A 72,089-nucleotide genomic window follows, 5' to 3' on the forward strand; every position below is an offset into this window, starting at 1 on the left:
CCAGGCCCAGTTATCCCTTATTAGTGTATAGGGTGTCTAGCAGCTTAGGCTGATAGATAATGGTAGCTTAGCAAAGCAGCTCAGGCTGAACTAGGAGACGTGTGAAGCTACTACAGTACCACTTAGTGTCATATGCACAATATCATAAGAAAACACAATACACAGTTATACTAAAAATAAAGGTACTTTATTTTTATGACAATATGCCAAAGTATCTTAGAGTGTACCCTCAGTGAGAGGATAGGAAATATACACAAGATATATATACACAATAGCAAAAAATATGCAGTATAGTCTTAGAAAACAGTGCAAACAATGTATAGTTACAATAGGATGCAATGGGGAAACATAGGGATAGGGGCAACACAAACCATATACTCCAGAAGTGGAATGCGAACCACGAATGGACCCCAAACCTATGTGACCTTGTAGAGGGTCGCTGGGACTATTAGAAAATAGTGAGAGTTAGAAAAATAACCCTCCCCAAGACCCTGAAAAGTGAGTGCAAAGTGCACTAAAGTTCCCCTAAGGACAAAATAGTCGTGTTAGAGGGAAAATGCATGGAAAACACAAATCAGCAATGCAACAACGATGGATTCCTGACTGAGGGTACCTGTGGAACAAGGGGACCAAGTCCAAAAGTCACAAGCAGCTCGGAGATGGGCAGATGCCTAAGAAATGCCAGCGGTTGGTGCAAAGAAGCTCTTACTAGGCTGAAGAACTGTGAATACTGCAGGAACGACAAGGGCTAGAGACTTCCCCTTTGGAGGATGGATCCCCCACGCCTTGGAGAGTCGTGCAGAAGTGTTTTCCCGCCGGATGGACGCCAACAAGCCTTGCTACACGCAAATCGTGCGTTTGGCGTTTTTGGACGCTGCTGGGGCCCAGGAGGGACCAGGAGGTCGCAAATTGGACCTGCAGAGAGAGGGGACATAGATCAAGACAAAGAGCCCTCACTGAAGCAGGTAGCACCCGAAGAAGTGCCAGAAACAGGCACTACGAGGATGCGTGAAACGGTGCTCGCCGAAGTTGCACAAAGGAGTCCCACGTCGCCGGAGACCAACTTAGAAAGTCGTGCAATGCAGGTTAGAGTGCCGTGGACCCAGGCTTGGCTGTGCACGAAGGATTTCCGCCGGAAGTGCACAGGGGCCGGAGTAGCTTGCAAAGTCGCGGTTCCCAGCAATGCAGCCCAGCGAGGTGAGGCAAGGACTTACCTCCACCAAACTTGGGCTGAAGAGTCACTGGACTGTGGGGGTCACTTGGACGGTGTCGCTGGATTCGAGGGACCTCGCTCGTCGTGCTGAGAGGAGACCCAAGGGACCGGTAATGCAGCTTTTTGGTGCCTGCGGTTGCAGGGGGAAGATTCCGTCGACCCACGGGAGATTTCTTCGGAGCTTCTGGTGCAGAGAGGAGGCAGACTACCCCCACAGCATGCACAAGCAGGAAAACAGTCGAGAAGGCGGCAGGATCAGCGTTACAGAGTTGCAGTAGTCGTCTTTGCTACTATGTTGCAGGTTTGCAGGCTTCCAGCGCGGTCAGCGGTCGATTCCTTATCAGAAGGTGAAGAGGGAGATGCAGAGGAACTCGGCTGAGCTCATGCATTCGTTATCTAAAGTTTCCCCAGAGACAGAGACCCTAAATAGCCAGAAAAGAGGGTTTGGCTACCTAGGAGAGAGGAAAGGCTACTAACACCTGAAGGAGCCTATCACAAGGAGTCTCTGAGGTCACCTGGTGGCACTGGCCACTCAGAGCAGTCCAGTGTGCCAGCAGCACCTCTGTTTCCAAGATGGCAGAGGTCTGGAGCACACTGGAGGAGCTCTGGACACCTCCCAGGGGAGGTGCAGGTCAGGGGAGTGGTCACTCCCCTTTCCTTTGTCCAGTTTCGCGCCAGAGCAGGGGCTAAGGGGTCCCTGAACCGGTGTAGACTGGCTTATGCAGAATTGGGCACATCTGTGCCCAACAAAGCATTTCCAGAGGCTGGGGGAGGCTACTCCTCCCCTGCCTTCACACCATTTTCCAAAGGGAGAGGGTGTTACACCCTCTCTCAGAGGAAGTTCTTTGTTCTGCCATCCTGGGCCAGGCCTGGCTGGACCCCAGGAGGGCAGCTGCCTGTCTGAGGGGTTGGCAGCAGCAGCAGCTGCAGAGAAACCCCAGGAAGGGCAGTCTGGCAGTACCAGGGTCTGTGCTACAGACCACTGGGATCATGGAATTGTACCAACAATGCCAGGATGGCATTGAGGGGGCAATTCCATGATCATAGACATGTTACATGGCCATATTCGGGGTTACCATGGTGAAGCTACATATAGGTAGTGACCTATATGTAGTGCACGCGTGTAATGGTGTCCCCGCACTCACAAAGTTCAGTGAATTGGCTCTGAACAATGTGGGGGCACCTTGGCTAGTGCCAGGGTGCCCTCACACTAAGTAACTTTGCACCTAACCTTTACCAGGTAAAGGTTAGACATATAGGTGACTTATAAGTTACTTAAGTGCAGTGTAAAATGGCTGTGAAATAACGTGGACGTTATTTCACTCAGGCTGCAGTGGCAGGCCTGTGTAAGAATTGTCTGAGCTCCCTATGGGTGGCAAAAGAAATGCTGCAGCCCATAGGGATCTCCTGGAACCCCAATACCCTGGGTACCTCAGTACCATATACTAGGGAATTATAAGGGTGTTCCAGTAAGCCAATGTAAATTGGTAAAAATGGTCACTAGCCTGTTAGTGACAATTTAGAAAGAAATGAGAGAGCATACCCACTGAGGTTCTGATTAGCAGAGCCTCAGTGAGACAGTTAGTCACTACACAGGTAACACATTCAGGCACACTTATGAGCACTGGGGCCCTGGGTTACCAGGGTCCCAGTGACACATACAACTAAAACAACATATATACAGTGAAAAATGGGGGTAACATGCCAGGCAAGATGGTACTTTCCTACACTGGTGGCGGTAGTGGGGGGAAGCTCCAGCCCATCCCCTGCAGCCTTGGACGGCTGCTCAGTGGTGGCAGTGATGCTGCTGCTGGTAGTGGCGGTAGTGGGGGAAGCTCCAGCCCATCTCCTGCAGCATCGGACGGCTGCTCAGTGGTGGCAGTGGTGCTGCTAGTGATGTTGGAGGCAGTAGTGGGGGGAAGCTCCAGCCCATCTCCTGCAGCATCGGACGGCTGCTCAGTGGTGGCAGTGGTGCTGCTGCTGGTGGTGGCGGTGGTGGGGGGAAGCTCCAGCCCATCCCCTGCAGCCGCAGACGGCTGCCCACTGCTGGTGGTGGTGGTGCTGCTGGTGATGCTGGTGGTGGTTGGGGGGGGAGTTCCAGCCCATACCCTGCAACCTCAGACGGCTGCTCAGTGGTGGCAGCGGTGCTGCTGTTGCTGCTAGTGGTGGCAGTAGTGGGGGAAGCTCCAGCCCATCCCCTGTAGCCTCAGACGGCTGCTTAGTGGTGGCAGTGGTGCTGCTGGTGATGCTAGTGGCGGTAGTGGAGGGAAGCTCCAACCCATACCCTGCAGCCTCGGATGGCTGCCCACTGCTGGTGGTTGTGGGGGGAAGCTCCAGCCCATCCCCTGCAGCTGCAGACTGGAGCCCTCTGCTGGTGGAGGTGCTGCTGGTGATGCTGGTGGTGGTTGTGGGGGGAAGCTCCAGCCCATTCCCTGCAGCCTCGGACGGCTGCCCACTGCTGGTGGCAATAGTGCTGGTGATGCGGGTGGTAGTTGTGGGGGGAAGCTCCAGCCCATCCCCTGCAGCCTCGGACAGCTGCACAACCATGGTTGGTGGTGGAGGCTCTGACTGAGGCCCTGTACCTGGCCCCTACTCCTTTCTGCCTGCTGGTTCAGGCCCCTTACCCTTCCTGGCAGCAGCTGGGGATGCTCATTGCTCTTCAGGGCAGCAGCTAGTGCAGGCCCCTTGCCCTTTCTGGCAGCAGCAGGGGATGTCTCCTTGCCCTTCCTGGCAGCAGCTGGGGATGGCTCCTTGCCCTTCCTGGCAGCACTTGGGGCAGGCACCCTTTCCGTGAGGCTGGCAGGTGGCCTGGATCCTTTACCACCACGTGTTGCTGTGGACACTACTGGGCCCGTGGACTGGGTGGCTGAGGTGCTTGCCTGGGTTTTACACACCCTGGCCCTACCTGAAGGAGGGGGCTAGGGGTAGGGAAGAGATCAATGGTGGAGAGGAAAAGCTTCTTAGGGACATTGGGGCGGGAAGAGGGAGAAGGTTTGGGAGTGGATGAAGAGGGAGTGGTTGTGGGAGGTGTCTGTCTGCTGTGTTTGGGTGCAGGTGCATGGGCTGAATGCGGTTGTGAGGTGGATGACTGTTGGGTGTCTGAGTGCTTGCGCTTGTGTACCTTGGGAGGGTGGGCACAGACACAGTGGGAGAGGACACAGGGGATGTGTGCATGGATGTTGGGGTGGTGTCTGCCAGTGAGGTGTGTGTACTTATAGGTGTGCTGGTGATGGCGGTAATGGCTGAGGATGTAGTGCATGCAGGTGTGAGTGGAGATGCAACTGGGAGGGAGGTGGAGGAGGAGGGGGACACAGTGGAGGCAGTGGATGTTGGTATGTCTGCATCTGGATGGTGTTTGTGTGAGTGCCTGTTGGATGAAGTGTGGTGTTTGCCTGAACCACTTTTTTGTGTTGGCTTGTGTGCATGCTGGTCTGCCTGTGTGCTTGGGATAGGTTGGGGTTGAGGGGAATGGGATTGGGTAGAGGAAGTTGAAGGGGGAGGGTGGAAAAAGGGACAATGGCTGCCATCAGAGAGCAGGCCAGAGCCTGGATTGATCTCAGTTGGGCCGCCAAGCCAATGTGAATGCCCTCTAGAAATGCATTGGTTTGTTGCATTTGGGCTGCCAGCTGCTGGATGGCATTCACAATGGTTGACTGTCCAACAGAAATGGATCTCAGGAGGTCAATAGCCTCCTCACTCAGGGCAGCAGGGCTTACCGGGGCAGGGTCTGAAGTGCCTGGGGCGAGGGAAATGCCCGCCCTCCTGGGTGAACGGCACGGGCAACTTGCTGAGGGGCTGCTGGGAGGGCGGTGCTGGTATAGGGGTGGTGGCTGTACCTCTAGCTGGGGTGGTCACAGAGGTGGCTGCCACGACAGGGAGCTTCCATCGGAGGAGGTATCTGTGTCTGACCTGCCCCCTCCAGTCTCCGCCGTGGTGCTCCCCTCGCCCTCCATCCCACTGGTGCCCTCAGCGGACTCAGCTTCCTGGGTCCTGTGGAATGCAGCTCCTTTGGTCGCCGGTGCCTCTGCTCCACTGCCAGATGATGCTAATGCACATAGGGACAGCATGACAGAACAAAAGTGGGGGGAGAGACAAAGGAAACACTTGGTCAATAACTGCTCCACCACCACCATTGGCGTACATAGCAACCTCACACACAGGGAACAGCCCTACGCACTATGCAGTGCACTACCAGTAACAATGCTAGTTACCAGGACATGGGGAGGGACACATACTGCCAACTGCAGCATACATGGGACCCACACAGCCCTGCCCAGTACTGGATGCCTACTAGCTAGTTAGGAGGAATATAAATTCTGAACCCTGCCCAACATGGGACCTACTTTGCGATGTCAGGCCTGGCCTAGGGGTACCCACAGACACACATCCCCCACCCGGATACCACCCTACCATGCATAAGTTGTAATGATGGGAACTGCACTCACCTCCTTGTGGCTGCTGTGATGCCCTCAAGCACCCATCCAGGTCCGGATGGGTCACTGCCAGTATGCGGGCCATCAGGGGTGTCAGGGTTCGACAGGCACCTCTTCCTCATTGGGAGGCTATCCCCAGCTGGGCCTCCGCCTTCTTCCGTGCCCAGCATCTCAGGTCCTCCCACTGTTTGCAACAGTGGGTGCTCTGCCTGCCGTAGACCACCAGGATCCACACGTCCTTGGCGATGACACGCCATATACCCTTCTTTGGATGGGCGCTGACCTGCAGAGAAAATACAGACAGAAAAAGGTATTACTCAGACCGTCCTGCCGGTTACTCTCATGGTCCACCATACCCCTTCCCAACCCATTTGCACAGACATGGCCTAGTACACAAGCTGCACGTCGCCCAGGGGACATACACCAACCCCCCTACACGAGACATTCAAACACACCACTCCATGCATTCATACCCCATGCATCGTGCTCACAGTGTACTCACCTGTTGGTCTTTAGGCCCATACAGCAGTCGGTACTGGGGTAGGACCCTATCCACCAGTTGCTCCAACTCCGCCGATGTGAAGGCAGAGGCCCTTTCCCCAGTCACACAAGCCATGGTAGGTTCCAGACACAAGTCACAGCAGCACATGCAGTGTAGGTCCTCTCATGTTAAGGTTAGGTAGCATGTGAGAGAACAGATAGAAAATGGAGGTCACGTCCACGGCAGTGCATACTGTCACCGCCGGCGTACGTCACTATTGGCCACTGTTCCCCATGGGGCCAATAATATCCAATGAGGCATTGCACGGCGGTTCACGACCGCCTCCCGCAACTGCACACAACGTCAGCAGAATTACCTCACTTCCACCTGTCCATCCACACAGGACAGGCGGACGCCATTTCAGGGGAGGGGGGCAGGCCCTAGATTACAACTGCATCACAGTTCACAATTGTACAATCTGGACAAATGCAAAAAATACTTTTCACAGTTACATCATGATTTGTACTGTTGTGGCTCCAATGTACAGTTTATGACTGCCTCCTCACTCTTTTGCTCCCTAGAATGCATCCTCTGCAGATGAATAGGAGATGGAGACATACCCCATGTACAGACCCCGGGTAGACTTGGCAACAATGGAGGACAGGCACATTATCCTCACCTATAGGCTGGACAGGGCCACAATCACAGAGCTCTGTGCCCAACTGGAGCCTGACCTGATATCTGCTATCCCTCACCCCAATGGGATCCCCCCTCTTGTGCAAGTCCTATCAGTGCTCCATTTTCTAGCAACTGGTTCTTTCCAAGTGACAGTGGGCTTGGCAGCAGGAATGTCACAGCCAATGTTCTCAATAGTGCTGACCAGAGTGTTGCCTGCCCTGTGCAGCTACAGTGCTTTCCCCCAAGTGGATGATTTGGCCACAGTGAAGGCTGACTTCTATGCAATGGGACACATCCCCAACATAATTGGGGTGATTGATGGAAACATATTGCATTTGTCCCCCCCAGCAAAATGAACAGGTCTACAGAAATCAAAAACGTTTTCATTCAATGAATGCGCAGATGGTGTGCCTGTCGGACCAGTACATCTCCCACGTCAATGCGAAATATCCTGGGTCTGTGCATGATGCCTTTATCCTGAGGAACAGCAGCATCCCAAATGTGATGGCCCAACTACAGAGGCACCGTGTGTGGCAAATACGTGAGCCCTGGTTCCCACCCAGTGGATGTTGGTGTATGGATATGATGTGGGCCATAAGGGATAGTGTGTGGCTAAATGTTGTCCCTCGATATTTGCAGGTGACTCTGGTTACCCCAACCTATCATGGCTCCTGACCCCTATTAGGAATCCCAGGACAAGGGCAGAGGAATGTTACAATGAGGCACATGGGCGAACCAGAAGAATCATTGAAAGGACCTTTGGCCTCCTGAAGGCCAGGTTTCGCTGCCTCCATCTAACAGGTGGATCCCTGTGCTACTCAACCAAGAAGGTCTGCCAGATAATCGTGGCAGGCTGCATGTTGCATAACCTTGCCTTGAGACGCTGTGTGCCTTTTCTGCAGGAGGAGGAGGCTAGAGATGGTTGTGTGCCAGCAATGGACCCTGGGGACAGTGAAGATGAGGAGGCAGAGGATGAGGATGAGGACAACAGAACTGCAGTGATTCGCCAATATTTCCAATGACACACAGGTAAGACAATGTTACTTCACATTTCATTGTAATTTTATTGTTTGTGATTGTCACTGACAGGCTGTGATTTCCCACTTCTATGCCCACTCTCTATACCACTTGGTAACTCTTTTTGCAAATGTTGGTGCCCCACTATCGCTCCTGGTGTGTTCACTGCAGCCAACTACAGGTCTTTCCCATGTGCACATTATTGTACAGTTGAATTGCAATGTTTGAACCTTGTTAAATGAATACATACTTAAATCACTTGACATACTCCATAGTTGTATTTTTTCAAGGTGTGTTTATTGCAGTGCTAAGAAGAAAAGAGGGAAGCGCAATGGGGTGTGGTGATGATGGAGGAAAGTCCAGGGTATAGTTCCAGTCTATTTGTAGCACAGGTGCATTGTCCAAGGAGGCATAGGAAGGGGAGCAATGGCAGTTCAAGGTGAACAGGGTGACAGAGTGGGACACAAGGGTGACAATCAGGAGAGTCTTATTTCCTGGTGGGCGTCTTGGCAATAGTCTCTGGCTTCTGCCTGGATCGCAGGGAACTTTTGCGGGGTGGTTCTCCTTCTGCAGGTGGAGGGGTGCTGGTGGTCTATTGGTCCTGTGGTGGGGCCTCCTATCCACTAGCAGCAGCGGTGGTGGAAGGTTGTTCAATTGTCTGGTTAGTGGCAGGGGCCTGCAGTTGTGAGGCTGCCTCCCTCATAATGTTGGCCATGTCTGCCAGCACCACTGCAATGGAGACCAGGGTGGTGTTAAGGGCCTGCAAGTCCTCCATGATCTCCTGGTACTGTCCCTCCTGCAGCGCCTGCTCTCCTGTACGTTGGCCAGGATCTGGCCCAGAGTATCCTGGGAATGTTGGTATGCTCCCAGGATCTCAGTGAATGCCTCCTGGAGAGTCAGTTCTGTGGGCCTGTCCTCCCCCTGGCGCACAGCAGTCCTCCAAGCTTCCCTGTTGTCCTGTGCCTCAGCCCCTGAACCGTGTGCCCACTGCCACTGACCCCAGGTCCCTGGTTGTCTTGGGTATCGGGGTTGTGGGGTCCCTGTAGTGGTGGACACACTGCTGATTGACGTGTCCTGGGGACAGAGGTGTGGGTACGCTGGGTGAGTACTGTGGTGGTGTTTCCAGATGGTGGAGGCTCTGTGGTGGTGTGTGACTACAGGGAGTGCTGAGCCGGGATAGGTGTAGTCGACTGGTCCGTCTTCAATGAAATGTCCGTTAGTGACTGGACTACTGAAGTTCTCTGACATCCCTATGGGGCCTATCCTTTAATGTGAGGAGGATTCCTGTATTATATAGTTATTTATAAGTCCATTAGTGGAGTGAGGATTAAGTAGGTTGTTTAAGGTCCTGACGAATTATACCAGATCCTTATTGGCAACTTGAGCGAGAAACATGTTGACCTACTTGATGGCAGTGTAGGGACGACCGATCCTGCCTTCACTACATCCCCAGAATATAGGGTTTGTGGTCACCAGACACCGTATGTTGATAGGGTAGAATAGACATTATTCGAATTTCCCCTTATTCATTGTTTTTAATCATGACAGAGGGTTACTCTTTTTTCAATAAATTGTTCTATTGGGATTTTTCCCTATAATCATTTTAACAGCATCTCCTTTTACCAATCCCCACATAATGGCATTCACACACCGGCAAATATTCTCAATATAAGATCTCCGGCAAAGAGCCCCCTTGAGGGGCCCGTCAGGCATTGCAGCGCCGGCCTGACGAGGAGCAAAGCCCGATGATGAAGCATGTCACCAAGTGGTGAGTGATGGCTCTTGTTCCAGATTTTGGATAATGACAGGGACCTGTTTTTCTCTTTGTTCCCTTATTGGGTTTAGCTTTCATTCTCCTTTTTGTGGAACTGTGCATTAATTTGTTTTGTGGTGTGTGACTGTGCCTGGGTAACCCACTGTCCGGAGGTCCCTGATGGGTCAGGTTGGTCATCCAGATCCAGGTGAGCCGAGTCGCTGTCATCACTGTGGGCCTCTTCTGTGGGGGGACTGGCTAGTGCTGGCACCTCTTCTCTGGTGACATTGGCTGGGATACCTGTGGGGATGTAAATGCAGTGTTTCTGTGTGTGACATTTTGTGCATGGGTGGGTTGCCCTCTTAGGTTATATTTGCCCTGGCAGCTTTAACTTGTGTGAGTTGGTATGTGGTGGGCTAGCTGATTCTCTCCAGTGTGCATGCTTTAGTGATAGGTGTCCATGCAGGTCTGTGAGTGGTGTCCGTGCATTGGTGGTACATGCGGGGCTTGGCATTGGGATGAGTGAGATGTGTTTGTGGGGTGTGTGGGTAGTGGTGGAGTGATGGGAGTGAGGGTGGGGTATGTGATGGCATGCAGGTAGGGGGTGACAATAATAAAGAGTTGACTTACCAGAGTCCAGTCCTCCTGCCACTCTGGCCAGGCCCTCAGGATGTATGATTGCCAAGACTTGCTCCTCCCATGTTGTTAGTTGTGGGGGAGAAGGTGGAGGTCCTCTGTACAGCTAGTTGGTGTCTTGCTGCAATGGAACGCACCTTCCCCTGTAGGTCGTTCCACCTCTTTCTGATGTCATCCCTAGTTCTGGGGTGCTGTCCCACGGCGTTGACCCTGTCCACGATCCTCCGCCATAGCTCCACCTTCCTAGCAATGGATATCTGCTGCACCTGTGCTCCAAATAGCTGTGGCTCTACCTGGATGATTTCCTCCACCATCACCCTTAGCTCCTCCTCAAAGAATCTGAGGTGTCGTTGTGGTGCCATGGGTGTTGTGTGAGTAGTGTGGGTGAGGGTGTGCAGGGTGATGTGTTGGGGTGTGTGTGTTGTGAGGTGTGTGGGTGGTGTATAGGTGATGGTGGTATCTGGCTCTGGTTGTGTGAGTGGTCTTGCTGTCTCTCTCTGGTGGCAATTATTTGTATTTGTAAAGGGAGTGTGTAATGTTGGTGTGTGTTTTATAGTGGTGTGGGTGTGTGAGTGTGGTGTGTGTATGGGTGTCAGGTGTGTGTGTAGTTTGAATTGTCCAATGTGGTGCTGTTTTGTTTGAGTCTTTGTATTTTGAGTGCAGCAGTATGTACCGCCAATGGCTTACTGCCATTGAATGTCCGCCGTGGTGATTCGTGGGTCATAATGTGGTAGGCTTAGTTCTGTTGGCGTAACGGGGTGGGTTTTGATACCGCCAGTTTTTCACTGACCTTTGGTGTGGCGGACTTGTGTCTGTGGCTGCATAGTGATGGATTGGTGTGTGTGTGTGTCATATATGGTGAACGGATATCCACCGCCGCGGCGGTATGTTGGCGGCAGTCAGCATGGCGGTAAGTGGGATTTTACTGCCAATGTCATAATGAGGTCCTAAATCTCTCATTCTGTTAAACCATCACAATGACCGATTGCCATAAGTTCACAAAAAAGGACAACAATCTCGAGCGCATGTCCACCGTCAGTGCTATTAAGGCCATGATTGGTAATTTAAGTGTTTTCCAGAAATAAATGCTTCTTTTTAAGGACTTCAAGGCTACTCCGAAGTGCCCTTTCTAAATATCTGCCTCTTTGTGATACATGTTTACTTCTAAGTAGTAAAATGTGTGCTGTTCTCAGGTAAGCTTGCATACTGTAGTTTGGGAAGTTGTCTCTGTGGTTTGGGTTTACTGGGAATTTACATGTCTTATTCAAATTAACCTTTAGTCCGATTGCCGTCCAAATTCTTCTACTGCATGCACTGTTGGTTTGGGACCACGTGGCCTGCCCTGTAGAATATATCAATATATAGTCTGCATAGGCTAAAATACAATGTTTTCCATGATGTAATGTTATACCACTTGTACTTCCCTCCGCCCTGATATGCTCGGCTAGTGGGTCCATCCCAAAGGCAGCAGTGGCGGAGAGAGAGAACATCCCTATTTGGTACCCTTGCATTTACTGTATTGTTCTGACACACACCTTTCTGTTCGTACTCGTGCTACTGGTTCGATATAAAGCAAAGGTATCCGTTTAATCCATTTGTCCCTTAATCAAATTCTAGATAACACTAATTTAAGATATACCCACTGCAGTTTGTGAAACGCCTTTTCTAGGTCGACAGAAATCACTATAGACCTGAGTTTCACCTCTTCCAGTATGTCCTCCAGAATTCTGAACACCCTCCTGATATTATATGAAGTGTTGTGTGTGGAAACCAAACCATTCTGGTTCTAATGTATCCGTGATAGTAGATGAGGGTAGAGCCTGTTAGCCAGTATTTTGCTTAGAAATGTATAGTCCACGTGAAGTATAGAAAGTGGCCTATAAGAAGTCACTCCCTCTGCATCGCTTCCCGATTTGGGTAGCGAAAATATCATGGCTTCTCTGGCTGGCAATTTGCCTTGCTCCCAAGCTCCAACATGCATTTTCGCCAGCTGTGGATCCAGGAGGGTGCAATATGTTTTATAAAACTCCATGGGTACACCAGTGCTTCCTGGAGTTTTACCCTCAGATCAGAGATCACACGCCTAGTTTCAACGTTGGTTAGTGGTTCACCTAATACCTCTTGAACCTCTTCCGATAATCATTTGAGATCAACTCTATTTAAACAAGCCTCAATAGTGTCCTCCACTGGTTTATCTCCTCCCCATATAGCATGCTTTATCCTTGCTGAAAAACGTAAATGATTTCTGCTTGAAAGTGTGCAAGCTGGCTCATTTGGTTCTTTATTTATGCTATTGCCCCACCCCCTTTTCATTTCGGTTGTATAAGCCACATCAGCATCTCCCAGGCATTCCTTCCTCACCATGACAGGACCAGGCCGTGAATTCTTTGAAATTATGCCACCCTAACCTGATTACTATGGTGTTGTGTTTTTCCTTCTCTTCCTCAAGTTATTCATTTTTAGCAGGGTTGATTACTATTTTTGTATCCAACTCTGTAAAGTATGGTCATGTAAACACAATTCCCTCTTTAGTGTATTCTTTAGTTCCTACAATTGGTCCTACACAGTGCCCACAGACTACAATTTCAAAAGCTGCCCCCGTAGAGGTGTCGTAGCTGTAGATCCTTGGTTGAATGTGAAATAGTCTCTGATTCTGTCATAGAGTGATAAACGAAATGAATCTTCTAATTATCTCCCTTGAAGTCTTCATGTGGGGATTGTGGCCCTCCGCCATCCCTTTTGTATGCTTGGCAGCATGGGGTTCTGGTATGGCATAGTTCTGTCCAAGTATTCAGTGTGTGCAAACTGCTGATACACCTTTCCAGTGCGTAGGATTCAGTCCAATCTTTCATGCGCATTATGTATTGGGGAGTGAAAGGAATAGTCTCGATCTTCCCCACAGTCCATTCTCATGCATACAGTAAGTACCAATCCCTTATCCACTTCATAAAATCCTGAGATACTTTAATGGATTGAGTATTCAGCATGGGTGGAGCTAGCCTGTCCAGTCCCCCACCTAAAACACAATTAAAGTCTCTCTCAGTATCATTTGACACTGTATATAACTGGCCAGTACCAAAAATCTGTCTAGAAATGAAGCTGGTCCTGATTAGGCGTGTAGCTATTTCCCTGCATTATCTCAGTGCTGGCTAGTCTCCCTTTTTTACAGGATGTGATGCCCATCTCTGTCTGTGTACATCATCGGCCACAAATGGCACCCCAGATCTAACAGATATCAGGGTTCCCCTAGCATAAGATGAATACTCCATGGCATATTTCTCCCCTCGCCTTTTTAATGGAGCAAGGATGCTTCCTGTTTGGTTAGATATGTCTCTTGTAGGAAAACCACCTGAACACTTCTATGTTTAAAATATGAGTATACTTTTTATCTTTTAGTGGCTGTCTCCATCCCATCCATCTAATATGGCAAACGTCAAAGGAAGAATTGTGTAATGACATTTCACAAGCAGAAACAGTCATGTTAATTCATTCCCAACCCCGCTTCCAAGAGTCAAGTAGCAGCTGCCCTTCACCCAAACTGATTAGTTTGCATCACAGATACAAACAATCTTCACCCATTGTGAAAGAAAAGGACATTCAATAGAAAAGGGTCCTCTCTGCTCCCAGGCCATTGCCAGGCACCAGCCCACCCCCTTCATGTTAAAGTTTTATATAGGGTTTATATAGAATCTGGCCCCTTTGGGGTCCCTTCTTAACAGTCTCAGTGTTGAATGCCTTCCAGTCCACAATTACTCTGCATTGGGTAGTTCCTGTGTTCTAGCAGTTTTATTGGAGTTTTCCAGAATGTGCTCCAATTTCAAAGGTGTCAATTGGGTATATCTATTTGGTCATCTAAAGGTTTGTTAGACCTTGCATCCTTGGAGTGGTTCCCCTAACATTTTGCCCTCTGACCTCCTGTTATTTCCTACTCATTTTTGCTGGCTTTTAGGATTGGTAACATTGGCTTCTCCACAACTGACATATTGAATTTACTTGTAAGTCCCTAGTAAAATGCACTATGTGTTCCCAGGGTCTGTACATTAAATGCTACTAGTGGGTCTGTAGCACTGATTGCGCCACCCACTACAGTTGCCTTTCAAATGTCTCAGGCCTGCCACTGAAGAGCATGTGTGTGCAGTTCTAAACTACCAATGTGAGTGTGCCCACTTGCCAGGCCCAAGCCTTCCTTTTTATTACATATAAGGCACCCCTATGGTAGGCCCTGGTTGGCCCAAAGGCAGGGTGCAATGTATTTAAATAGTTGGACATGTACTTTTTAGTTTAACATGTCCAGGTAGTGAAAAACTCTTAAATTTGCTTTTCACTTTTGCAAGGCCTGTCTCTCCAATAGGTTAACATTGGAGTTAGCTTGATGAATCCTTTAAGTGTAACTTCCAATTGGGAAAAGATAGAAATTTGGAGTTTCGTGTCTCCAGACTCACAATTTAAAATAATAATTTATGGTGGAGTCGGATTCCAAATTGTAAGTCTGAAAATGTAACTTTTAGAAACTTGGCAATGTCTTACTTTAACCATTCTGTGCCTCTGCCTGTCTCTGAATACATGTCCAGGGTAGATGATAGCTGGGCTTTTGTGCATTCCCTCTAGACAGTCACACACTAAGGGAGATTGACTGATGGCCCATCACCAAGCTGATGTATTTTCCTGGGCTAGATGGGTGGGAGGAGCTGACACTTACACCTGAATAGGGCTGTGACTCTCCTCACACAAAGGGCTGTAGTGTGTCTGGAGCCAGGGAAGGAAGGGCAGGGAACCTTTAATCTTTAAAGGCCTCTCTTGAAGGCTCCCCCACTTCAAAGGCACATTTGGGTATAAGTACTGGACCTCAACCCCCCAAATCACAACTCTACTGGAACCAAGGACAGTCTGCCAGGAGAAATATCTGTTGTGCTGCCAGGTGGGAATGCCACTTTGCTAACTGCATTGCTATGTTGTCCTGCTGCCTGCTGGTTGCTGTGCTGTAAGAGGGACTGACACATTGCTAACTGCAGTGCTGTGTTGGCCTGCTACCTGCTGATTGCTGTGCTGTAGGAGGGGCTGCCACTTTGCTACCTGCTCTGCTATGTTAGTCTGCTGCCTGCTGCTTCTTGCCTAGTAGTGAAAAGGGCTGGGCCTGCTCTCTCCATCCTTGAACCTTAGTTCCCCCACAGCTTGTTGGCTTGCCCCCTTTTCTTGAAGTCTCAGGGCCATCAAAGACTTTGTTTCTGCTGAAGCTGAGGGACTCTGCAGTCTGTGAGTCCTTCCCCTGTCTGAGGTGCCGTATCCAGTCCTGGACCTCTAAGCAGGGCCCTGCTGTTAAAACCAACACCGATTGGCACTTCATGGCTGTGGGCTGATTGAGATCGCCATGTCTACAGCTGACTGTCTACAACTGCACACGCATGTGCTGGGTGCTGACCAACCTTACCAACACACAAGTCTATGCTGTCTACCAACGGAGCTGGCTGTGTTTACAACTTTTTCCCCCTACGCTCCTGACAGCACTGTGTGCTGACCTGGAAGTGCTTCATCTGTGTCTCTGTGCCACAGCCCAGCTCTGATCAGAAGCAGTGCAGTACATGCAATCACCGCTTTCCTGGCCCCAAGCGTTGCCTGGGCAACATTGCTCAAACCTACATTCTGAGGAAGGAGACAGTAATATTGTGAGCCCTGGCACAGAGGCCATCAGCTTCACAGCGTCTCCCACAAAGAAGGTACTGTAAGTAACAACGCCTGTAAGGTCTCTGTAGATGGCCTGCATGCATCCATGAGTGGCTATTGCCTAAGCCTGCCGTTCTTGAGGGACCTGTTAAAATTGTTTTCGTTTTGTTGACTGCTGAACATTGTTTCGGTTGAAAACTTTGATAACCGCTTGTTCCCCAAAGGGGATCTTTGTCCGTTTACTCCAGTATAGCAGGATCACAATTTGCTTCTAGACGCAAGTGCTCTGTGAGTATTTACTACCCTACACATTGCCTCTTAAAATAAGCCTGACTGCTCTGTGCCAAGCTTCCAGAGGGTGAGCAAGAGTTAATTTAGTGAATGTAACTGACATACCCTGACTAGGGTTGTGGTCCCTACTTGGACAGACCGCATTCCTCCTCCATCTAGAGACCTAGGGCCATATTTATACTTTTTGACGCAAAACTGCGCTAACGCAGTTTTGCGTCAAAAAAATTAGCGCCGGCTAACGCCATTCTGAAGCGCCATGCGGGCGCCATATTTATTCAATGACGTTAACCGGCGTTAGCCGCCGGCACTGCCTGGTGTGCGTGAAAAAAAACGACGTACACCAGGCAGCGCCGGTGTAGGGGGATATGGAGCTTGGGCGCCAAAAAATGGGGCAATTCAGGCTGAGGCAAAATTATCGCCTCAACCCGATTTGCGCCATTTTTTTCGACTCCCAACCCCCATTGAAATGACTCCTGTCTTAGCAAAGACAGGAGTCATGCCCCCTTGCCCAATGGCCATGCCCAGGGGACTTACGTCCCCTGGGCATGGTCATTGGGCATAGTGGCATGTAGGGGGGCACAAATCAGGCCCCCCTATGCCACAAAAAAAAACAAAAAAAAAACTTACCTGAACTTACCTTAATGTCCCTGGGATGGGTCCCTCCAGCCTTGGGTGTCCTCCTGGGGTGGGCAAGGGTGGCAGGGGGTGTCCCTGGGGGCTTGGGAGGGCACCTCTGGGCTCCTTCCGAGCCCACAGGTCCCTTAACGCCTGCCTTGACCAGGCGCTAACAAACGGCGCAAAAGCGGCCGGACGTCATTTTTTTTGACCCGCCCACTCCCGGGCGTGAATTTTGCCCGGGAGTGTAAATACGGCGCACATGCCTCGGAGTCAATTTTTTAGACGGGAACGCCTACCTTGCATATCATTAACGCAAAGTAGGTGTCCACGCTAAAAAATGACGCAAACTCCATGGACTTTGGCGCTAGACGCGTCTAACGCCAAAGTATAAATATGGAGTTAGTTTTGCGTCGGAATTGCGTAAAAAAAACCGACGCAATTCCGGCGCAAACCGAGTATAAATATGCCCCCTAATTTCTAACACTGGTGATCAGTGGTGCGAATAGGGCTTATATTTGTGCACTACCTTACAGTGAGTCGGTGTACACTACTACCCACATCCAGACCAATTTGAATCAGTTTCCTTGTGACATATGTTGTTTCTACTCCCATTAATTGGCATGATTTAATTTCAACTCTCCCTAATTGGCATTTTTGACCCAGGCTCCTGTATACACTGGAAGAGTCTCTAAATATTGCTCTAACACTAAATCATGTCTCTGACTGGAGGTCCCATAACTGCATCTGCACTTGCAAAACTGTAGTTTGATTCCAAATTGGAGAAGTACACAGTGCAGCAACACCAGGAGTTTTGCAAGGAGTTTGGAGTTTCTATTAAAGGCTTCACTAAGAAGGTGGATCAGCAAAAGTCACTGAGGGCCTGGTTGGAATCAAGTGAGAATGATATGGAGACAGAGGATGATAATGAGCTGGACCAGGATCCAGTGGGACAGGGGACAACCAGTCTGCAATGAGAGGTGGTTCCCTCAGGGCAGGAAGCAGTGTGTCATCTAAAAGCCTGACCCCAGAGGAACTGGAGGACAGGAGGGAGGAGAGGAAATTAAAATTGGAGCTGGCTAAGCCAGATCATAAGAAGAAAAGGCCTTGGAGGAAAGGAAACAGGCCTTGGAGGAGAAACAAATGGCCAAGGAAGTGAAAAATATGTTGTTGGCTCAGGAAATGAGCTTGAGAGAGTTGGACATCAAGGCCAGACAGGTGGAGCCCAGCAGTGAAGGTGGCAGAAATTCTTCTGTGCCCTCTAACAGGAGTCTCCACAGAACCAAGGGTCTGGTGTCTGATTTTGTGGTGGGAGATAATATAGACAAATGGTTTGAGGCTTATTAAGTTACTCTGCTAATGCACAAGGTCCCCAAGGCAGACTGAGGAGCTAGCTTATGGAGACACATCCTTACTGAGGTAAGGGACACTCTATTAGCCCTAGAAGGGAGTGATAGGATGAAGTATTTCCCCATGAAGATGGCCCTAATCAGAAAGTTTGGTTTGACCCTAGAGAAATATAGAAAACATTTCAGGGATAGTCATAAAAATTCCCAACAGACCCTGGAGGGTTGTGTGGATTATATTTATAAGGCACTGGATGGTTGGGCGAAGGGCAGTAAGGTAAAAGGTTACCAGAGGCTGTACAGTTTGCTTGCAACAGAGCACCTGTTCAGTCTTTGTTTTCCAGATCTGCAGCAACACCTTGTTGACAGCAAGCTCACTGACCCCAGAGAGCTTACCAAGGAGGCTGAACTTTGGGTTATCACCACGGTCCCCAAGAGGGTACCTGGGGGGGAATCATGCTAAGGATGGGCAGTGTCCTCAGCAGAAGAAGGAGGAGGGAGACAAAAAGAGCAAGGAGTTCTCTAAAGGGCCCCATACTAGATCTGTATAACAGGGTTCCCTTCCCCCTGAGAAAAAGAAGAAGTGGTTCCCTGAGAACAAATCTGCAGGGAAATCTCCAGTGAAGGTCTATGAGTGTCAGCAGTAAGGGCACTACAAGAAGGGTAATAAGTGTTACAAGCAGGCACATTCCTCTACGGGTAGGGAGACACTGGGGCTGGCTAGTGTGGTGCTTGGGGAGGAGATGTCCCTAGATAGTGCTAGGGAGAGAGTGCAGTTAACCCTAGTGTCCCTGGGTGATGGAGAGATAGTACAGAAAACCCACATGACTGACAATACTAGGACGTACAGTCAGTGGGTGTCCATCAATGGGCAGAGAGTTGAGGCTCTGAAAGACATAGGAGCCAGCATGATAACCGTCAGGTGTCATCTGGTGTCTTCAGAGAAGGTTGTCCCTAACATGTTCCACCAAGTTGTTGCTGCTCACAATTGTGAAAGCCACTACCTAGTGGCTATGGTTCCCTTTGAGAGTGGGGGGGTCTCAGGTCTGCTAAAGGTAGCTATGAGTCTGTCCATGCCTGTGGATTATCTGCAGGGCAATGGCCTGGAGCACATCCTCTGGAAAGAGGTAGCGCTTAGGTCACACATGGAGATGATGAGGTTACCTTTATCTGAGTGGATGTGCCTCACCACACAATCCACGGCAGCTTGAGAGGGTGGTCAGAAGGACCTGGAGACTGGAACAATGGCCCAGGCTCCTTCCAAGAATAGAAAGGGCAAGGGGCATGGAAAATCTGCTCCTGAGATTCCCACGGTCCGGGAGGAGGCTGAACCTGAGGAGCAGGCCCGGAACCTACAGGGACAGACATAGCTGAACTGGGGAACCTGCCTGAGCAGTCCAACTGGCAGCAGGAATGTGGTCCTACCTGGGAGGAGCTTTGCAAGGTGCAGAGAGAGTACCCTACTCTTGTGGGCTTTCAGCAGCAGGCTGAAGCCAAGGCAGCTGTTGATACCCTTTGCAAGCAGCTGTATTACTGGGAAAATGATCTCCTGTGTAGTGAGCCTAAGGATTCTGAGCCTGGTGCAACATGTGTGTTGTTGGTTCCCCAGTGCTGCAGATCCTTACTACTGGGTCTGGCTGGCTGGGAGGTAATATAGAAGAAGTGTGGGGTAACATACAAGGTCTACACTCCTTTCCACCCCTAAACCAATGGGTTGGTTGAAAGATTCAACAAATGGGCTGGTTGAAGGATTCAACCAAACTCTCAAAGGCATGCTTCTGGGTCTACCAGAACCCATGAGATGTACATGGGACATCCTCCTGCCATGCCTGTTGTTCACCTATAGGAAGGTGCCACAGAAGGGGATTGGCTACAGCCTCTTTCAACTTATATATGGGAACTCTGTAAGAGGGCCTCTTTCTCTGGTGAAGGAAGGCTGGGAGTAAACTCGGCAACCAGACAGTGCGCTTTAGGAAGCTCACCCAAGAGAACCTAGAAGCCAGCCAGGAGCGCATGAAACACTGGTCAACAAGAGAACCTAGAAACCAGCCAGGAGGACATGAAACACTGGTAAGACCAGAATGCCACTGTGGTGGAGTCTCAGCCTAGCCAAAAAGTGTGGGTCATGGAGCCAGTAGAGCCCCTTGCTCTCCAAGACTGCTTGTCTGGGCCCTATGAGGTCAACAAGCATAAGAGCAATGTCACCTACCTGTTGGACTTCAAAACTCTCAGGAACCCTTTGAGGGTTCTATATGTGAACCGCCTCAAGCCTCACTTTGAGAGGGCTGAGATTACCATGCTCTTGGTAACCGATGATGGGGTGGAAGAGGAGAGTGAACCTCTTCCCAACTGCCTATCTTCCAAAGAGCAAGATGAGTCAGTGGAGGGTGTCAGCCTCTCCTCTACACTGACCCTAGATCAACAAAGAGACCGCCATCAGTTTTCTCCTTTTTTCTCACTTACCCCAGGGCTCGTTACATGATGAAACCAAGATATTGACACTGGAGAAAGTCCACCTGTAAAGAATAAAATGTACAAGTTGCCTGACAAGCTGAGAGGTAACAATAAGGAGGAGGTCTCCAAGATGTTGGCACTTGGGGTTATTGAGCCCTCCAACAGCCCTTTGTCCAGCCCAGTGGTGCTGGTCCCTGAGGCAGCCCCATCAGTTGTCACACTTGAACTCCGGTTATGTGTGGACTACCATGGGCTCAATACAGTCACTAAGGCTGATGCACACCCCATCCCCAGAGCTGATAAGCTCACAGATCGGCTTGGAGCTGCTAAGTTACTAAGCACATTTGAGCCAACGCCTGGCTGCTGGCACATTGACTTGACTGATCAGGCCAAAGAGAGGTCTGCATTCTCTACACCAGAATGACACTTCCAGTTCCAGCTCATGCCCTTTGGGTTGAAGAATGCCCCTGCCACCTTCCAGAGGTTGGTAAATCAGGTCCTAGCCAGAGTGGAAAACGTCAGTGCTGCCTACCTAAATGGCATTGCAGCCTTCACTTCTAGCTCGGAGGACCACCTGTGCCACCTGAGGGAAGTGCTTCAAGCTCTGTAGAGGGCAGGCCTGACTATCGAGGCCAGTAGGCGATAGATAGGACAGGGTTCTGTGGTCTAATTGGGACACCAATTGGGAGGTGGCAAGGTGCAGTCTCTCCAGGCCACAATTGAGATCAATCTGGCTTGTGAACCTCCCCAAGACCCAGAGAAAGGTGAGAGCCTTCTTAAGCCTCACTGGATACTACAGGAGATTCACCAAGTGGTTTGGCACCAATAGCAGGTCACCGCAGCCGGGGCATAGCAATGGGCTGATATGGATCCCCGGGTGCACAGTCGACTTTACCCAGCTCTTTATCGTGCAGACTGATGCATCCAACAGGGGTCTCGGGACAGTGTCCTCCCAACCAGACAACAAGGCATGTCTAGGACCTGTTATGTATATCAGTCTGAAACTCCTTCCCCTGGAATGCCACTATTCCATCATTGAAAAAGAGTGCATAGCCATTAATGGGCTATGGAGGCATTAAAATATTACCTGCTGGGTCACTACTTTATACGGCTGACGGACCACGCTCCTCCGGTCTGGCTAGCCCGTCACAAAGATACTAACGCCAGGGTCGTCAGATGGTTTCTGGTCCCTCAACCCTTTTCGTTCAAGGTCTGCCATCTCCTGGGTACACTGCAGAACACAGTAGACTTTCTCTCTAGGTCTCCTGAATCATTACACCCGATCGACCATGCCAGGATGGGAGGTAATGTGGTGAACCACTGCAGCCCGGATGTTGGAATGGGCTGACACAGGACCTCAGGGGCACTATCGACTTTCCAGTGTGTGTTTTACTGCTTGACAATACCGCCCCTGTGGAAGTTAAAGGGGACCGCACCAACCCCTATGGAGGTGAAGATTCTGGAAAAGAACCTAAGCGGAGCAGTGAGGCAACCCGAGGACAAGTGGCAAAAGAAGAAGAGCGGGACCAATGAGCGAACACACCCATCAGAGGAAGGAGAAGGCAAGAATGAGTTTCCTGGAGGATCCAGACCACCCTGTCGAGAGCTGGCCAATGAACAGGAGGATTCAACCACAGATGAACGGATTGAGGAGAGGTGGACACCTATCTCGGAGAAAGGCCAGCAGGATGGGTCTGCCATGGCTCGTACCCTAAGCTGTGGCCTCAGGCAAGTACAAGGGCACACAACGGGTCAGTCCAACTGGTGGTTATTGTTTCATGAAGCCCTAGTAGGGTTTTGACACAAGCCAGCCAGTGGTATCAAGGCTTGTTTTGCCTCGATATTTTGGTGTATCATCCTACCCTACTGTTCTGCCATCTCATTATAACTTCCGGATCTGTCACTGGTATCACTGAGGATGATAAAAATCCCACTAACAATTGCACGTAACCCTTTGATTTTATATAGCATTGCATAGGGTCATCTGATATAAAGGAAACAAAACAGGAAGCACAGCAGGTTCACCCCTAAAATGTGTGACTCAGCGGTGCAGTGCTGGGAATGTACATATATCACACAACCTGAGATTCTAAAGGTCTCTGTATATGTTTTCTTTTCCTCTCTGAGTACACCTCGACCCTCAAGATACTGAGAGGACAAACAGTCTCCATCAGAGGAAGGAGTTTAAGGACACCAATCGCAGTCATCATGCTTCCATGCTTATCTATTTGAACAAAGTCATAAAAAACTCTATTTCACCTTTAATTGGCTCAGTGACTCATCCATTCTCCTGTGATAGCACCATTGTTGCCTCCTTGATAGGGCTGACTTCCAAGAAGCAGCCACGTCAGGTGATCTGGACAGAGGCATGTCAGAAAGCTTTTGACACTCACTTGCCAGGCCCAAACCTTCCTTTTTATTACATATAAGTCAACCCTGACGTAGGCCCTGTTTGTCCCAAAGGGCAGGGTGCAGTGTATTTAAAAAGTTGGACATGTACTTTTTAGTTTAACATGTCCAGGTAGTGAAAAACTGCTGGATTCATTTTTCACTGCTACAAGGGCTATCTCTCCCACAGGTTAGTATTGGACGTTACCTTTAAGCATCCTTTAAGTGTAACTTTCAGGTCGGTCACGGGTGCTCCTGTCATGCCCATGACTAAGGCGAGTTTCCAGTATAGTGGAGGGCATTCCAACATGGTGGCCGGCAATGCGCAATGAATGGGTCCCTGAATGCTGGGACTCCGCTCGGAGGAAACGGAGGCTCAGCTACAGTGGCGGCTGGGCTGCAGCTCCCTGAGGCCCAAATAGCCCGTATAGCGAGGAAGCAAAGAAGCGTGCTGATGAGCAGCATGTGCCCCCCTGGAAGTGTGGCAAGTGGTAAGTCGGCTTTAGTTGGAGTGACTCCAGCGACACAATATGAAGCAGCAATCTTTGCCTCTACTGGAGCTCACCACCCTGCTATACCATGCCGCAGTTTAGATTACGTCCCAGCATAGGTGGTGGTTCTTAGCATTAACTCCAGCACACACGTTAGCATAAATATGCTTTAGGAGCAATATAGATTACAAGCTACACGCTATACGTTAAAATAGGCTCTTCGACACAAGCAGTTCTGGTGACTAGAAGGTCAGAATTGAGACATGCTCTAAGCATCACAAAAGGATACAACCAGTGCCCTGGGTCGCATAACCTGGGAGCTTGGGGGGACCCCACTGAAAGAACACTAAACAATGTGAAGAAAATAAGGAGGGAGAAAGTACTCTCTTCCTCTATATGAGCTAATTTTATTTAGCCACAGCAGATGCAGCCTCAGTAGTCAACCGCACATCTTGCTGGCTTAAGAGAATGTTTTGGACTACAAGTAGCCATGCATAACACTTCAGTCGCTATACAGCAAAATCATGGCAGCCTGAAGGGCCTAATAGGGGTCCTTCCAAACAGAGGCGATCGCGGGAAGCTACAGAAGTGGTCCATGTAGTAGTGGATGCAGTTTGTGGCTCTCCGAGCTACACTCTCTCACATTTCTGGCTATACCATTCCATCCAAACCTTTGCAGTGTGAAATTACGAAGTGGTTCTCAGACAGAAACGGCAAGCAGGGATAAAGAGACTCTCTTGGGATAATTTGTTGCGAGCCTGCGCTGCCGGTTAACCATCCAACACCTCTAAATATATTGGGCACAATGCTTCTAGTAGCCCCAAAACAGTCTTGGGGCACTGCTAGTGCAGCAGTCAGGGGATCGCTATTTTGTTCACTCAAATGTTTACGGATGAAGTGTTACGGGTTGTGCATGATCTAAAAGTCCAATGGATCTTAGTGTCAGTAAGAACCGATAGCAATACAATCCACCCAGTCAGTTATTATGGTCCCATAGAAGATGAGGAGACATCATTGTAGGATCTTTATGATCTTTTATCTCCTTTAACAGGATTAGTTTTAATTGGGGGGGGATTTCAAGCTTATGCAAGAGATTATTTGTGACTATTCCTGCCAAAATAAAATACATAATAAATTGAAATCAGCAAGTGCTTAGGCACGAATGAAAATGGACCTCGCTTTGATATATCCTTGAAGAGAAGATTACCCCCACAGAGGGGGAATTTACGGTGTCTCACATAGATTATTTTTTTAATATCGCAAAGTTGGCAAGGAGCAGGCTCTGGCATTATGTTGAATCCTTTCTGTGATCACTATCTCCTGTATGTAGATTTAGAAATCAGCAACCCAGCGAGAGAGACAATACGATTGGCTCTGGACATATCTTTGCTGACTGAGGATGATTGGGTAGCCATTATGTGAGTGGGATTATTCAACTTCATACAAAGAAATCAAGGCACAGCTTGTAGCTATTCAATCTGCGGTGTGTGTACGCCTTTCATATGAGGAGAATGTATCACTTATACAGCTGGTCTAAATAGAACAAGAAGCAAATAAGTTGATACGTTACAATGGGAATTTGATCAGGCCAAGAAGATAGATGCCAGCTTAAATACTGCCCAATTTAAGGCCAGGCTGGTAAGAGCCTGTCAAGAACCTAAAAAATACTTTGTTTTACGCAAGATTATTAATCAAAAGACTTATTTTCAGAAAGTATACGAAGCGCATGAACATGCTGGGCATTTTTTACCATGATCCATTAAAAAAGGTGCAATCAGGGATTATCAGAGCCATATTGGATCCTAAACATAAAGAGACAACAACTAATAATGAGCAAATAGGCAGATTATTTTTAGAGCATAATGCCAATTTATATTCTTATAATGAAAACCCCTCACCAGATCTAGTCAATGCATTTCTTAACCTAGTCAGAATTACTGAGTTAGATAGAGATATATGCGAAAGTATGGTCACTCCTATTACAGGGGTGGAATTGCTGGATGCCATCAAAAATCTTCAGAATGCCAAAAGCATGCGGCAAGGACGGTACACCATCAGAATTTTATGAGATATCTGCAGGACAAATAGTGGATCCTTTTCTCACCTTATTTAATAAATTCTTGAATGGGAGCAAAATTGCAAAAGGCTTTTCTAAAGCTGTTATAATGAGCTTTCTAAAGAAAGAGAAGCCACCAAGCTACCAGACTCCTATAAGTCTGCTTAACGCAGACTATAAATGTTTAGCCAAAATCATGGCACTACAGCTCTCTCCCCCTGCTGCATCAGTGGTACATGGTGACCAAAACGGGTTCTTGCCAGGCAGGTCTATTGCCAGCAATACAAACTTCCTTGTTCAAGCCAAAGACTACTTTATAGTCAATAGTCAATAACATTAAAGCTGCTATCATGATGCTAGACACCAAAAAGGCATTTGATTGTGTTCAGTGGGAGGTCCTGTTTTCGATCCTTTCATGCTTTGGCTTCCACGCGAAGCTAATTGTGCTGCTGCATAACCTATACAAAAAAGATGAGGCCAATTTGCAGATATCTGGTTCTATCCCCATACTTGGGGGCATGCGGCAGGGCAGTCCAATGTCCCCACTTCTTTTGACCATGTTTGTAGAACCTTTGGCGTCAGCCATTAGACAGGACCCTGCAATTTTGCTACCTTTGGATGAAGCCCCAAAACTTACATTATTTGTAGACAATATTGTTCTTTATTTAGCAGGAACCAACCAAAATGTCCAGCACACGTTAGCAAAAATCCAGTCCTCTTCAGATATCGGAGCTATAAAATCAACCATGCCAAAACTGGAGCCCTGTTGTTCTCCCTTCTGCTCCACTTTCCAGGGCTTTAATATCCACTGTGCATTAATTGTTTGGGGAGGGGGCACCCATCATGTCAGATTTCCAGTTTCATGCCCCCTTTCTCTGGGTCTTCCTTTGTTGGTCGGATCCCCTGCAGATTGCTGCCACTTCTCAGGCCCTCTGGGTAGCCAGGTAGCTGGCCTTTTCCTCCTTAGAACCTCACCTGTGGTCTCATTTGGTTGCTGTCTCATCTCACTAGACTGTCTTGGCCAGGTCTCACAGTGGTATGTCCTCTTGTGCGTTGCCCTTCTCCTGCCACAGCTCAATTCTGGTTCTATGAGCTGGAGATTGATGCAAATTTGTGAGAGTTCCTTCAGAACTGCAGGGTGGGGGTTCACACCCACAGTGCAAGGACTCCGTTCAGTGCACATGCTGAGTTAAAGCAACCAAGTGGACTCCAGCACTGACACAAATCCACCTAGCTTCTTTGCGCAGGCAGTGTTTTCAGGTTACCTATCAGCAGTCATGTTAAACAGGTTCAGGGACACAGTGGATATCAGAAACAATTCGTTATCTTGCGGACAGCACAGTCAAACTTTGCACTAAGAAATTGGGACTTGTAATTTAAAAAGTTTATTTAAAGAGCCTAAATCTAGTGCAGATAAAATATATGGTAATGACACAGAAGGAGAATTAAACTGCCTGCAGTTAACATTTTTATTATTAATGAAAACAATAAGAACATTTCAAACATTATTTTGCGTGTTTAAATGACATCCTAGATCCTAATTACATTTCTAAACCTAAGCTAATTTAGTAGGCTAAAACATCATACATTATTCCTGCCTGTCCAGTATTTGGAATGGAGGGCAACTCATACCTTTGGAAACAGCAAGGCTGGCTGTTTGTGATCAGAGTTCTGTCACAGAAGAACATGCTTGTGCCTTGCCAATGACAGGAATCCCTGCACAGATGATCTCAGCTTCTGTAAGTGACTCTCCTGCTGCATCTGTCCTATTGAAAGTGAAGTCTGGATCGGGAACAGGCAATGACCTCTGGTGATAATAACTTGGGCGAAGACCTCTCCGAATTAATGGTCAAAAATGTGAGTTTTTATAGAGTTTTATGACAAAGTTTTGAAAATAAGTCTCTTTAGTCCAAAGTATCACAACCTAATTTACATAAACTGAGCTCCACGTGTTCACATTAATGAACAGCACCATGTTAGATTTGAGTTTTACTGGGTGCTGTCCACTTAAAGCATGCTCATAATCATTTGGTACAGCTGTTCCCCTCCCCGCACAAACATCTTTTGCAGTATGTTGTAAAAACACATGTTGTGTGCAGGGCCGGACTAGCTTCCAGGCATTTCCAGGGCTGGCAGGGTTGGGGGCAGTTCCACTGCTGGGGTCCGGTTTTGTTGCTGGGGACTTCCCGGCCATGTTTCTAATTGCAGCCCTTCTAATTAACAATGCAAAAACAATGTTTTTAGACTACGCAGGCTGTCTGCCAAACCGTTCTACAAATGGACTGATGCGGGACTTTGTGCATTGATTCTTACTCTACATCTGGTCCAATAACTTTCACGCTTCCAAAGGAAGTTTTTTTTTATCATATTTGAGTCTAAAATATATATTTTGAACCCTGCGATCCATTATATTTCTTCTTTGAATAATGCGTTTTCCAGACTTCTCACATAAGCTTTCTCCTCTGAAGTTTTTCACTGAACGGACATGTAATTTTATTTTAAAATGATTCCAGAATGTGCACTTCAATCACCCCTCTGCACAGCTTTTGGACTTACCTGTGGGTTAAGGGTTACACTGCATGCTATGATTTCCCTACCACAAATCTCACTGACACTTTTAAGTGCCCAAAAGGACATCTGTTCCACAATTCTACTGGCTGTAACTGTTTAGGTACGACTAGGATATCATTCTGTCCAGGGCCAATGTTGGTGATTAGTACATCTGCAGCAGACGTTTGCCTTTCCAGGTGGCTTTTTAAAAGAATAGGACAGGTTTGAGTAAGTAACTCACAATATTCCTCAAACTGGAACCTGTAGTGGACTCTAGCTTATTATAAAAGAGTCGTGGCTAATCAGGGTCTCAGGCAATATTGTATGCTGCTAATCGAGTGCTTCTTTTTCCACGCACGAAGGTCTTCTTGAGCCCATTGGTAACAATCATGCTCCCTAGTGTGGCCATTTCTAGTGGTGCAACGAGGCAGCTGTCCACTCTGGCCTCTGTAGCACCGGCTCTACCTAGCAGAGAAATCAGAGCACGCTTTCTCTCCACCATGATGTTGGGAAGCACTCTGACCACTGTGTGTTTTGATAGTTTGTGGGATTAGAATAGTTTAAAGAGTGAAACGTTTTAAATAACTCCCCTAAAGCTGAACAAATCTTCCCCGAAAATTTGAGGACAGTGGGTGAAATATCGACTGACCCACATTTACAGAGGAAACTTGGGATTCAGGATGAAAATTTGGAAAACATAAGTTTACAAATATCCTAAAAGAGAAGAAGTGTACCAAGTGGCGGTGGTAGAGAGGCTCGCGGGGTCGAAATGTGGGTAAGCAAGTGATAAAGAGAAGACTGCTTAATTTTTGAGGTACTTCTTCAAAGACAGCACATTAAACTTTCTCAGTGGATAGCTAGGAGGATCATTGCAATTGCTGCAGAGATGTTTGTATGAGCTGCATGTCATACGTTCTTATCTGAGTTGGAACATTTCAGTCTTTTATCCTTTTGAAATAATGTTTCTATCATTGAGCTGTATAAACAGAAACATGTAATCAAAAGTGGCTGAAGACAAGTCGTTTGTGGTGTGCTCTTTAATAGTCATTTTCATTGCTATTGATAAGGTAGTGTAGTGGGTTAATGTGTTTCTGTTTTGACATGGTTGTAACCTGCAGGTTTTACGTTCAACTCCTGCTAGGAATTATTTATCTGTTCATCGTTTGGAAGTGGATACAATAAGTTCAAATGGAGTTTTATAGTAATAACCTGCAATTCATCATTAAAATATGCAAGGGACAGTTAAGTTTCCACACTATATAAACCAATAACCCACATGATGCACATACCTTTTACCAGGCACTCAACCCACTTTCCTTAAATCTTCCTTCGCTTGCTGGATATAATGTGGGCATTTGTAAAGGGAGTAGCTTGTGAAGGGTCAAGAGCATAAGTGCAACTAAAAATCATTTTTTGCAGCTCTGAAATTGAAGGAAAATCTGAGGTATAACCCAGATCTAACATATGATTCTTGTTTAAAGTAGATCTAGCCAAGCTGGATAGAATACATTGTTTGCATATATCAGTTTTTGTGGCTTCCATGTGCTTAAACATGCTAACAGTTAAGAGTGCCCAGTTTGTTGGTACTGAGTTTATCAACTTGAAATGAATGAAAGGTTGAGTTGCTCTCCCTAGATTCGTACAGGGGACTTGAAGGCTATGATGAAGAGGTGTGCCAGCTCAGCGAAGAGCTGACCTGTGATTTTTTGCATCTGAGGTGTCAAACGTTCAAAGATATAAATTATAATTTTTCAAAGTTAATGCGTGAACTTTAGCCACTGGGAAACAGAGATGAGCAATCACTGCTCACTGTTTCCCACTTCTCAATTTGGCACGCCAGGAGTGAGTCTTAAATCACTAACAGAGTTTGTTGTAAAGTTTGGTTCTTCAATACATTCATGGCCAAGGATGCAATTCGACCTCAGATCATTGAAAGGTGCTTGCCAATAGCAATGCAGCACAAATGTCTCAACATACCATTTGTATTAAGGAAAATTATGAGAGAACCAAAACTGGTGAGGTTATCAAAGACAAAGCAAGCCATGTCAATGCAAGGAAAGATGGTAAGAAAAATGACCCATCTAAAAAATACAAGTGACTGAGAGAAGAGCAAAGAGGAGTGAGAACAAAATAAGGTCTCAGAACAACAGATATCAGTCAGTAATGAAACAACATAGTGAAGACATGGTATAGAAAGCCATCGTCCAACAACACACACAGCGGAAGAGATGAGCAAAGTAAAGCCCTGATCATCCATAGGTAGGGTTGAAGGAGCACAGAAAACATGAAGGAGCTGTGAATCAGACAAGGCTTCAGTGTCAAGCAGTCGTGCAATCCAGAAGTGGAACTGTTAATAGTGCTTCCAAGAAGAGAGAAGAAGAAACAAGCCACAGAGGATCTATCAACATAAGGAGACCTTGGAAATTCAAATACAGCAATGGAAAGACACCGTATTTTGGAGAGAAAGGAAAGGCAACTGCCAAGCTCATGAGACAGAAACAGAGACAAGCGCCACACACCCGCCAGGTAAAAAACAACAGACTCATATCTGAATTGTCAAAAGCAATCATCAGACAGAGGAAGATTGGGAATGTCAGATCTGAATGAAATTCACCAGGTCCAAGAATATCTCACTTGACAGAGCTTATGAGAATAAACAATGACACTACCCAAAACATCTCGGAGACAAAGGTAATTTTACCACTTTCCGACGTAACAACGGATTTACTAGTTAACCCACAAGCAAGAGACACTTAGGCCTAGATTTATAAAAAAGTGGGGCATCAGCTCTGATGTACCCCTTTTTCAGCACCTCCCTACCGGCACCTAACGACACCATGGTTGCCCCATATTTAACATACGGTGCACCATTGCGGTAATTAAGACAATAGCGTCAACATTTTTTACACTATTGTGGTGCTTCGCTACACTAGAGTCAAAAAGTTTGAAGCTAGTGTAGCAAAGTGCAAGGAGGCCCATTGATTACAATGGGTGCGTCATGTTAACACCTGCCCTTGAGCAGGCGTTAAAAAAGACACCAAAAATTGTGCAGTGGCATCTTGTATATTTCACTGCGCCATTTTTGCGGGCCTCCTAACGCTGGACGTCCCCCTTGCATACAATATGCCTGACACAGGCATAATTTGGCGCAAGGGGTTGCACAGTGGTCAATGCATGCATTGCACCACTTTGTCAATATGGCATGGTGAAACTTGCCTCCTTGAGCCACATTAGCATAAACAAAATGGCGCTAGTGTGGTGCACGGAGGCGCTAGGCCTTCTTAAATCTGGCCCTTAATGTATAAAACCATCTGAAGACAGTCAGATCGAGAGTCTTTCAACAAAGTCTATTGGATCAACACTTTGAATAGTTACAGCAAGGCCAAAAGAGCATCTCCAGAGATGACCAAAAAACATACACAGAACTTCCTCTGTTCTGAGCACAGGGCCTCTGACTGACAATTCGGTGCAGCCACCGATGTGTGTAATAACAACCCAACATGTCACGTGTATTGAATTCAAGACTGCAGGGTGCAGTACCTTATGTGGTCAAAAGAGGTCCCTAGGGCCAGCTAGCGACAGCTGTGGTACTGCACCATTTCCCTTCTTCTTTCCCATTAGAACGGTAAATGTTACAGGTTTTTTTCAGCCAGCATATTAGAAGTGTAAAAGCCTTAACAGACCCATGTTCTTCTTGATTACGTTTCACATGCTTTACTTATTCTTGTGTTTTTTGGTCTGTGCTATCCAAAGCTTTCCCACTGGCATTAACACTCTTCATCAAAAGATGCCTCAAATTTGGCGTAGCACCAATTCTGCTCCCTTTGTAACTGGGGAACAAGGTTCGAGTATCAGGAATGGTTCACTATCCTGTGATTCTGGGCAATCCACTTAGGCCCTCATTCTGACCCTGGCGGTCTTTGACCGCCAGGGCGGAGGACCGCGGGAGCACCGCCGACAAGCCGGCGGTGCTCCAATGGGGATTCCGACCGCGGCGGTAAAGCCGCGGTCGGACCGGCACCACTGGCGGGGTCCCGCCAGTGTACCGCGGCCCCATTGAATCCTCCGCGGCGGCGCAGCTTGCTGCACCGCCGCGGGGATTCTGACCCCCCCTACCGCCATCCAGATCCCGGCGGTCGGACCGCCGAGATCCGGATGGCGGTAGGGGGGGTCGCGGGGCCCCTGGGGGCCCCTGCAGTGCCCATGCCACTGGCATGGGCATTGCAGGGGCCCCCGTAAGAGGGCCCCTACATGTATTTCACTGTCTGCTGCGCAGACAGTGAAATACGCGACGGGTGCAACTGCACCCGTCGCACAGCTTCCACTCCGCCGGCTCGATTCCGAGCCGGCTTCATCGTGGAAGCCTCTTTCCCGCTGGGCTGGCTGGCGGTCTGAAGGAGACCGCCCGCCAGCCCAGCGGGAAAGTCAGAATTACCGCCGCGGTCTTTCGACCGCGGAACGGTAACCTGACGGCGGGACTTTGGCGGGCGGCCTCCGCCGCCCGCCAAGGTCAGAATGAGGGCCTTAATCTCCTCATGCCCCCAAAAAAATGCATCTGCACTTGTGTAGTATAATTGGTGCTCCTTTAAAGCACTACGATGCTTGTTGGTCGAGTTCGCGCTACATAAAACTGCAAAATAACACAGTGATTTTGGAGAAGATTTTAAGCCATAGGTCGTCCAGCTCCAAGAATTAACATAGATGGCGAGCTTGAAGTTGCTTTAAAATGTATACCCTGTCATCCTTTGTGGCATGGAAAGGTGCTTTCAGTCGGGTATGGTGCGGTGTTTTTCGGATTTCACCAGGAATTTTTACACACTGGCAAAAACGCGGCCACACTCTCTCCCTCTCTCTGTTTGGAAAGACTTAAAAAATATTGGTCATTTCACAAAGTAATGTGCTTTATCCCTCTTACTACACCTACAAATTCATGTTTCTCTCTCTTTCCGCTGCCCCTTAAGCCCCTCTTGTGCACCCTGCTTATCATATAATAGTATTTTTCAGCCAATGAAAATGTGGGATGAAAAAGTATGTTTACAGAGATTAACATTTGTCACATTGATTAAAAGCTGCCCCTCCAGTTCCAACTTCTTCTTAGTAACAGCAGCGAGGAGATGTCAGGATGTTGCTGTTTATTTTTTTCTTCAGCTAGCATATTACTTGTCTCTCCTCTCCTTTATAACCTGAATGCACAGCGTAAACCTTTTATCAAAACAAGCGCCATGCTTCATTTATCAGAACAGCGCCCAAAACTCATTGGGGTTGTGTTGAATTGAACATTGCAGGGTGCAGTAATTTATGCAGCCAAAAGACGCCGCAAGGAACATCTAGGGAAAGCCTGTGGTACTGCACCCTTCCCCTGCTTCGTGCACAATACAACAGTAAATGTTGCAGACTTTTTGCAGCCAAAATATTACAAGTATAAAAAAGTTAATGTAACCATGTGGTTCCTGCTTATATTTCACATGGTTTCCTTAATCTTTAATTCTCTATCAGTGTTTGCTTTTTCCAGGCTATTGTTACTTATTTTGTTTTTCACAGCCAGAATATTACTCTTGTCTCCCTTCTCTCATAACCTATTTCCCATTATCTGGTTCTCCAGCACCACAAGGTCATACGAATGGCAATAGCGCTATGCAAATATATGCATTCCACTGCATATCAAAAAACGAAAGCAACAAAAAAATGCCATTTGCAACACCAATATCTCTAACTTTCACAAATTCAAGACATTGGGGGTTATTACAACTTTGGAGGAGGTGTTAATCCGTCCCAAAAGTGACGGTAAAGTGACGGATATACCACCAGCCGTATTACGAGTTCCATAGGATATAATGGACTCGTAATACGGCTGGTGGTATATCCGTCACTTTACCGTCACTTTTGGGACGGATTAACACCTCCTCCAAAGTTGTAATAACCCCCATAATGCATTGCAAATGCTTATTTAATGTCTTGTCTTTTTATTTGTTGTTGCATAGCTACTGTATGCAGATTCACACATTTGTTTTACCTCATGGCATGTTTTCATGTTTACTTGTTTAATCAAAATAAAAAAACAACACCAAGATGCAAGGGATTAAACTTTTGAAGTAAGGTACAATCACATTGAAGAGCCACCATGACTATTAGGTTAGCTGATCCCCTGTGTAAAGTAATTGTTACATGCTTCCACAAGGCAGTAAACTAGGTTTTTCTCACACCAATTTTGCAGTTCTGTGGTATTAAACTCGAATTTAACCTTCTAATACATATATCTTGGCATTTCGGTGTTATTTTCCCTGAAGAAGGCATTGCTGTGTTTGCCAACCTAGGAAGAAAAGTAACCTAGGCCTTTCTCCAGGAAATATGGTTACTTATCAAGAATTAGATTGTTTGGCCTCTGTTTATACCCACCCACAAGTTCACTAAGTTTGAGGCCTCCCTTCTCCGATAATTAAAACTCTGGTTTACCACACTATTATATCACATATTACCCCGTTTGCAAATTGCTTCAAGGTCGGCAAAGCAGACATTGACCAGCTGGCACATTACCTTTGGTGCCAGCAGAACACATACTGCCTAATGTACAGAATATTACTGGGTCTGGGAAAGCAGATACTTTTCAGTTTTCACAAAAGACACTGAATGCATTACTGGGATAGATATGGAAAGGACAGAGGAGGCCTACTGCTGTTTTAGTGCTTTTGTTCATAAGGAAATTACCCAAAATAGTAGGACTGAGTTGGAAGAAAGGGACCTAAGCAGGTTTAGTCACTTTTCTTCTGTCGAATGATGATCACTGTGCTCTCTGTAGAAGACTAGGAAGGTTAGTTGCAGTGAGGAGGTGTTGGGGGGAGCTTAAGGCCTTGAAGAAATGAAGCACACAAGTTGTGGAATTTGAAAGACTGTAGTATTATTTGCATCCGTTTAACAATTCTCCCAAAAATAATTATTTGCATATTTACCTTCCAATAGATTAATAAAATACATAATACTAAAATCCTCGAAGCAGGCATATATGTCTGATCCCAATCACTATCCCACCTAATGACCCTTTCACTTTTGCACCCTTCCACCATCACACACCTGACCACTGTCTCAGTCTTCAACATCAAATGCCCAGTGACCAAACCAGACCTAGAGCCTAGTCTTGAACGCCTGATAGAAAATGTAGCTTGCAGACTAACCAATAGTCATATCTGTGGGCAACAGTACAATACTAGCAGTGCAGGTAAAGATGATAATCTTTTATTCTAAACTATAACATTAATTACCACACAAAAAATGTTATCAATCCATAATTACATGTTTAAAGTCCATCTCCTTAAACATGCAGAGAAACCGAAGTTCAAAAAGAGGGGTCTTGGGGAGACAGATGAGTGTGCCAAGCGAGGCTGAAAGTAGATGCAAAAAAGGGATAGAGGGCTTACAAAGGTCTTACCAAAGCTCCCAGATATCTTCCTCTGCCTCAACAGTGCCAAACGCACAAGTTCGTCCCAACCCACTACATATACGAAAATACAACATATGGTGCTAATTTAGTTGAGGAACTTGAATCCAAAAGGGCTGCCAAGCATCTTCACCAGCTTAAAGTCTGAGGACCTAGCAACCTACAGAAGTGAAAAGACAAGCCCAATTTAAGGGCTTGCACCTTAACCATGATGATCATAAATAACCCTACTGTAGTGTCCTGAAGGGATCACCCACTGAACCTGTGAGGGGGAAAGGACATGGATGTCCCGTCAGATGGAGGAGAGGACCTTGGGTCTCAATGTCTTGCACAGGTAGCAAATAGATGTTACTCATCAACTTAGTGTCCCTCTTTAAGTATCTGTATTACCCTGAAAAGCATTACAAACTTTTGTCAGTTATATCTATGGCACCTGTACTTCAGAGGTTTGAATCCCACCAGTGATGTTTGAAAACACCTAATTTTATATAAAAACATACTTTACAAGGTTTGTGTTTATGGTTATGACCACTAAAAAAAGAGTCACTAAGGCCCTTGTCAAAGATCATGTAATTAAGAGAGGGCACTCTTGTGGGGGAGAAAATGTTAATATTGAAAAAGTCAATGGCGATGTGTACAAAGATACATTCACCTATAAAACGAAATCACATTGCTACTATCAAATTCATCCATCATGAGCTTTCATCAACCCCGACACAGAAATACGTAGTCAGGCAGGCTCTGAGACCTATGCCTGAGGTTACTGACTGACAGGTCACAGGTGGGGTGGCACGTAGCCCGCAGACAAACACATAAACAGGAAACTCAGATCAACCTCACGGATAGGTACAGCAACACCACAATGGTCCCAGGAGATTGGCCCCAGTAAAACACACATGGCCGTAGGGGTGCGCGCATTCCCAAAACACCATAAAGTCAGATGCCACATGAAGTTAGGAACACTCAGCCAATCCAAACAGATGACACACAGTAACACACTGTGATCATGTGCCCCTCATGCTGGACATCTGGATGCATTCCCACTGGCCCTCATTGTGTCCACGCAATATCTAGGCCCACCTGTATTTGTTATTAGGACCTTATTTATGACTCCAAAAGAATAACCCACATTCCTCACCTAAAAAGGAATGCTGAAATCGTTTTATGGTGCCCAGAGAAATGTATAAAACACCGCTCAGATCGATAGTACTTTGAGACAGTCCTCAGACCCTGTTCCTGTAACTGTTCTCCCAGACGTAGTGTTTACTTAAATCAACTCTTCTCTTTTTTGTCAAACCCCTCTTGTCTTTTGTTTTTTCAAGGTAAATTCACATTCGAGCAACATTTTGGTAAGCCAGCCAGGAGCTGATTGGTACCTCGGAGCCAACTGCAGCCAAAGGAAGGGGACCCTACCCAGACGGATTTACATTTGCGCAACAAGGAAAGATGAGCATATGCCGCAATTGGAAGTTCTGATGAATCCGCAGGACAGAGTATAATGAAGATGAAGAAGCAAACGCTCCTTTATTTCTTCACTTTATTAAAGTTTTATGTACAGGACATCTCCAGCAGAGCTCCTCTCCCTCAGTTCCCTTTCTTTCCTTCACATCCCCACATTCTACCCATGACCTCATAAGACCCAAGACATTCTACACCACCACTCAGGTTCTCAAGATACAAGACATCTGCACACATCTTCCCCCTTGCAATGTTAAATTAAACAATGAATTTTTCTTCCTGTAATGTACATATGTTTTACAATATTTACAACACGGCATAAACAATAGCTACACCATACAGACCACAGAATGCTCATTGTACTAAATTGTACTAATGATTTATCTTACATATATTTCCCAAACTCCACACTGACCCATTTTCCAAAACCACCACATTACGCTTGGTTTCCTTTACCTTGAGTGGAACCGAATACTTACTATCCCCTTTTTGCACAATGCCTCCTTCTTTATAACAACCCAATCACCTGCACACACGTGGCACTATTTGACACCCATTCTTCTATTATAATACAAAGCAGCTTTCCTCTTTTCCTTTCCCTCAACCAAATGGGACACTCTTTCAATCCCGGCTCTCTCCCTTTCAAAGACACAAACTGTGACAACCCTGTTACAGAATGAGGAGTCGTCCTGTGGGACCACATCATCCTTCTTAACTCTCGCATCCACGGGAGATGATTAGCCAATGACAATTGAATACTTTCCATTATAATACGATTGACTGTGGACGAAACAAAGCGACTTTCTCATGAGTGATTCCCATCCTAGCTAAGTAGCTAGTCATTTCTCTAGACACAAATTGCACGCCATTATCCGACACAATTGCCTTAGGAATACCTTCCTCCACAAAGGCCTCTTTCAGGAACTCAATAACACTCAATGTACTCACTTGCTCAACGGCTTTGATCATAAACCACTTAGAGTGATAATCCACCAATACCATTATATACTTGTTCCTCAGACCCAGTCTAGAAATCGGACCAATGAAGTCTATAGCCAATTTTGTCCCAAGGTTTGCTAGGAAACGGCACTGTCCTCAAAGGAGGTTGCTGCACTGTTTTTGTCTTGTCACTATTCGCACATGCTAAACAATTACTCACAGCCTCCTCTAACTCTTGATCCATGCTGGGCCACCAAATGATATCTCCACGCCTTGTACCCTTCTAGAAGCAACTGCTTCTAGAAGGTTACAAGGCGTGGAGATATCAAATTCAGTCATAGAAAGAGAGGCCTTGGCATGGTGCTGGGGAATCAATCATTTTAAGTTCTATGTGTGGGGGATACCTTTTAAGTTAAGAACAGATCACAAACCCTTGACGTAAATTTTTAAGGGTGGAAGGGGTTTGGAATGAAGTGTTGCACCATAAATGTCAAGGCGGTTGTTGACAGTAAGGGATTACAACTTTCAGATAGAGTTCTTACGGGGTAAAAGGAATGTAGTGGTGGATTGCTTGTCAAGGTTGCCAGTGGAAATAGAGGAGGTAGAGGAAGATACAATAGTACAGGAAACAGGAGATGTGTTGGAAAGTGTATCGATAAGCGTGAAAGAGTGGGAACTTGCCAAAGGAGAAGATTTGGTCATGGGAGAGGTTGAGAAAAAAGTTGTATGTGGGTGGAAGGATGAAGATAGGTTGAGTGATGGTTTGTCTAATTATTTTAAAGTTAGAGATCAATTGAGTCTACAGGGTGGCAAGTTGATGAGGGGAGAACAGTTAATTCCGCCGGTTGGTGTTCGTAAGCACATAATCAATATTGTCCATGAAGGCCATTTGGGTAAAGGGATGATGAAGAGAAAAGTGAGACAATGTTTTTGTAATCAGGGGCGCGGTAATGAATCACTAAGTTGTGCTTCATCGCGCGGCACCCCCGCACTATAGAAAATTTCAAAGCCCTCCTGCGCGGTCCAAATGTCGAGCGCGGCAATCTCGCACACTGCTTCCTATCTTGCAGTGACCTCGCGCAATGCCGTTTGCTAAGATTGTCGAGCGCGGTGACCTCGCACAATGCCTAGCGGCACCTGCACGCAATGCCGGTTGCCAAGGTTGTTGTGTTCTCGCGCTTAACGCGCGTTTCGAAACTGCGCGTTTAAAAAAAAACAACGGTCGCAGAAATGGCAAAAGATACATTTTTAAAGTTATCTCCAGAGTTTAGAGAGCCAGATACGTCCACAGTCTATAGGAATTAAATGAACTGGCCTTCTTTAGCCAATCGTAACATCCATTGAAGAAATTACTGAAGATTAATGTTTCCAGGGGTAAAGATGTCCTTTGCCGTAGATCTGCCCCCTGCGCAGATAAGTCCCTCGTTGCCAGTGTAATGAAGATGTAGACGTAGGCGCGTCTTTATTTCTTCACTTTATTAAAGTTTCATGTACAGGACATCTCCAGCAGAGCTCCTCTCCCTCAGCTCCCTTTCTTTCCTTCACATCCCCAAATTCTACCCATGACCTCATAAGACCCAAGGCATTCTACACCACCATTCAGGTTCTCAAGATACAAGACATCTTCACACAGAGGTTCATCCTGAAGCCACAGTAATAAGTGCAAGAGACTACATCAGAGCTTTAGTCCCAGCATTTGGCGTATGACAAACAAGGAAGCAGCGTAAAAATTTAACCTGAGCAACCTGTCACTGACAGAAATCTGAAATGTTACCTATTTTATGTTACTGAACTGAGTTGTCGCCATGCGGTCTTGGAGATGTTCCTGCGGATGTCACCTTTTTTTGATAGTCAGCACTCTACGAAAGGTGAATGTTGTTTTGTTGCTTGGACCACAGGGCATGACACAGATGCTACAAGTGTCTCCTGGGTGCTCATACAGGGTTGAGGCCTTATCCCTTTGACCACTGGGTGAGAAACAGCTGGTACGCTTGTCCCCTGGGTGTGACACAGGGTTGAGACCTTATCGCTTGGACCACTGGGCATTCCCTGGGTGTGACACAGGGTTGAAACCTCACCGCTTGGACCACTTGGCTTTACACAGATGGTACACCAGACGCCTAGGTGTGATTTGTTTTTGTTTGTTGCTTGGACCACTGGGCGTTACACAGATGGTGCGCTTGTTCCATAGGTGTGGTACAGGGCTTAGGCCTTATCACTTGGACTGGTGGGCCTGACACACATGGTATGCATAGGCCCTGGGTGTGACATAGGGCCAGCACTTCAATCTTATTTATTAGTCTAAATGGGGTTTCTTAGGGGGTGATTCCGAGACCAGTCTACCCCCGACAAAATACTGCTCCGCGGTCGCAAGACCGCGGAGGGTATTTTGAGATTTGCCCTGGGCTGGCGGGCGGCCGCCAAAAGGCCGCCCGCCAGCCCAGGGCAAATCTACCTTCCCACGAGGACGCCGGCTCCGAATGGAGCCGGCGTAGTGGGAAGGTTCGACGGGTGCTGTTGCACCCGTCGCGTATTTCAGTGTCTGCTTTGCAGACACTGAAATACTTTGTGGGGCCCTCTTACGGGGGCCCCTGCGGCACCCCCTACCGCCATCCTGTTCCTGGCGGGAGACCCGCCAGGAACAGGATGGCGGTAGGGGGTGTCAGAATCCCCATGGCTGCGGAGCAGCGGAAAGTCGGCGGGAGACCGCCGACTTTCCTTTTCTGACCGCGGCTGAACCGCCGCGGTCAGAATGCTCGACGGGGCACCGCCAGCCTGTTGGCAGTGCCCCCGTGGTCGGTGACCCTGGCGGTCACCGGCCGCCAGGGTCAGAATGACCCCCTTAGTGTTAACATCGTAGGTATCTGAAAGAAGTGAGAGTTTTTTTTCACTTGGACTGCTGGGCGTGACACACATAGTACACATGACACCTGGGTGTGATTTAGATGTTAATTAAAAAGATTTGGATCTGGGAGATTAGGTGTAGCTTGTGTTTGGCCAAAAAGGGCATTTGGTTGTTGAGTTAGTCATTTTTCTCCACATAAATTGTTGTTATCTTTGCCCCAGAGCTGGTATTGACAGACTACCAAGCTCACTTAGGCGTGTGTACTGTGCAGAGCTTCTCATGGTCACAGGATAGCATGATGTAGGAGAGGGCTAAGGTATTTTTTGACAGAGACATAATTTTTTCTCTGTCAGTTTTATCTTTATTATGGTTGGAAATGTATGTAACTTTGGGATTGTGGTGCTGGTAAATTAATGCAACTGTATTTTGTCTTGAGTATTGTGTTTTGTTGATGTTTCAATGTGGTATATGAAGATGTTTCTATTTCTTACAATCACTATCTAATGCCAAAGTAAAGTTTGCTGTTTAATGACGTTTGAATTAACAATTGCACTTTCTTTTAGGTTGTGACCCTTCATATGCATTGCTATTTGCGTTTATGTTTATGCATCTGTAAAGCTCATAGTAAAGTAGTTAAAACTAGCAACTTCCTGTTATGTATATATTTCCCCACAAGCAGAGTAGAACTTAAGATTCTCTAAAACCAGAAAAGCTAGAAGTGTACCTGTTCCTTAAAAAACTGCCCAAATTATCATGGAGTAGCCACTAAAACCCATGCAAACCAGGTTCCCCAAACAGGCTAAAAAACTTAACAAGTTTTGCCACGAATGGCACACATACACTAAGGAGCAAGCATCTCTCTGGCCAAATGAGGGAACCTTTTACACAGCCAAAAAAACAAAAGAGAGTGAGTCTGAGGGCACATCCTGACTAAAAAGAACAATGCATAGTTCTAACAAAGGAGGCAAGCTAGATGGGATTTAGAGGAAAAGCGCAAACTAAGGAGGGAGAGAGAGAGAGCTTGCACCCTAGAAGCACAATGAGAAAGTAGAGCAGCGTGCCTTTCACCTGAGGAGAGCAGGGGTAGGTCTAGAGCCCCGTTTGGAGAAGAGTCCGAGGCAGAACTAGAGGATAGGCTTTTGGCTGAGATGCGAGCCTCACCAATATAGGAGAGGGGCTGACCAGAAAATAAGAGATCAAGGTAGCCTGGTACAAACTCAAATGCATGAGAACCAAGATGGCACCTTTGCGCGCACATGAGGAAACCAGCATCCAAGATGTCCGCTGCTCTTCCCGAATACGCAGGACTGACAAACTGACCCTAAGAGAGACAGTGGCCTGAGAGGAAGGCAAGATCTTTGCGGGACCATTTTGTCACCACCTAGCCTGCTGGACCGAGGGAAGAGACAAGTACGATAGACCCTCGCAGGAGGAGGGATTCTTTGAACCAGAGGACATGGCCATTGTGGAATATTGCATCCGGCACAGAGGGGTAGATCCCAAGTGGAACTTCACCTACATGCAGTATTGTCTATGAAGATGGAAACGCTACGTTAGGGAGAAACCAGTGGAGCTACCCAAAGCCAACATGTACCCGCTGCTGCAGAAGGACCCGCAAGGGACCATCTATGTGCCAAGGGCTCAGATGGATAAAGCAGGACTAAGGACCAAATTGCCACCATTGTTGGATGGGGCGGGGAAATGGACCGTATGTTTTGAGAAGAACACCGTGGGAACAAACCAAGTGTTAGGCGATGTCAAAAGTCTGCTAAGTAGTATTACTGGAGAGCAGACTAAAATGATGTTCGCCCGAGTTCGCATCACAGCAGTCACGCTGACAAATACTGAGCATGATAGGGCCACATTCAATTCGCACAGGCACCAAATATGGACAGCCCTGAGGGAAATGTTCTCTGACTGCCCAGAGGTACAAGGGTTAATGGTAGAAACTATGAAACCTGGGGAGACAATACCCGATGTTCTACATAGAAAGAGGGAATAATGGGGACAAGAGACAGGACAGCCATGGATTGATACAGTCCCCTAGGTCGCCTTCTATCACAATATCCCCAAAAAGGGTCTGCCCACCGAAATACAATGAATAGTGGAGAGCATGGTGGGACTAGACACCAAGCCCTGGAGAGAAATACAAGCTCACATATTGCACTATAACAAAATGAAACAAGAGAAGGGCGCAAGGATACAATGTTTTCTACAATATCAAACAAAACCTAGCTCTCATTCAACAGTTCTGCAATAAAGCCTCCAAGTGCACCACCTTTACAGTGGACCATCACCTTTTCAGCGACTACATCAATAGACCCAAAAGGATCAAGAATTCCAAATTGCACTGTGAGCTTTTTGTCTCGAACTGTACCACAACCCCAACAGGATCAAGAACTATGAGCCACACCACAAACTTTTTGATCTGTCAAAACTAAGAAACCAAACTTGGAACTTGGCTGTTCATTTGCAGGAGGCAGGCCATAACATTTCTCAATTAAGATTTCAGATTTTGGGGATGTGCAAGTCAAAGCACACAGTGACCATCAAAAGCAAATGTCTCAGAAGGAATTTTACCGGATCAAGAGACTTGAAAGTATGCAACCCAAAGGGATGAATAATAAGCTTAAATATACTTGTTTTCTTTGAACATGCCACTTACATAATTGCGTAAGAGAAAGTGAAAATTTGGAATGACATGAAGCATTTTGAGCATTTTATCTTGTTTCGTAATGTTAGTTTTTTTATGTGGATATTTTCTAGTCACATGTCTTGGGTCATGTTGTTTCAAAATTTGTTTTAATAATTTTATAGCTTGAGGATATGTGGTAATAGACTTTGTAGTCACCACTCTTTTAGTTCATGTGGCAGATTTTATTGAGTGCCACTTGTTGTTGCTCGCATGCATAGCAATGGCACACATCATTACTCTAAAAAGAAAGGGTAAAGTATGGCCTTTAAGAAGTTTTTGTAGGTGGGTGGGAAGGTTAATGGTAGAAACTATGAAACCTGGGGAGACAATACCCGATTTTCTACATAGAAAGAGGGAATAATGGGGACAAGAGACAGGACAGCCATGGTTTGATACAGTCCCCTAGGTCGCCTTCTATTACAATATCCCCAAAAAGGGGCTGCCCACCGAAATACAGTGAGTAGTGGAGAGCATGGTGGGGCTAGACACCAAGCCCTGGAGAGAGATACAAGCTCACATATCGCACTATAACAAAATGAAACAAGAGAAGGGCGCAAGGATACAATGTTTTCTACAATATCAAACAAAACCTAGCTCTCATTCAACAGTTCTGCAATCAAGCCTCCAAGTGCACCACCTTTACAGTGGACCATCACCTTTTCAGCGACTACATCAATAGACACAAAAGGATCAAGAATTCCAAATTGCACTGTGAGCTTTTTGTCTCGAGCTGTACCACAACCCCAACAGGATCAAGAACTATGAGCCACACCACAAACGTTTTGAACTGTCAAAACTAAGAAACCATACTTGGAACTTGGCTGTTCATTTGCAGGAGGCAGGCCATAACATTTCTCAAAGAAGATTTCAGATTTTGGGGATGTGCAAGTCAAATCACACAGTGACCATCAAAAGCAGATGTCTCAGAAAGAATTTTACCGGATCAAGAGACTTGAAAGTATGCAACCCAAAGGGATGAATAATAAGCTTAAATATACTTGTTTTCTTTGAACATGCCACTTACATAATTGCGTAAGAGAAAGTGAAAATTTGGAATGACATGAAGCATTTTGAGCATTTTATCTTTTTTCATAATGTTAGTTTTTTATGTGGATATTTTCTAGTCACATGTCTTGGGCCATGTTGTTTCAATTTTTTTTTAAATAATTGTATTGCTTGAGGATATGTGGTAATAGACTTTGTAGTCACCACTCCTTTAGTTCATGTGGCAGATTTTATTGAGTGCCACTTGTGTTGCTCGCATGCATAGCAATGGCACACATCATTACTCTAAAAAAAAAAAAGGGTAAAGTATGGCCTTTAAGAAGTTTTTGTAGGTAGGTGGGTGGGAAGGGTTAAAAGATGGCGCATTTTCCTCCGAGGTATGCGGCAAGCATTTCAGCATCAGTTAAATGCTGGTAGACTGATTAGCGTGCCCAGCAGTCGGTGTACATAATCTTCACAAGTAAGTGTTTTTACATGTCGCACATACCAATGGTGGCGAAGGTTAGCGTGATGAAAGTTGCCTGTGCGGTTCACCGATAATGAGGGAGTTGAATCATGGCAGTTAAAGTGGGGGATAGCACAATCCCTATTGACCCACAAAGTTTTTTTTTTTTTTTAAACGCAGGCATGCATAGTCACATAGTGCGATTTCGATTGCATGTATTTAGCGGTTTATACTTGTTTGATTGAACTTTTCAACTAATTAGGGGAGTCACAGACGGAGCACTCACTAAAAGCGTTGGATTACAATATTCACTTGCAAACCGTGTACAACGCTATGAGCAATGGCATGCTTTGAGCCATTGTACTAATCACCATAGTTAAAAAATTTTGGTTTAGTTTGCAGTTGCCAGTTGACCTTGGATCTTCTAAATGAAACACACTGTTTATTATTATGGTCACATCAAAAAACACATTGCTCTCGCACATATAGATCTTTGGTGTCATGTAGTCACCATTTCCTTGATTGTAAAGAGTTACCTTGTAGGCAGAGGGATTTTCTTGTTTTTTCAGAAGCCACTGATGAAGAGTTATCTACCCCAAAAATGCTTTGGGATTGGAACATTGTTTCAATGGATTATACTGTTAATAACATATGAATTCAGTCACTGCTGATCACATATTCAAGTGGATGCCCTTCAACATGGTTCAGTGGATTAAATCCAAGGGAGGTTGAAACATATGAAATAAACCGAAAAACTTTAAACTAGAAAAATTGGAGAACCGTGATTTTGGTAAAATTTGGAATGCAATTTGGAATTAAAAGACCCTAGAGGGTTTGCAGCAAAGGGCTCCCAGTTGCCGGCAATAGAGAGTCCTCATTGCCAGCAAATGCAAATGTTGTGTACAGTTTAGAGTGTCCTGATGATATGTGGCACTCTCCTGGGCAGCACAGCAAGAGATAAAATATTTAATTAATAAAAACACTTGGATAAGTTCAATAGAAAGGAGTTTTAAAAAAAAGGAGTGCATGATTATAACATGTTTTCATTGCCAAAACTAAGAAATCTCCATCACCAGAGGACTACAGACATCTCCCCTGGATTCATCCCAAGACTTGCAATGGCCTACAATGCTCAAAAAGTTATGAATTGTTGCACATTTGTATATCCTCTGTTTAGTATGGGTGCTGCCGTATCCATTCATTGCCAAAGAACAGCCTGGTCAAATGGAGTCCACCCAGAAACTGCCACAGAGCTTGCGTAGGGACCTCTCTCTTGTCAGTTATAATTACATTGAACACAACACCAGTATTCCACACGCACTACACAGCACCCTATTACACAACACATGGTATCAGCACATGACTGCTGTGGGTTCCAGGACATTAGCCAGGTCATGTTACGTCTGTTTGCTGATACCACATGCAGTAGGTGCAGATAGGCTTTACTTGTCCCAAGAGGTAGCCCCTGAAAAAAGCAAAATGCCTTCTCCACCTATGTCTATGTAGGATTAGGGCCAAGATATAACCCAACAAAGTAGAACCCCATAGAGTAGTAGTAAATATGATCTGCTACAAGACCAATCCCACAGCACTGTGCCTGCTCACCAAACCTAGCAATATTCAAACTGAGCCAGATAGGATGCGTCGGAAGGGCACCATAGGGGAGGATACTGTTTTGCCTTGAGACTTTCCAGACAAGATATTCTTCGATGTAGCAAAACCACCAAACCAATGCACTAGCACGTCTGATCCTGCTTCCATCTATGGTCCTAAGGTGGCCCTTAGCATACGTGCAACTGTCTGCTTTAATAACTAATGGACCCCAGACATGGAGGTCCAGTGTAGGGCCATCCACCTCAACGATACAAAGGGTAATGAGTCTCGTAGTGGAGGGTGGAATAACAGTAAAGATACCTGTGTCAGGAAATCTGGGATACGGAGATGGTTAGATATACGTGGCCAGAAGGGAAGGGGCAACCCCTAATTGTTCTGAAACTCACACTGTATTCCTTGTGTTTCAGAGGTAAAGGAGCAATTTAATTGGGAGCAAATGAAAATGTTGCACATTCCAGACATGCAATGTGGCATCTCCATGCTGATGGACACTTACTGATGTTACAATGTAGACAAAATGCTCCCAACTCAAATAACCATGCTAACTCTTCTTGGCAATCCAAAGATAGTATTTACTAACTGTTGCGATAGGGAGTAAAACAATACGGATTGCACCTCAGCCCTGCTCAAGCTACCTTTAACAGTTTTTCTCCAATTGCTGTTCGCAGACAGGCTTTTTTATACAATTCAATGCTTTAGTACACATAGTAAATAATAAGTAATTTGCGAGTTACAGATTCAAGATGGAAAAACATTTAATGACATGTGACCCCATAAACCTGAATTCCTGAACCAAACCATTACACGTTCTTCATTATACTTTCAACAATGCTTTATGACAGGGCATTCTTTGGTCTAAGAATGAGTAGGTGTTTCAAAGTAGATGTGAACTCCTTAGAATGTGTGCTGTCAGCATTGTGTGCCTGCGGCCTCCGTGTGCTCAGAATTTAGCTTCTTCCCTGCACCCATTGTTTAATCAAGCACCCGTGGGCTCTGGGCTAATTTGATTAGGAACTTATTGTCTAATCAGGCCACAATCTGTTTAAAGGCATGTAGTGTGTGCCAGGGAACTTGTGTGCTGATGTTGTAAATGCTTTTGGGTCAGTTAGACATGAGTTGACCTTTAACTAAAAAACCCTTTCAAGTTTGCTATTCCACCACCTTCTTAAATGAACTTTTTAGTTGTTTGTGTTGGTGTGGAAGTTGGGCCTAAACTGTTTTTTAACTATGAACAGCTGTGTCGTTTCTGTGTGGGCTTGATGTTGCACAATATTCTGGGGTTTCATATTTTCTACATCATGTTTATTTTTTACATTTCCAACAACACTAGCAATGCGACGAGTTTGCCTACACTCCGCTCATCCCCAGATGGGGTGGCCTCTGCTCCCTTGTCAACATGCACATCCCGCCACTGGTCATTCCCACAGAAGATTTGTCAGTGTTGTACCAACACACGCTAAAGAAGAAGATGACTCTGTTGCATCAGGCTCCACAAAAAAGAAATGCTGATTATTTTGGCTGGGCTCAGTACAAGGAAGTTCCAGAAGAATTCAGACTGTTCTCTGATGCACAAGTATCAGCAGGAGGGTCTGTACCCTTCTTCACCGTGCAGATGAAAGTGAATGCCCGCTGAGTACAAATAACCAGGTGGGAAATGCTGAAGATGATGAACAGACTGAGCTCAGCCTTAATTCAATCAAAAACTGATAGCCAGCTGCCTCATGGTCATGCAACATCGGCATGTGTTGGACTTAATGACTGCAATGGAGGAAACAGGTGCACCAAGATCTATGCATCCGGCTGCACATTTGTACTAGGCACTGATATGGACAATGAGACTCTGACTCTTGCCATCCAAGGATTGAGCGTTTACAAAGAGACATGCGTGAGGGGGGAGGTGCCCGTGAACAGGAATGGTTCACAAACTGGTTCTCCTGGCTCCCCCGGTGGCTGACCGGTTTGTGCACGTAATTTTTGCCCATTTTCATATTGTTATTGTTTTTGTGTTGTTTTCTGCAAGTGGGGGGGTTCCTGCTGTAAAACACATTCCTCGAAAGGGATAGAATACAAGTAAGTAGGTAACTAGCCCCAATAATGTGACTGCCATAAAGTATGGGTTAGATGGTGTAGTTGTAAATTCAACTAGAGGGGGAATGTTAATATTGAAAAAGTCAGAGTCAATGTGCACAGGATACGTTCACATAAAAAAATGAAATTGCATTGCTACTATTGAATTCACCCATCATTAACTCTCCATCAACCCTGACACAGAAATATGTGGTCAGACAGGCTCTGAGACCTAGGCCTGAGGTTACTGACTGATAGGTCACAGGTGGGTTGGCACGTAGCCCGCAGACAAATGCGCAAACAAGAAACACAGATCAATGCCACAGATAGGTGCAGCGGCACCACAATGGTCCCAGGTGATTGGCACCAATAAAACAAACACGGCCGGAGGGGTGTGTGCATTCCCAAAACACCATAAAGTCAGATGCCACATCAAGTAAGGAACACTCAGCCAATCAGAATACAGCACGTACAGTAACACACAGCGACCAGGCACCCCTCATGCCAGACATCTGAACTCATACCCATTGGCCCTCATTGTGTCCATGCAAGGTCGAGGCCTACCTGCAATTGTTATAAGACCTTATTTATGACTCCAAGAAAATGCCCCACAGTCCTTACCTAAAAAAAATGGTGATATTGTTTTATGGTGCCCAGAGGAATGTATAAAACTCTGCTCAGATCGATTGTACTTTGAGACAGTCCTCAGACCCTGTTTCTGTTACTGTTCTCCTGGCCGTAGTGTTTAATTAAACCAACTGTTCCGGTTTTGCCAAACACTGCTTGTCTTTTGTTTTTTCAAGATAAATTCACATTCAAGCAACAAAAGCAAAGTGGCTTGGGAGGTAGAAGGCAGCATCATTAGAGGATCACTATGCATGATCATCATGGTTAAAGTACAAGCCCCTCAGTTGCCCCTCCTCTATGTTATTGTAACATACCATTCCTCCTGTTTTGGAGCAAGCAAATTGCAAGCACTCACTGAGGGCATACATTATAAGAAGGATGAAAGAGCAAGGAATAATTAATAGTATAGAAGTGACGGCACCTAAGTTGGTCCAGTGATGTACCTTCCTCTTGCTGGGCAGTAATACCCACTATTTTACAGTGAATGTTAGCCCTGTTTCATGGCACTGACACAGATCCACAGACAGTAATAATCAATCAGATAGTTGGGGGCCACACTCCACACAAACACACTGATGCATAATTTGAGAATATCAAAGGGCAAATCCCACCACCACCACTGAGGGAGAGAACACTTATCCTTCAAAAGCAACGGGAGTCAAAAATATGAGCAAACAAGGAAGGTGGTGGAATCTCAATCTGAAGAAAAGGACAAAGGGCATACAGGGTGAGCTGGCAGCATCCATATTGCAGAAAAAAGTGCCCACATGAACTTCCTCCGACCCCAGAGAGTAACACCTCCGTCAATTTTAAATGATGTACTGGCACCAAAAGAGATGAAGAACATCCCTAAAGCCAATCCTGTCTCACCTGAAGTCTAGGGTGAGTTATTGAGTCTCATGCAGTAGCCCCTAAAACAGGATGAAGAGCTTCCTAAACAGAGGGGTGGAAAAGGGAGATTAATACAGTTAAAAGGGGCACTACTTCCAGGGCAAGGCTCCATCAGGCCTGTATGGGAACACATAGCCAACAGGCACAAAGGATAGTAAATTAACACCCACATGCACTGAAAACAGCCAAATAATATTAATACCACAGGTTCGTCTCCACTTGTTTCCAACTCTGATGGGCTCCTGCTCTAGGGTGTTTTGTGGGCTTCCCCAAAGAACAAAGTTTGTAAAAGTGAGTGCATAGACACTTGTTTGCTATTAAAACATTGAAGAAATGATACAGACACCCCTTATGTCTGGGGCCCAAGGCACTGATATCATAACATTTTTGTTTGAAAAAGTACATAATGTAAGAGAAGAAATTGCAAAATCACCTGTAACAAGTATTCGTCCCCCTAACACTAAAGTGGTACGTAAACGCTCAGCATTATTCACACCACTCAGCATTTGAGAACTTGAAGAAATTAAAAATCTTCAAGCTACATATAGGATCCTATACAGCTCTAGTTATTAAACGTTGCACTCTCTCAACAGCAGACCTAGTCTAAAAAAATAAAACTAATACTGTCCTTGAAAAATATGAAGCCTGATGGCCAATCTCATTCCTACCATTCCCAGCCAAAATCCTAGAGAAGTTTGTAGATCCACAACTAAAGGAATTTCTTCACATTGAATCAAGTTTCCGCCATTGCCACAGTACTAAAACTGAAATGCTGATTCCTGTGGATGATGCATATTAGATACTCAAAGAAGGTGAGGCATGCTTCTTCATTCTTCTTAATCACTGAGAGGTAAGTGGTGTATATATGGTGTGGTTGTGTGGCCTCACCGTGGAATACACTCACCCTACTAACTTGGGTTCAGTCAAGCTTGTTTGCTGAACCTTAGCTCAACCCTGGGTAGCTGTGGCTTCGAGCAGTCAGGCTTTAACAAAGGAAAAAGTGTAAAGCATTTAGCAGCACCAAAAAAACAAAATTAGAAAAGTCACATAATATGGAAGAAATCCAACACCAATTTATAAAATTAAATATTATTATTATGAATTTTAAACACCTAAATTAACAACCTGTACTAAAAGGTTTTACTGATATAGATCTTTAGGTAAATTGAAAATCACTTTAAAATTCCCACAAGCATTGGCAATTGTAAAGTTTGAAAACTTTTAAAGCGTTTTATTTGGCTACTCCGGCCTGCTTTGGATGACCAAATCCAGCAGGGGGAAGGGCAAAGGTGCCAGGAAGGACTTGCAGGACAGTGCCTTGTGATTAAAGCTGTTTCAATTTGAGTTACAGGTTCCATGGGCGAACCACCGTAGACTTTCACGGAGTGGTCCTAATGCAAAGGATACAGAATTCTGAAGATGTTGTAAGATGCTGAGGATGCTGGGGCTAATCCTCTGTCCACAGTCCAGGTGGGGCAACTTTAGCTTCAAGGATTGATGTTCCTCAAAATCCTCATGGGTCCAGCAAAAGTCCAGTTTCCAATGGACTACCGGTTACGGCAAAACCCGCAGGTCCCTTTGGTTGAGGCTAGTGTCCTTCTTGGGTGACCACACTACACTCAAATTATTCTCCTAGGCCCAGGGGCTCGTTACAACTTTTGAGCACCAGGACTTGGTCTTTCCAGCTGCATGTCGGCACTCAGTGGAGATCAGGCGAGTGTGGCTACGAATTAACCTGAATGAGCTTTTGTGGCCCTGGTGCTGTAACAATAATTTAGTCAACTGACTCTTGGAGCTTACCTCTTCTGCCTGGATTTTGGAAGAAACTTTCCCCACAAGCCAGGCATCACAGGCACAGTCCTCTCTTTCCTAGCCCAAGGATCAGCAGGAGCAGTCCAGCCATTGATGCAGCCTGCCTTGCCAGGTCAAGGGGAAAGCAGGGCAGTCTTTCTTCAATCCTCTCTCCAGTCCAGATGTGGTTTGAGGTCTGGGTGCCCATAGAGTGCCCTTGGTGGAGGAGGCCAAGTTACTAGCCAGTGGGCTATTAGGACCTTATGTGTATGATGATGACGTGCTGCAATGTTTTGCATCTAGCTATCCCAGAGTGCACTATTCTCTCCCCTCCCAAGATGAATAACCCATCTTTCTGTGTGTGGAGCTTGGTAGCCTAGAAGTGAGCCTACCTGAGGGCTGTGCACTCACAGAAAAAATGGTTTGGTAACAGGTGACTCCTCTATCTTATCAATGCCAACCCATCTACTGCAGTGGTTCCCAACCTTTTGACTTCTGTGGACCCCCACTTTACCATTACTGGACTCCGGGGACCCCCACTGAATCATTATTGGAATCCAGGGACCCCCCACTAAGTAATTACTGAAAGCTGGGGACCTAATCTGTTACAATCATTACATTTTCTAAGCAGACGCGGATCCCCTGAGGGGGCTTTGCGGACCCCCAGGGGTCCCCGGACCACAGGTTGGGAACCACTGATCTACTGGATCAAAAAAGCAGCCTCTCTCATATTTGTTAATCATTTACCCTTCATGATGGCTTCTCCTTTGAAGCTTGCCTTTTGGGCTCACACCCTGCTTGGCTTCCTGACAGAGGTGACACCTCTTCCAATAGCAGGCATATATTATTTGTGCTCCTATGGGGGGACAGAAGGGTGCCTTGTAGCCAGCATCTCTAAATGGCCACTGGCAAAGCTGGACAACACAGTGGCAAAAGTTGCATGTATTCAGAAGTTATAATAAATCCAACTTGGGCATCAAGTCGGGTTTAATGTGATGATTATTATCAGACCTTAAAAAACCAACTTTAGTAGTCCCATTCAGAAGTTATCACAGCTGAGTTGTCAGCGTGTAACCCTACACTCGTCAACGGAGCTACTAGCTTTTCTGCAGTACAAACAACAATTTGTGGTTTTACTGTTACGACATATAAAAATACATGTCCTACGTTTTAATGTACAGCACCCGGCCTTGGGATTTGATCAGCCTGCTGAAGGGGTGACTTAAATATATTAAGAAGGGAGGTTTGGCCTTTGATATTGGTTTACAGGGCAAAGCCAAGGTATCAGTTTACAGCTGCTCTTCCATTCTGCTGTGGCAGGCTGGAAGACATGTTTTCATGCTGTCACTTACAGGGTGGCATAATAAGTGCTGCTGCCCTAGTGTAAAACTTCAACTTACAGGCCCTGGGTACCGTTGCCACCATATACAAGGGACTTATAAGTGAGTAAAGTTATACCAATTTGGTATAAGGCAACCAAACATCTCCTTTTAAGGGTCAGAGAACTGGCATTAAGGTGTGGTTAGCAGGCCTTAGTGCACTCTCACAGTCATATCACCAGCAGCATCAGTCCAAAACTTTGTGGGTGTTCTTCCAAAAAAAGACATTTCCTTACAATCACACAAAAGCGTTCAACACTGTGGTCCAGGAAATCCTGTTGAATGTCTTTTCCAACAGATGAGGCAAAGGTAACAGCCTGGTGTTTATTCACATCCTATCTTTCCATTTTCACCCATGTCATCTGGTGAACTGCTAGCATCATACATTTGGAATATTTTTTCACCAACTGTACAGATGATGCTAAACGTTATCTAAGACGAACCCAGATCAAATACATCAGCTACATCAATGATTGGATAATTAAGATACTGAATGGAAGCTGAAAATCAAGACAAAAATCCCCAGAAGTCCTCATTGTCACCTCTGGCCTGGAGATTAACAGTGCATAGTGCAACAAACTGACAAGAATATCTTTGCAACTCTGGTCCATACTCAGAAATAATACATTGTGCCAATTTATTAGGCTTCATACTTGCCAGCAAGGTCAACTGCACCCACTCACCACCGTTGCTGGCAAATTTACTTACTGCCATTTGAAATTTACTAAGATTTATCCAACCGTTCATACATGAGGAGGATCTTACATCAAATGTCCAATCTCTAGTCATATTCTCAGTAGGACTGGGTCACAGTGAGGAGGAGAAGTGTGACAAAGAAAAGTCACCCTTTCAGCTCAGAACGGTACGCTTACAAAGGCTCAAAGACATGCCCAAGTTGGCCTATGTCCCAAGTATGAGATGCTGCTACCAGTATTGTTTCCAGTTTACGGCACTGGCACAAAAGAGGACACTATGCATAAAACATCTGAGGCAAGCATACAGGGCAATCTACTTTTTGAGTTCCTGTACACCTAACAGCTAATACTCACCGACACAAGCTGCAAGCAGTTTCCATAAAAGTCTTCATAATGCTCCAACCCTGAAAAGGAGGTCCAGAGCAGAGCCCAAGACTTATAACAATAGAGACCTGATAAATTCAAGATTCTATGAGCAATTATAGACTAAATCCATTTCATATGCACTTACTTGTGCAAGACAGTCCTGTTCAGCAAATAATTTTTCTTTGTAGTCTTTTCAGCTTTTCAGTTTCTAGAGCTGGTCACCTGCTCAATGGAAGATGCCGGTTTCAGGGCTTCTGCACCTGGATGATGTGATCATGGGAAGGTCTTGGGTTGCGCTGCATTTCGGCATCTTAAAAAACAGCCAGCTGGCTGTGAGGAAGGAATTGACTTTGAGTAGATTGCGATTGGCAGCAGGTATTGTCGATGGGATGCCTTCCACCTTCTCAGCGAGCTCAAAGGCAGGGCATACACATCTGCTGAGCCACAATGATACATCCCAATTGCAGTTTTACACACTGCACGAACCATGGCTGTGGCTAAAGCTAAACTGAAGAAAAGCTGTTTAATAACTCACTCCTTTCGTATCCAAGCTGCCACAATACTCATCAAGGAAGAGCTATCAGACAACACTATCAGAAGGCCTGGAAGAAAGGACCCTGACCACTTTAGGCTATACATACTTCCTTAAGATCCAATAATTCACCCAACATCCTCTCGTGGTTTTCTGTAAAGTGTTACCTTGTAATAGCAGCAGTCAGTTGCGTGGAACCATGAAGCATAGAACAGAATTCAAATATGTAAACCCTAATCTTCATGTGGCTTTCTTTGTTGTTTTAAGTGTTCAATGCACACTGTGGCGGTCATTCCGACCGTGGAGGTCGGCGGTGAAGCGGCGGTAAGACCGCCAACAGGCTGGCGGTCTTTTTTCATGAATTCTGACCATGGCGGTTACCGCCATGGCCAGCCGCCGCTTCACCGTTCCGACCGCCACGGTGGTAACGACCGCCGGGCTGGAGACCTGGGTCTCCAGCCCGGCGGTCGTCACATACCGCCGGCGGTATTCCAACCCGCCTGACCCCGGCTTACCGCCATGGATTTCATGCGGTTTGGGACAGCCATGAAATCCATGGCGGTAAGCACTATCAGTGCCAGGGAATCCCTTCCCTGGCACTGATAGGGGTCTCCCCCACCGCCAACCCCCACCGACTCCCTCCCCTACCCCCACACCACCCCTGCCACCCCCAAAAGGTTGCAGGACCCCCGTCCCCACCCCGATCCCCAACATATACACACACATACACACATACCACCCCGCATTCATGCACACACTCATGCACATACACACCCCCCCCGCATTCATGCACGCACTCATGCACATACACACACCCCCCCACATTCATGCACGCACTCATGCACATACACACACCCCCGCATTCATGCACGCACTCATGCACATACACACCCCCCCCCGCATTCATGCACGCACTCACACGCCCCCTCAACATACACACACGCACACCCCCATGCACACACACAACTCACAACACCACCCCACCCCCCTTCCCTAGCGGACGATCACCTTACCTGTTCCGGTGATCCTCCGGGAGGGAACGGGACCCATGGGGGCAGCTCCGCCGACACCGCCACGCCAACAGAACACCGCCACAGCGAATCACAGGTCGTGATTCGCTGGGCGGTGTTCTGTTAGTGTGGCGGTGGAGCTACCTCCACTTCCCCGCCTGCCGCCAGTATGGCTGTTGGCGGCTCTTCACCTGGAAACGGGTGGAGCGCTGCCAACGGCCATAATGGCACGTGCGGAAGACCGCCAGCACTGGCGGTCTTCCGTACGGCGGTCCCTCGGTGGTCTATTGAAAAGACCGCTGAGGTCGGAATGACCACCTGTGTGTTTTATAACAATAACTGTAGTGTGTGTCTGTCTGTATATGTGTCTTCAAGTAATGCCTGTGTAAAAGCTGACTGTTATGTTTGCCTACAAGAAAGCACCACTGAACATATATAATCTTTGCTACTAGATGTTGCATTTACTTGCAGTGGTCAAAGGGGTTTATGAGATGAAGCACTCTTTCTTCAGACTGGCACAGCAAGCACGCTTGAGAGTCTCAGGAGGTGATCATGTTTTCAAGTGCAATAATATGCAATGAATGACTAGGCCGGGAATGCTATGGAACATATTTGAGTAGAGTATTAATCAACACAAAGGATGCTTCCAAGCCACTATCCAGGCAATAACCAAGGTGGAAACAATCTCACCTCAGAGGGCAAAGGCCCTTTTCTGAAAAGAAATCCACTCATTGAGGACTAGAGGCAGCGACCTGGACCCCTGGACATCATTTAGTTACAGATAATTTCGAAGAAAAATTGGCATACAGCCCGATCACAAGAGGGATTTGAACCTTCCAGGAAGATGGCCCCATTTCCCCTATTAGGCACACCCCTTAGCTATAGATTACAATTACTCCCCTAGACATTTACTTATTGTATTATTTGGGATTATTGACACTGGAACATCCCAGCGCTACTTAGTTAACATATAAGCGTGATTTGCAGTGTCACGGATTGCACGTGTATACACTTTTTCGTATATTTACGGTTTTTCTTTTCAGTGATGTAAATGTAATTGGCATAAAGAGGTTTTAAAAAGATGTATTTCCAGCCTTGATTAAGCCCAAAGGGTAAAATGTGTTGGCTGAAGTCTCTGTGAATGCCATTTTATAAATTAAAAACAGTTCAATTTATTTAACAAGCCTCTGCTTAAAAGAGAGAAGATCTTTAAAAAATATACTAACACAACTGCTCAAACTTTAGATAAAAATATTGACAACAACGTGACCCCCAAAAGGCCTCTGGGAAAAACCTGTACCTATGAACAGTACGAGTGTTGGTGAAACGCCAGTCTGTAAACTAAACATGCAAACTATTGAACTACAAGGATTCTTGAATACACACCCCTAATCTAGAGGAAGTAAGGTCCTACCAACATCAGATACTGCAGAAATTCTTGAGTAGCATGCAAATGGATTCTTATGCACAGACTAATTAACCTGTTTAGCTCTTCCAATTATATTCTTAATGGAGTTCACCTTTCCTGGCAATGCTTGGTACTGCTACAGTGAACATATGAAGCGCCCTTACACATATCAAGTATGCATTAACTATGGAAGTGTAAAGTGCAGTAGGGTGGGGGCCTTGCTGGCTCCAAACGTTTCCAAGTTGACTATGGATCACCATAAAAGCCAGCACATTGCAGCTTGGAGACCAGTCAAAAGACAATTTTGAATGTGACTCATTTGAGTGCTGGCATATGACATGTCACAATCAAGCAGCCACAGGGAGAATTTGGTGCTCCAAGTTGAGCAATCTGGAGGTGCCAAAGGTACCAAGGTCTACAGGAAGATGCTAGTGAACTGTGACCTGGAAGTAAATGGTCCAGAATTGCATACTTGTCCTGGAAACATACTGCATAAATCAACTTTCAAATCCATAACTTGAAGGAGAACCTTTGTGAACAGTCACCCAGCAGGAAGTGCAGGGCTTCTTATTTCCAGAAGTGGAAGGCCACCTGCAAGTAAAAGGATGGATGTCTTGTACGGACAATGAACCTCCACATGTAGAACGCTTGGGAATGCCAGCCAGAAGTGTAGAGCAACCTAGTATGCTTGAGTGACTGTCTTTGGTATGAACTGAATAAAGAATGAGTGAGAGCCTATCAGCAGCCTAGACCTGCCTTTAAAAATGAATGGGTAATGGCTCTGGAATGCAGGGGGGTAGCTAACGGTAGTGCAGTAGGTGCAGTGGTACCAGGACCCAGACACTTGAGAGGTCCACCCATACTTCAATAATGCTTTATTTTACTACCTAGGTAAGAGTTAAGGGTGGCTCTTGCAATGACACTGCCGAAGTCAACAACCACTTGGTATGAGTGAATGACATAGGCTGTTGGAAGTGAACAATCATGAACAATGAACAGTCATCTGGTCAAGGGGGTCACCTAGGAAGCCTACAATGAATGTTTACTCTGTAAGAAGTGCAAACGGAGCACAAGTGTTGATAAATGCATTAGGTTTCGTCTATGTGATTAATAATAAGCTATTTTTTTGTTGTAAGTTGTAGCTTGGTGAGCAGTTGTGCAATATAAGTTACAGAAACTTAAAACAGTTTGACGGTCTTTATTGCATCTCCAGTTACACCAAAGGAGATTAGCAGCACCTGCTTTTAAACCTAACAGTTATTTTGACCATAGCAACCCCACCACACACACCCTACAAAGTTAGAGCGAGGTGCAACTGCACCAATGTTATAAAGTTGGCTCAGATTGAACGCACACAGAAACAGCATTAATTAATCTTGTGTTCTGTGAAGCAAAGAAAACATTAAAAAAGCAGTTGTGAGCTTTTGAAAAACAACAATATTGATCAATTTCTTTGTGCTGGGCTGAAGCCAGTACATGGAACCGGATCCCAGTCCGATTGGAAAACATAACAATTTCATTATTTTATTTTTAGCAGCCTCTACCGGAGGCTGGTCCGTACCTGAATTGATTGGGGGTGGGGGAAGGCAGGGGAGAGAGTTTGGAAACATGGCCTGCACCATGGGGACCGGGCTAGTTTTACACAAAGCATTTGTACAGTACACTTTCTAAAACTTAAGTGAAAAGCAACTCCAATCCTACCTTGTGAACAAGGGCTTGCAAATCATCATACAATAAATCACTGTTTCCTGTAACATGCACCAGCGCGCATGTTACAAACAGTGCAGACTCACTGAAATGTAAAGAAAATATTTCTTGTTAATCGGAGCACCACTGACCCGAAAAGCAAAAATGGCATGTATGACTACTAGAGCTAAAGTAGTCTGACCGAGAGACAGCGTTTACAACACGTTGAGATCCGTTGGCAGTCAAGCTGAAGCCACTTCTCTTCCCGCGTTAGAGATCCTCCCCTGATGGTATATGAAAGACAATTTTTTTAATCACAACAGGATAATTACTAATATTTATTAGCCATAATTACTTGCGTTTGGTCCACTCATTGCTCGGAATGGCAGGAGGAAGTGCAGTCTTTTTGAATTCCGTGATGCTTGTTTGCTTTAAATGTTGGGAGAAGAAAAGCGGGTGCCTGTATCTCTGATGGGATCGTGTGGGACTATGCTTTTGAACGGTACGGCCATTTGGGGAACTCGAGACCGTTGCTGTGTGTAAAAGGCCGCTTTATTGGAACAGGTGCACTTACAACATATTAACCTCGGCCTTTGCCTTACAAAACTAAAACCTCACTATACATCAATTCCACCTAACCCCACAATCCTCCCCCGTCCCCTACCTCAACCTCCCCCCTCCCAGTCAGGTTCTCCTGCCACCTCTCTCAACTCCTGTTTAACTACTTCCCAAACCTACTCATTTGTCCTCCTCCTGAACACTTCAAATCTTCCTTCCTGCCCGTCGCTACCTGCTGCTGTACCCCCCTTACTATCCAAAATTGCCCTGCCATCCTGCCCATCCGCCTGTGTTTCGTTGGCTGCAAGCTCTCTTCGCCGCCACCAGAAAAAGCCCAAAAGCCTTTTTCTGCCCCCCGTTAAGACTTGCGGAAAAGAGCTCTCAATGCGTCCTTCAACTGTAAGAGGTACAGCTCCATCCCTATGAAAGACAAATGTACCCCATCGTCCCTAAAAAATTCGGAGTCTTCGAAACGCAAATCCTTATGCTCTAAGAACGTAATGCCCTTCTCCAAACAGAATCCCTTCATCTCTTTATTGACCTTCCGCCTGCCCCTTTCAACTGCCCCTGGTTTCCTCGCACCTCTCCACACCCGACGCGGGACAAACCCCGTAAACAACACATGCGAACCACGCCACTGCGACACAATCAACGACAGGTCCCTTTTCATTGCCTTCAACAAGTCCAAACCAGTTTTAACTACCATATCATTTTCCCCCAAATGGAGACACAAAACATCCAGACAAGGCCCGCCCCCCCCCGGGCCCCCTGCAAACGCGATAAAAGCTCCTGCCACTGCATGCCCCCTTTCCCAAACCAACGGACTTGATAACGCCGTAAATCCAGGCCTTCGTAACCCAGTCGAAAACCGTGGGTGAAACCCCGACGCAATACGTCCGCGTCCCGCTCGTTCGGGTAACCACGCAACCACGCCGCCAACGCCGCCACATTAACCGGCGTATAAGCCTTTTCCAGTAGCTCCCTGCCTAAATCTTTGGTTGCGCCCCACGTTTCCAGACTGCTCCCGTGTCCACGACCCCTGTCCCTGATTGCCCGACGCTCCTGAGGATGTTTGGCCGGAGCAATTGGTGACTGGATGTCTCCCTGCACATTTGGAACATTCGTGCCGAAATTTACAATATTCCCTGTGGCATAAGCCCTTGTTATAGTCCCAAAAGGCCCCTGTTCGACCGCTGCCTGAAGAACTGGCTCCAGACTGAGTGGTACTCCCGTTCCCCGCCCCTTGGATGGGGCGCTCCTGAAAGGGCCGGTAAGTAATCGGTAAGCCACTGGCCGCAAAGATCGTTTTGCCAAATTTTGCCGGGCCCATGGTATGCTTCCATAAATCGGCATCTATTTCCCCCCACTTGACCTCCGGGTCCGCCGCCATACGAGCGCGAAATTCCTTGTCGTATTAACACCATGCGAACCCCCCATAATTGAGGTGGGCTTTCCGAATTATATCCATGTACTTAAACACCGCAACCGACCGCTCCGGGTAACATTTGCAATATACGCTAGCAAAAATTAAAAAGGCCGCCGTCCAATTCTCGATATTCACCGGCACCCTTGGTCGTTTGGCAAGCTCAAACTCCTCCTCCTTATACCCCTCCTTAGCTCTCACTTCCCTGTGTAAAAGTTTGAGCACCTCTGCGTATTCCCCCTTCCAAATCCTTTCTTTAGTAGCTTGCATCAGGTGGGCCCCCAACGGTTTAGCTGTGCCCATGTATGGCAGCCGTGCCCGCTTCGCTATCGGCTGCTCCGCCTTATCATCTTGCTGCTGGCTGCCACCCTCGTTACCGCTCTCACCCTCCGCCTTGCCGCCGCTTTCCGCCGCCTTACCCCCACCTTCCCCTTTAATGGGTTCTGCCCCATCAGTCCCGACTCCCACGTCAGACACGTAACTGCCCTTGACCAGCCGCGCTGCGCCCTTACCTAGGTCCTCCGTGGCCTCTACCGCAACTGACACCCTGCAAACGCCCACGCTGTCCTCACCTGCAGTCAAAGACAGTGGCCGCTCCTCTGCCTTCCGTCGACCTATTTGTGATCCGTCCGAAACCTTCTTAACAGCCGGTTGCACCTGTCGGGGCCTCTGAAATGACTTAGACAGAACATTAGCGGGCCCCGCCTCACCCTGTGCCCACCAATTCTCTTCCTTCCCTTCCTCAATCAACTCCCCTTCTTCCACACTGTCCTCGCCAAAATCCAAAACACACGTCTCCTCGCACCATGAATCCCCTCCTTGTATCGCCGCGGTCCTGGTGGTCTGCGTAACAACCCCCTGTGAGGCTCTAGGCCCGCGCGCCGCACAACCTCACCGCGCCTTGATGGACCCGGACGTTGCTCTCAACTAGGGGCGGCGGCGCCGGGCGCAAGACCCGTGGCTCCACACCCCCCATCAGGAGCATCTGCAGCTGACGTCCTCTTCTTCTGACCGCCTGTTGACGTACACCGGCCGGCCGCCCTAGGCTCTGCCTGAACTTCACGCCAGGGTACCCGAGCCGCCCGGGACTCGCCTGGCTTCACTGGACCACTCCGTCCCTTCTGCCAAAAAAGGTCCGGCGTACCGGCAAAAAGGTTATCCTTGGGCTGCACTCCCCCCGTACCCTGTCTCTCGCCCGCGCCACCCGGGAACCCCCGAAAGTAGACCGCGAAAGGCCCCTCCCCCCCAGTGACTCACCCGTCTCCCCAACCGCCCGGTCACCATAAACCCGACGGGGAAACCTGCAATGCGGCAGGGGGAGAGTGAATGGGCTATCCGTGCCCCTGGACCTGCTGGCTCCTCTCCTTCACTATCCGAAGTGCTCCACTCTAGCATAGTGGGCCATTTTGTAGAAATTGGTATCATGGGGTCCACCCCCTCCCCACCCCCCAAATCCACTCCATCATCCTCCACCTCACTGCCTTGCAGCGACTCCGTCTGCCAAACCTCCTCTACCCCTATCTCTTCTACCTTCTGAGGACTCACGCCCTTCCAACTTTCCTCCTCACTGCTGGACACCTGTTGTCCCCTCTCTAGCTCGCTGCCCCCGACATTGCGAGGGAGACCTAGGCCTATTGTTTTAATGGGGCCTCCCTGCCCCTTGCGCTTCATAATGGGGGCCTGGGCCGGCCCCCCCGCCCTTCTGGGTGCGCGGCGACGCCCCAGCCCGCATCCTGAAGCCGTCAGCCTTGAAGGCTGCCCTGCTTGCCGCCTTCACGTTCGCCCGCCCGCGGCCCCACCCTGCGGCCCGCCTAGAGCTCCTCACCTCCTTTACGCGGCCGGGAGAGTGAGGCGGCTAGCACGCCAGCACGGCGGCCGCCACCCCTTGGGCCGCCCTAAGGGCCCGACGCAGCAACGCGAGTGCCTCCTCCACAAGCCCAGCCTCCATCCACAAATGACGCCGACCACGCCACATGGGGGAACCGTGCCGAATCAAAGCGACAATATGAGTGCCGCGCAAATGCCAAAACCTCACAGGTACGTGAAAAAACCTCTCACTATGCTGCGCGTTTCTCCCTGGTCTTTTTTTTTTTTTTTTTAAAAACAAAAAAACTAGCCGGCCACCGTGTCACCTTATGACAAAATGGTGGCCGGTGACAAAATGGCTGAATATATATACCCCCATAAGGAGCCCAAAAGACGCCCAAAGAGAGCCCCACGGCGTCTCGGACCGCACCACCCTCCCCAAAGACCCCGGGGGGGAGACCTCATTCTTCGGCAGGTCCCCCCTGGGACCCCATTTTCTTCTGGAATTAGAGCTGTCCACAGCCCTGTAGAATGGCAAGGGTCAGTGTGTGTCTGAATGTAAGTGTACAAATCTCGGGTGCATGAAATGATCGTACGGTAGCTGTGCGCTTATTCCGACCTTTGGTTGTTGGAGTCGCTTGTTTACTTTATTCTTAGTGCTTATTTTTTTTTTAGTCAAGTGCCCAGAATTCAAATTATGAAATTATAGTGAACACAAGGGACAACTTTGTTGCAGAGCAAGTGGTGAATGGCCCGTTCACGTGAAATCAATGGTGAAAGCGTTAGTGCGCTTCTATACAGTGTTTTATGGTTCCCCCAGGGACTCAGTGCAGTTAAAGCAAGAAAGTCCTGCAATGTCGGACGGCGTGTGGGAGACCTCCTGTGGTCTCTCTTGGTTGCCACTGTAGCTAAATGCATTTTGCAGCCACTGGGCAATTAAGTAAATAAGTACAGCACAAGCGCTGTGCAGGCAAAACATTTTAAAAAGCCCCCCAAAAGCAGACCTTTGGTTGTTGGAGTCATTTATTTAGTTTATTCTCCATGCTTTTTTTTTTTTATTTGAGTGCCCAGAATTCAAATAATGAAAGTATAGTGAACACAAGGGGCGGCTTTGTTGAAGAGCGCGTGGTGAATGGCCCATCCAGGTTAAATCAAAGGTGTAAGTTTTAGTGTGCTTCTATACCGTGTTTTACGGTCCCGCCGGGGACTTGGTGTAGTTAAAGCAAGAAAGTCCTGCAATGTTGGACGCCGGGGTATGGGAAACCTCCTATGGTCTCTCCTGGTTGCCGCTGCCGCAAAACGCATTATGCAGCCACAGGTAGATTAAGTAAATAAGCACAGCGCAAGAGTTGTGCAGGCAAAACATTAAAAAAAAGTCCCCTAAAAGCAGTCCTTTGGTTGTTGGAGTCACTTGTTTAGTTTATTCTCCACACTTTTCTTAATTTGAGTGCCCAGAATTCAAATAATTCAATTATAGTGAATACAAGGGGCGCCTTTCCCAAATGCTTATTGTTAGAAATGGGTTTTCTAGTTGGCAGTCAGTTTACACCCTGTCCAAGTAGGGACCCTCACTCTAGTCAGGATAAAGAAGATACACAGCTATGATAACTCCTGCTCACCCCCTTGGTAGCTTGGCACAAGCAGTCAGGCTTATCTCAGGGGCAATGTGTAAAGTATTTGCACAAACACATCCAGTAATACAGTGAAAACACCACAAAATGACTCCACACCAGTTTAGAAAATTAGCCAATATTTATATAAATCAAACAAACCAAAATGACAAAATCCAACATACACAAGTAAAGATATCACATTTAAAGTAAAAAAAGAGCCTTAACCCAGGAGAATCAATGGATGCAGGGTTTTAGCACAAAGTACCTGGTATGCATCAAAAATAAAGCAGCAGGGGTGACAGCGCATCAGAAGAGCAAGCAATGTGTTGATTCCTTACTCGCAAGTGAGGCTGGGCATTGATTCTTTCCCCACCGGGTAAGCAATGCATCGATCCTTTCCTTGCAGAGAAGGGGTACGCCAATTTCTGGACAGGCAGCCTCGGGTCAGTGCGGTCATGTTGGAAAATCCAGACGTACCGTAACGATGAAGCCGTGCTGAGCTGGCGATGGGTCGATTTCTGCAACCCCAAGGCAGGCGTAATGTTGATTTTACAGCTTCAAGGCAGGTGCTGTGTCAATTTTAGAATCGTGGTGCGGGTGCTGTGTCGATTTTTCTGCTGCTTGGCTCTGGTGTGTGGATTTTTACTCAGGTTTTACCACCTTCTCCTTCCAAAGGCACAGGGAGTGGAGTGGCACCAACTTGGAAAGTCAGGAGTCTCAGCAAGAGTGCCCAGGTGCTGGCAGATGAAGTCTTTGATGACCCTGAGACTTCATAACAGGAAACAAGCTCATTCCAAGCCCTTGGAGAAACTTCAAAAGCAGGATACACAGCAAAGTCCAGTCTTTGTCCTCTTTAAGGCAGAAGCTGTAACTGCAGGCCATCCCAGCAAAGCACACACAGCAAAGCGCAGTACTCCTCCTCACAGCTATTCGGCTCTTCTCCTTGGCATAGGTTCTTCCTGATCCAGAATCCTGCAAAATTGTGGGGTCAGCAGTCCAATACATTTCTGCCTTTGAAGTATGCAAACTTCAAAGAAAAGTCTTTGTAGTGCACAAGACCCTGCCTCTTTCTTGCCTTTCCCCAGCCACACTTTAAGGGTTTGGAGACTTGTGTGAGGTCAGGCACAGCTCTTTCAAGTGCATGTGTCAGCTCCCCTCTCCCACTATTGCCCAGGAAGACCCATCTGGATATGCAGGACACACATCAGCTCCCTTTGTGTTACATCTAGACTGAATTCACAAACAGCCCAACTTTCAGTCTGACCCAGACGTGGATTCAGCAGCAAAGCAGAGGCACAGAATGGTTAAGCACGAAAATGCCCACTTTCTAAAAGTGATATTTTCAAACTCACAATCTAAAAAACAACTTTGCCAAAATATGTATTTTAAAATTGTGAGTTCAGAGACACCAAACTCCACATCTCAATCTGCTCTCCTCGGAAATTACACTTAAAAGGTATTTAAAGGCAATTCCCATGTTAACTTATGGGGGAGATAGGCCTTGCAATAGTGATAAACGAATTTGGAAGTATTTCACTACCAGGGCATGTAAAACACATCAGTACATGGCCTAACTTTTAAATACACCGCACCCTGTCTATGGGGCTGCCTTGGGCTTACCTTAGGGGTGACTTATATGAAATAAAAGGGAAAGTTTAGGCCTGGCAAGTGAGCGCACTTGCCAGGTCAAACTGGCAGTTCCAAACTGCACACACGGACGTTGCAGTGGCAGGTCTAAGACATGTTTACAGGGCTTCTCATGTAGATGGCACAGCCAGTGCTTCAGGCCCACTTGTAGCATTTGATTTACAGGGCCTGGCCACATCTAGTGCACTTTAAAAGGGGCTTACTAGTAAATCAAATATGTCAATTAGAGATAACAAATCATAATCACAATTTAGATAGAGAGCACTTGCACTTTAGCACTGGTCAGCAGTGGTAAAGTGCCCAGAGCACCAAAACCAGCAAAAACAAAATCTAGCACACAGTCAAAAATACAGGAAGCAGAGGCAAAAAGAAAGGGGAAACCACACCAAGGATGTCAGGTCTAACACATATGAAAACAGTACTCGAGCCTCAGGATACTGATGAGAAAAGCACACTCAAAAAAGATGCTACAACCAATGGAAACAAAGAAAAAGTAAAGTGACAAGCACAGGGACAGATAAGAATTGAAGGTGGGATATAAGTCCATTTTAAGATATATTGAATAGAATAGATTTCACAATGCAATTGGTCTCGCATTTGCTCGACTTGGAGCTATTAGTATTGTAAAATCCTAACCAGACTTTTATTACCACATAAAATGAAAATAAAAAGTAATACAGTTTTACATAAGCAACTCGATTTAATGCGCAAGCCAGGCCATGAGTGTAAAGGAGCACACAAAATGAAACAGACGTTCCCTCGCAGTCAAACGTATTGGCAAATGTGCAGTGATATAGCGCTGCATGGGAAATAAAAATAAAAAGTAGTCCAGAAACCATGCTGAAAACATGGATACTTATATTTTTTCAGTAGTTGGCCTGTGCTCTCCAGGAGGGCTAAACAAAGGAAAAGCCATGACATATGCATGCCTTTCACAAATAAAATCAAGCGATTTTTAAAAGGCAAGCCCACGAACCAATGAAACTGGTGGGCGTGCGATGGGCGTGGTTAAAAGCCCACAGAGAGATTACAGCAGGCTAGAGCGCTTGCGTGCTGGACCCTAGAAATGGGGCCTTTTATTCTTCCATAGTCAACAAGTGTAGTCACTATTATCGGGGTTTTGATGGGCAGTGGATTTCCACTGCAAGGCCTGGTGTCTCCAAAGTAAAGGCACAGTTTTTTTTTTTTTCTGGTTCGGAGATTCACTAAAACACATGCACAAGACAAAACAAACAAAAAAGTTACTAAACTACTATTAATCTTGGGTTCCAGAGTGGCGTGTGCTACTTGAACGAAAAAGCATTTTTATGCCTCATCAGGGGTCGAAAGAGCTATATAAATATGTTTACAATTACATGGCAGAACCTATACACAGTCAGACTGTGAAATACCTAATGGATAGCCACACATACCAATAGGACTCTGGGTTAGCTTTGTTGCTGCAGCATGTGAGGCTTCCCCCATTGTCCACCCCCACTGACAAAAACCTTATCAGTAAACTGTATCTATGGAATGCAAGCAGCAGACAGTCTGCTGGAGGGGGTTAGAATGGATGGGACTGCGAGAGAAACTTCCTGTTTTAAAATTGCTTAGTGTGTTGAAATGTATTTGTCTCGCAGAAACATGCTAGCTGGAGCAACAGGTTTTTTGAAACACTAGGCCACATCCGTGAACCTGCCTGGGCAACTCTTTAATGTGCTACCTTTCAATGGTTAGGTTAAATTGTGGAAAAGGTCAGGGGGGAAAGTTTTTCTACCCACCCTTTTTCCTGCTGAAACAACATTAGAGACCCGAAAACGTGACCGTGGCTCTCTGACACATTTCAGAATGCTAAAATTCAGCCATCAGGGACGTCCTTTACAATGTCTATTTGCAAGACATTTTGAACTCAAACCAGTCTACACTGGTATCCTACAGGACTTTTTAATTCGGGAAGTGCGCTCAGGTAAAAATAATTTCTCAAAATCATGTAATGTGACATTTTGAGGAAAACCACGAATTTTGCATACTGAGAAAATTGTGAATTTCGTCAGTGTAAATACAATTTCTCCCAGACGTACAAACTAGTCATGCTTAGTAATATATTTATTAAATTCATAAATATATGATGTGTTTCATGCAGCCCTTGCCTGCACAGTTTGCCTCTTTATCATACTGAAAATTAGGCTTATGCACAATTTTAATTTCAGTTTATTGAAATTTCACATTACACAATTTTACATAATTTCTGTCCTAGTGAGAGGGGTTTATGCAGGCAATTCTTGCGAGGAGACATTTTCATCTCTTGGCTATATGCTGCAAAGAGTCACTCCAGATACCTGCAAGCCACACTTCACTCTGAGAGCATTGGTTTGCATACATTTTATGACACTTTCATGTAATTACGTGGCATTTTTCAAGAAATTATACAATGTCACTACTGCCTGTTTGTTACATGCTTTTTCGTATTGTCAACAGATTAGGGACCTTGTCGTCCAAACTTTAAATCAGCGCCTAAGTGTAATTGAATGTCCAATACTCAGCTGCCCTGAAATGATTACTGCCATACAGGGAGTGAACAATTGTTTCTGGCCAAATGCACCACAGCCACACCGTGCCTTGCTACAAATGATGCTCCAATTCGCAGCGGTTTTCAAATATTACCTTTGTTGCCAAACTCAAATTACAAAATGATCGTGATAATGAACCACAGCTTTAAAAGATATGATTGTCCGATGTGATGAAAAACAAGCTAATTTCGATTTTTTATTTTAGTTACTTTTAAACATGTATACGTTATTAATGTCGATATCAGCATAAGAAATATGTTTGCAAAGCAGGCAAAACTTTTACCTTGATTATTCTTTTTATGATAGTAAAACTGATTTGTATTTTTTTTTAAACGGAAGCAATTTTATCGAACTGGAAGCAGAGTGTGCTGGTAGGTAGGTGAATTAGGTGAGCTGCTGCTAGTACGGGTTGCAAAAGAGGCCATCACTCCAAATTAGTAGGCCTGGGTGGAGTTCACAGAGTTCCACTCAGCGGAATTCAGCAGAGTTGATTAAGAACTCTGTGAATTTCCATGGAGGCGGAGTTCCGTGAGCCCTAGAGTTCTGAATGCGCCCAAGCTCGGAAGCGCTAAGAAGGATCAGGCTTAGCGCTTCTGAGATTTGGCACATTCAGGAGAGGGCTGTAGACAGTGAAAGCTGCCATTTCAGGCCTCTTGTGCACCGGCCTGCACACTGGCAGGCAGGTGCACAAGAGGCCAGAAACGGCAACTTTCTTTCGCTGAATTCAGGCCAGGGCTGTAGGCAGCAAAAGCTGCCAGGCCTCTTGTGAACTGGCCTGCCTATTGTGCACTGCACAGGGAAAAGGCAGGTGCACAAGAGGCCTGTAACAGCAGCTTTCTTTCGCTGAATTCAGGCCAGGTTCTTAGGCAGCCAAAAGCTGCTGTTTCAGGCCTAGTGTGCACCAGTGTACACAAACAAAAAGAAAAAAGAAATGAAATAAGGACTTACCAGGGTCCTCCAGGGGGTCCTCGTCGTCCTCTGCAGCGGCCTGGCTCTCTACCTCCTTCTGCCCCCTGCTCCGGGGTTGCTGGCAGAAGAAGGCCTCACCCTGGATCCGTTGCCGGAGCGCACTGCAGCCCAGCTATGGGGTACACAACGCAAGTGCATACTGTCTGCACTCGCGCTGTGTAGCCCATAACTGGGCTGCAGTGCGCACCAGGTAACCTCAGTCCGTTGGCGGGACTAGCCAAGTTTTGGGCGAACTCCGTGCTCCAAGCTGAGTGCGGAGTGCCAAAACCTCTAATAGCTCTGCCTGCGGAGCAGAGCTCCCCGTGCACCCCTACAAATTAGGCAGATTAAGGTGAGGTGTTTACCACATATGGTAAATGCTTTTACAGTGTGTGTGGGGGGTGTTATTTACCATGTGCGGTAAATACTTACCGTGCAGAGTTTTTTAACTTTCAAATAAGGCATAACCATGGACGTCATTTAGAGGTCACAAGTGGTCCCAGCTGTGACCCTTGGCTTGCCCTTTGCAACCCCTGGCACTGCCTTTGGGACCCCTAACCTCAGAGGTGGCAAATTCAGTGCCAGGAACACAGTGGCATCTCGTTCTTATGGACGTCGGTGGGGGCTCCACTTTCTTTGTTTTCTGTCAATTTGTTATTGTACTAACAGTGAATAATAATGTATTTTTCACTATAACTGTAATAAAAATGGAGTTCCATTAGCTGGAATATGCCCTTCAATGGCAGCTGAGGTAAGTAAAAAATGCTTTTAAATGTCTGTTGTGTGCGTGCTTGCGGTGAGAGAGAGTGTATGTAAGTGACTCTGCTTATGTGTAAGTATGTGTGTGTGGCGAAAGTGGAGGTCAAGGGGCATGTAATGTTACTTTCGCTACCCCTGGCATTTCGGTGAATTGACGTCCATGGGCATAACATGCAGGATTAGTATTTAACACACCTAATTCCACATGTTTTGCCTTTTTTTGAGGGACTCTCTTCCACTCTTGCCCCAACCCTGCGTCCTGATAAATTTTGGCAGGTTTGACTCACTGGCAGTGCTTTATTTGTAAGTAAAAACGTGCCGGTGCTCAAAGCCCTCCACTTAAATACGCGGCTGCTGCAATTAAATGTGCAAACACGGAATACAGAGGCAGCGTAATCCTGAAGCCATCTCGGGCCTCTTTACGCTTTTTTCGTTTTTCTCTTCCTCCGTCTTTCCCAAATGTGTCTTTTGCTCGCAATTAATGCTTGAGGCACAAAATTAAGCGAAGGTCCTCAAAAATAAGTGCCAGTGCTCAGCACCAGAAACTAAAAGCACAAACTAAACACTGCCCACTGGAATCTATCAGGGGGAAATTGCGAGGGTGTGATAATTATCACACAACTCCTAATCCTGATTCTTGCACAAACAAGCTTTTGCAAAAGGATCACAGTTTAGCTACACACAGATAATGGAGCTCAGAGCATGTTAGCGCTTTAGCTCTGCTCGGTTTCGTTTTAGACAAAGACCCTTATTACAATTCAAAGGCTAAATTCAGATCCCTGTGCAAACAAGAGTTTGCACTGACTTAAGAATCTCCCCTTTCCTGAGGCAATAGGTCTCCAACATGAACCGGTTGTCGGGTTTTGGATGCAGGACAATATTGGTATATCTAAACTGGGGAAGATTAGGATCTCAAATTACTTGTAATCCTTTGCTGATTTGACAGCAGAGCATGACTTGCATAGGTCCCAGTTTTTTTGATTTCTGCAACTGAGACATGTCCTAGATAACTACAAACGTAAGTTGAATTTTAATTAATTGGAAACAAAATGGACCTTAGTAAATGTTGAGAATAAGGGCATATCCAGTATGTTTCAGACCCTATTAGAGAATACACTTGATCCTACAATTATGCTCAGAGCTAGGTGGATGACAGATATGGGTGAGTTCGAAGATGAAGATTGGAGCAACGCGAAGATGGCTACTAGATAATCAACTATCTCGGCAAAACTGAGACTACTTCAAAATATTTTCAAAGGGATTACTACTTTCCGGATCAATTGAACCTAATGAAAAGGACGGCATCCTCTGATTGTATGTGGTGTGGTTGATGAGTAGTTTTACCGTGGTATGCCAACACAATACCCGGTTGTGGACCTCGGATTCACTCTCAGCAAACCCTAGCTCAGTCCTGGTAGTATGGCAAAGAGCAGTCAGGCTACTAAGAGGATGAAGTGTAAAGCATTTCACTTTACCAACATGGGTGATAAGTAAATGACATGGCTAAACAGAAATCCAACACCAATTTAGAAAAATATATTCGATTTTAATCTTAAATTAGACACCAAAATGAACTTTGTAGCTTTTGTACAACTGGAGTTGTGAATTTTTAAGTCTTTAGAAAATACGGTACTTTGTAGATTTAAAGGGCTTTCATTGAAGTCAATAGGAAAAATAGCAGTGTGCACTCGAGCACTTGTAGGGTGAGTTCTGACAAACCCACGGGAACTTAAGGTTCTGCGGGGACCTAGACAAAGAGTCAACAGTCAGAGTTTTGTTACCTTGCCCAGGGAGTCTGGTTGCATAGGTGACTTGGCTGTACTTGGTGCTGAACGGTC

This window comes from Pleurodeles waltl, chromosome 4_2, assembly GCF_031143425.1.
Source record: "Pleurodeles waltl isolate 20211129_DDA chromosome 4_2, aPleWal1.hap1.20221129, whole genome shotgun sequence".
NCBI classification, from domain to species: Eukaryota; Metazoa; Chordata; class Amphibia; order Caudata; family Salamandridae; genus Pleurodeles; species Pleurodeles waltl.